This window comes from Dendronephthya gigantea, unplaced genomic scaffold (genome assembly GCF_004324835.1).
Source record: "Dendronephthya gigantea isolate DGI-Jeju-01 unplaced genomic scaffold, DenGig_1.0 000115F, whole genome shotgun sequence".
Classification (NCBI taxonomy): Eukaryota; Metazoa; Cnidaria; class Anthozoa; order Malacalcyonacea; family Nephtheidae; genus Dendronephthya; species Dendronephthya gigantea.
In genome coordinates this window covers 160,650-220,000 of record NW_021163125.1, presented here as the reverse complement: position 1 = coordinate 220,000, position 59,351 = coordinate 160,650, and the positions used below count along the sequence as shown (strand labels likewise).

The window sequence follows — 59,351 nt, the reverse complement described above, 5'->3', positions numbered from 1 at the left end:
CTTGAATTCCTTGAATTAACTTCTAGCAGATACCTAATTGGTTTATGTTTAAAAGACGTAATTTGTCTATGTCGAAAAAACTGGGGAAAATGCGAAATTTGGGGACTTTTCACAAGAAAGGGCCCCGCTTGTTATGAGCATGCAGAACCGATCAACAGAACGGATTTAATAAATATATATTCAAACACTGGCATAAACATTATACAGCTGGCTTTAATGACGTTGCGAGTGTAGACTGTTTACGAGTGTAGATCATAGTATGACGACGGGTGAACAAAGACGAACGAGCAACCGCCAGAACATAATTCTATAATGCTTTGTGAACGAACGTTTCTGAAGTTGCTCTCAGGAAATAAAACAAGAGCATCGGAGTGCATGGCGGAACTATAACGAGTATTGTTTATAGTTCCGCCACGCAGATGATCTGGTTTTATTTCCTGAGAGCAACCTCAGAAACGTTCGTTCACAAAGCATTATAGAATTATGTTCTGGCGGTTGCTCGTTCGCGTTTGTTCACAAGTTCACCCGTCGTCATACTATGATCTACACTCGTAAACAGTCTACACTCGCAACATCATTAAAGCCAGCTGTATAATGTTTATGCCTGTGTTTGTTGAATATATTTATCAAACCCGTTCTGTTGATCGGTTCTGCTTATAACAAGGGGGCCCTTTCATTTGAAAAGTTTTTCGCATGTTCCCCAGTTTTCTCAACATACACAAATTACGTCCTTGAAACATAAACGATTAGGTATCAGGTATCTACTACAAGTTTATTTAAGGAATTCTAGGAATTTTATTATCTTGCATAAACTCAACTTTAAACATTGAATATTCTACACACATAATTCCTCGCACAAATATGGTGCTTGATGATCGCATGAATATTTTAAAATTTATTAGTTACGTCTCAGTTCTGTAGTACTGGCCAAGTTACTGACTAAGCAGGATTCTTCATTAACTTCCTACCTTAAATAATAGATATCCAACGATGACGACACGGCATCCAAAATATAATTTGGATAAAATTCTTTTTAATCTTTCTTTCCAGACCTAATCCTTTAATCACGAAATCAAGTAGCGTTGTCCAATAATATTAGTTAGCCATCCAGTCACTTGGTTGGTTCACAGTTAATAGAATATACATGTTTGGAGACTAAATAAAAGTACAATGCAACTCATCAACTATGTTATTGTCCAGGTTTATGCAAAAAATGGTTCGTTTCTCGTCACGTGTCTATTGTACTTTAGCGAAATTTACCAATGGCATTCGTCTTGCTAAGCTCCTCAACCTTGACTTGAAAATTATGTTAATTATAAGATTGCTATTGGTTTATCCTTGCAAAATACAATAGACATGTGATGACAAAGTAACACTTTTTTGCGTTTATTGTAGTTTTATGTGTATGGTCTCTAAACTATGTAGCTATATCCTATTAACTGTGGTTGGTTGTATGCTGTATGTTATGTCGGAAATCATCCCACCAGAAAGGGATTTTCCCTGAATAGCAAACGAAACTAGTTCACATGCAGGCCTTTGGAGTAAATAACCGTCAAAATTATACAATAATTGGCACGGCCGTATTTTGTGCATTTTACAACATTTTTCAACTAAACTTTGTCATTCTATAATTCTAGTATACTAGTTTTTGCTTTTTATTATCTAAATCATGATAGCAAACAAAGTTCCATTTTTTTAATACATTAACTTTGCCAAATAAGTAAAATAATTTTTGCATGCATTACGACTGTACACAAGAAATGACAAGGCTGCATTTTCTGCATTTTACAACATTTGCAAACCAAAATTGCAATTTCACTAACTCCAGTGTGCTCTTACTAGCTGTGGTGACGATCATGGTGATTGATAATGGGCATTAATGGCCCATTTATACTATGCGATTAGTCGTATATGATTCGTACCCCGGCGTATGAACACGTACCAGCGTGACACTTTAAATTCCAACCTGAACTAAACTACAATCATTTTCAAAAGTAGTTGGGACACCTACTATCTTTAGCTAAAATCTACTATATAGGATGATTTCTATACATCCCCCCCCCCCCTCCCCAATCAATGTTGGTTTTCAAATCCAAACACGTTTCGGAACAAAATGTCCGTCTATTTGGACACAACATTGAAAAGGGGGCGCGGGGATCTGGGTTTTGTCTTATAAATCGGTAATTGGCTACCTGTCCCAACTCTTTTGAAAATGATTGTCTAAACCCTACAGCCTAAAATGAATTTTGTTAATGTTAATGTATTAGGAATATTTTCAGATGGTAATGATACATTTAGGTCGGGTTTATTAAGTTCAATTTTCCGCACATTCAAAAAGCGAGTTTCGAGCGAAAATTGAAAAAGTTAATAATTAACAGAGTATTGGGCCTCTCCGAGTCAATCTTTTCTGAATATCAAGTTCAACTTCGCGTTTTGACTTCTTTATGAACGTTTAATCTATCTCTAGTTGTTTAATATTATGTAGCAAGACTTGGCTTACATTGGCTTGTACGGGTGCACCAGGAGTTGTTTTCCCTTAGGTTAAGTAACTTCCGGTTATTCTAGCCACCTCATTTAGTCGAAGGCAATGGCTGAGACAACTGCTAACTCGAGTATTCCAAAGCAAAGGAGCGTTTATTTGATCACGTTTAGTCAATGCGACAGTTCACAACTGTCCAGAGTAGAATTTGCGAACCTAATTGTTAATTCATGGCATTCCTGTTCCCGGTCGAGGATAATCCAGGGGGTAGTCAGTTTGGAGGCGCATCAAAACGGTGGTAGTCACTTCCATATGGCTATAAAATTGAGCAACACGGCTAGATGGCGAGCTGTTAGAAATTTCATCGATAATAGATACGGCATAAAACTGAACTTTTCCGACAACCACGCAAATTACTATATACAGCATATGAATACGTTGTCAAGGAAGATACAGAATTTGTGCTGTCTCAAGGCCATCCAGACCTCGCAAATTCAGGACCACCGCCATGCATCTACAAATGGGTCACGGCAACGAAAGAAGGCAGGAAAGATTTGCAAGGGGAAAAAAAGAAAGCGACTGGCCGTGTTTAACGTTGTACGGATAATACAAACCAAAAAAATTAAGACACGTCTGGAACTGATGGCATTGGCAAGATTATAACTGATGGCATTGGCAAAATTATAACATTCCAAAGTCCCCCCATTTCCGTCTGGTACACTTAAATATAAGGTCTCTACGAAATACCTCCCACTGGATCCAATTCGCCGAATTTGTTTCAAAGACAAGGATTGAGGCAATAACATTATCAGAGACTTGGTTAAACACAACCATACCAAATGCCGAGATCAACTTGGAGGGCTATAAAATTTACCGCCAAGACCGCCTTCACAAAAGAGGAGGAGGGGTAGCTGCGTACATTCGGAGTGATATTAAGGTCACCGTACTGAAGGAAATATCATCAGTTTCCACCGATTACTTCCAGCAGCTTTGGCTCAAACTTCAGACTAAAAAGTTAAGATCTATCCTGCTCTGTGTATCATATAGACCACCAGACTGCCCGCCGTCCTGCCTAGAAAACAACCTAAAAGCAAGTTATATGCAAGCCGCCATGCAGGACAAACCCATATTTATTTTGGGAGACCTCAATTGCAACACCATGAAGGTCACCGCTGAGACCACAGCATTGGAAAACTTCATGTACGAGATGAACTTAAAGCAATTGATCACTTCACCAACCAGGATCACAACACTTGTGAATCACTAATCGACGTAATCATAACTTCATCACCCAACCTTGTCCATCAAAGTGGTGTTATGGAAACACTCATAAGCGACCACCTACCAGTATACACCGCGTTAAACATGAAACTTCCTAAGCCATCAGTACAGAGCATCCTGACGCGAAGCTATAAAAGCTATGATAGTTCAAAGTTCATTACCCATCTTGGTACAAGATCACAAGAACTCATTTCTATCTTTTTCGATTCCAATGTCAATTCAAAACTCAGAAAACTTAATGATGTCCTCTCTACTACTTTGGCTGTCCATGCTCCAATTAAAGAGGTCAAGATTCGACGTCGCTCCTGTCCATTTGTTACTGCTGACATAAAAAACAAATGATCTACAGAGACCAGCTACATCGTCGATACAAACAGACACGAGAAATGGAGGACTGGAAGAACTTTAAACAGTCCAAAAATCAATCAAATCCACCTTAAAAGTCGCAGAGAAAGACTACGTCCGCACTGAAGTTAATACACATAAAGACAAACCTGGGTCACTTTGGAAAGTAATTCATAGCCGCATTCCGTCTAGAGACAAAACAACCCCAATATACAGCAAAAACCAGAAGAGGTTGCCAACGATTTTAACAGTTTTTTCCAGTCAGTAGGGATAACAGCCGCCGAAACAGCTACGCAACTGGCCTTAGATAATAACATCAATATATCTTCCATGTCTGCCTGTGAAATCAAGAACCTACAATGTCCGATCGAAGAGTCATTCCACTTCATACCTGTTACCTGTGCGGAAATTGAATGCATACTAACATCTATGCCATCAAATAAATCACCAGGTCCCGACAAAATCAGTATGAGAACTATTAAAGACTGCCTCCAAGTAATCTTAGGCCCCCTGACGGATATCATCAACAGTTCATTTACAACTAATACGTTTCCAGAAGCCTGGAAAATAGCAGAAATCATACCAATATTAAAAGAAGGGGATCACGAAATAGCCTCCAACAACCGTCCCCTCTCAATGCTCAATGTAATCTCGAAGGTATGTGAGAAAGCGGCCTTAAATCAATTCACGAGTTTTTTAAATCGGACCGGCCACCTTACGGCACACCAGAGTGGAAACAGAAAGTACCATTCAACGGAAACCCTCAATATATAGTAAAACGATTTTTTTCTGAACGCATGGATAACAAAGAGCTATCTGCCCTTATTCTGTTAGATCTGTCCAAAGCCTTCGATAGCATCGACCACACAATATTGCTTCAAAACTAAGCAATATTGGAGTATCTCGTAAGGCTCTAAATTGGTTTAGAAGCTACCTTTCAGACAGAAAGCAATACGTACGCATTGGCTCTTCAGTATCAGAAACTCTTCCAATCACTCATGGCGTCCCACAAGGGGCAATATTGTCACCTCTGTTATTTTGCATCTATATAAACGACCTTCCAACAGCACCAAAAACAGCTAAGTTAGAATCATTTGTGGATGATTCGAAAATATTCATGTCCTTTCCAATCACGAATATAATCGATGCAAAAAGTAACATAGAAGAGGATCTTAAGAGGATTGCAACATGGTGTTTCACAAATAAGCTGTTAATTAACCTGAAAGACAAAATTAATGCTAATAGGCACTCGACAGTTAATCGGAAACCTTACTGAAGGACTGGTTATCTCGTTCCTAGGCAAAGAGATCACACCTTCCTCTTACGCCAAAGACCTAGGGCTATTCATGGACAGTTATTTAAGTTATGATCATCATATACGACACGTCATATCATCTTCAATGGCAAAACTGTACCAAATAAATAGAGTAAAGGACAGCTTCGATAGCGAAACCCTCCACACGATTGTCAATGCCCTAGTGATGAGCAGATTGTATTACTGCTCTACGGTGTGGTCGAATACATCGGCAACAAACATAAAAAAACTCGAAAAAGTACAAAATTTTGCTTGTAGGATTATAACAAATACAAGGAAATACGACCACATAACACCAGTACTACAGGCGATCGGTTGGCTCCCAGTCAAGGAACATTTACAGTACAGAGATACACTAATGGCTTATAAATGCATGAACGAACTTGCACCGCCGTACTTATGCGACCAGTTTTCAAAACGAAATGCAGTTCACAACAAGAACACCCGGAATAAAGACGACCTTGACATCCCCCCATGCAAAACAACATCAGGTCAAAGAAGTTTTCGCTATAGAGCAATAAAAATCTGGAACATTCTAGATAAAGATTTTAAAAAACTACCTTTTAAAACATTTAAGAAGCACTTAAAGAAAAATATGTTAACAAATAACGTTAACGGAAACCTATCTTAGTTAAAGTATTAAAATCTTAGTATAACTATACAACTAGGATTTCTCTTAATTGTAAACATATTTTATAAACATAGCATAGTCAATAACGTAATTGTAGATAGAAATATACCTATTTTTAGCCTTGTTAGTACATACTGAAAAGCCCTATTGGGAGTATGTTTTATGTATAATAATAATAATAATAATAATTGGCGGCTAAATGGCAAGAAGAGGGTAAGACAGACCTTGCAGAGTTCGTTTCGAACCGGGGGCCTAAGATAGTGAACGAGGCCATCGATACGGCTAAAGAGCTGAGCGAGGCGCAAGCAAAGCTGGAACGCGCAAATAAATCACGTCTTCAACTGCTGGAAGAGAGTGCGGCTAGTTCATGTGTCGATGGTTGCCAGGGTGCGTGGATTTCAGCTGCGAATGAAATTTTAGATACCAACGGAATCGCCAAAGAGTGTTTCGCGTCTGCTATCTATGACGCATTGAAACGTGGTCGGGGGAAATATCGCAACATATATATCTATGGGCCGGCAAATTGTGGCAAATCGTTCATTCTTCGCCCCCTGACAAAGATTTTCCGATGTTTTATGAACCCAGCGTCTGGAAGCTTCGCTTGGCTTGGAATTGAAGATGCTGAGGTGGTTTGCTAAACGATTTTCGCTGGAAGCCTTCGCTTATACCCTGGTGTGAGTTCCTGCAAGTGTTAGAGGGTGATACTGTTCATTTTCCCGCTCCCAAAAATGTGATGAGCAAAGATATCGTGTTGGATAAAGACACGCCATTCTTTGCAACCAGCGATGCTCCGTTAGCACTTGTAAAAGGTGGTACTATCGACAGAGTCAACACGGAGATGATGGACGTAAGATGGTGTACATTTAATTTTCATAGGCAAATACCAAAACACCAACAAAAAGAGATGAAAACTTGCATTTCATGTTTTGCAAAACTTATTATTAGCAGTGTATAATTACATAATATAGTCAAACGCATTAAAGCTTCCGGGACAGACGAATTAAAATTAAATGAGAGTGGTTCACACCTTGGTTCACACACTGATTCACACACACAAAATCTTAAATAACAAAAAAATAAAACGGTTTAAAATCAAGTTGAGGCCTGGAATAGTATCTTGGAAGTGTCCAATATTGTTTTCCCTAAAGTTCAGACAATAATAAATGACCAAACTGAGAGTTAGCACGATTCACACTTTGGTTTATATAAATCAGATAAGACCTTTCAAGTATTAATAGATTTGGGTGTGAATCATTTCATTTTATAAAATTTGGTTTATTTTGGCGTTAAATTAAAAGCAAAGTATGCCAATAGAAATAGGTCTGATGCCACTGCTTGCTCAACGTAAAGACAAATGTAAATACCGCGTAAAATTCAAGCAGACAATCAATAAACGTTTGTGTGAATCAAAGTGTGAACCACCTATACGCGCGTGCATCGTTTTGAGATCTCATGTTTCACTTGCTCAATACTTCGTTCTAAATCCTTTACATTTGATAACAGCTTCAATGCGCTTAGGCATGCTTAATAATAGATTGTTAATATAACTAACTGGTGTTTCGAATATAGTTTTCTGAACTCTTGTTTTAAATTCCTGCCACGTTTCTTGCTGTATGCTCCTGGCGATGACTTGCCTCTCAAGCTCTCGTTTCACTACATGAAATAAGTTCTCGATTGGATTAAGATCTGGTGAACGTGGTGGAATAGCAAATAAAGTAGCACGTGCTTTCATTATTGCTTTTCTGGCAGCCTTGCTTCTCTGGGAAGGATCGTTATCCATAACGAACCACTTTTCTTCTGTTTCTCCAGTGAAAAGCTTTGACAAATTCGTCTCAACGAAATCTCTGAAGTATTCCCCACTCATATGCTCATACTCCTTGGCCAGAACTACGCCTCTGTTATAGGCAATAGCCACAAGGAGATGTAATCGTTTCCCTCCTGCTAAATTTTTCGAGCCCTTGCTTGTTACTCGTAGCCCTTCAGACTTTTTTCTCCATATCTTACCCTTTGGGGCAGTAGCATCATGTATTGGTTGGCGCTTAAATACAAACGAAACTCCATCCAAGTAAAACGAAATGTTAGAGTGGAATAAACTTGGTTTCATTTTCAAAATTTTTTCACATTTCTTTGCAAATTTGTACCGTTTGGCATAATCACGACGATTCAGAACTCCCTTTTTTCTAGCGTTCAAAAACTTGAATCCTGCGCCCTTAATCTCTCTGTAGAACGTTGAATAAGATGCTCCCGAAGATTCAAGTCCGCTGAAGCGAATAAGCTCTTTCAATGTGAAATTCGGATTAACATCACGCAACTTTCTTATACTACGCTCTAAATGCCTGCGATCACGAACAGATAGCTTTTTAGGTCGCCCCGTACTTGCAGATGACCTTTTCTTCTGCTTTAGCCTCGGTGTTTTCAAATATCGCGCGACAGTTGACTTAGAGATTTTAGCTTTTTTAGCAATTTCACGAATCGAATACTTATTTTCCATACTTAAGAATCGAACAAGCGCCCGCGTCTCATCAGAAATCTTTTGTACGAAGACCATTTTGGCAATTATATATAAAGGATATCGAGGAAACGGTTTATCCTATATAATATACTGACATGTATGGCTGACCCACTATTGTATAGCATGACATATTAAACCACATACGCACGTCACAGTCGACTATTTGCGTCAAATATGCACAGTTTGTACGTGCTGTTTATCAGCTCACCTTTGCATCCTACTCACTTAGAATACAAGTTGCTAGTTTAGCAGATAAATGCGCATTTATCTCTTGCAAATGCAGCAATAATGTCTCAACACAAACACTTTCCCTAATATACATTGTATTGATACATTTCATTTAGTAAATTTTACTTTTATAGCACAATTATAGCTCTGATTTGCCGAGAAATAAACCGCAAATTGAGAATACATAAATATTAATGAAAACTATATACAATTTACAAAGCATAGGGTGATGATAGCTCTTTTAGGTTGGTTTAATTTGAGTAAATACCTTAATTTAATCAATATAGTTAACTAAGCTTTCAGACAATCATTTTCAAAAGTAGTTGGGACACCTACTATCTTTAGCTAAAATCTACTATATAGGATGATTTCTATACATCCCCCCCCCCTCCCCCCAATCAATGTTGGTTTTCAAATCCAAACACGTTTCGGAACAAAATGTCCGTCTATTTGGGACACAACATTGAAAAGGGGGCGCGGGGGATCTGGGTTTGTCTTATAAATCGGTAATTTGGCTACCTGTCCCAACTCTTTTGAAAATGATTGTCTAAACCCTACAGCCTAAAATGAATTTTGTTAATGTTAATGTATTAGGAATATTTTCAGATGGTAATGATACATTTAGGTCGGGCTTATTAAGTTCAATTTTCCGCACATTCAAAAAGCGAGTTCGAGCGAAAATTGAAAAAGTTAATAATTAACAGAGTATTGGGCCTCTCCGAGTCAATCTTTTCTGAATATCAAGTTCAACTTCGCGTTTTGACTTCTGTTATGAACGTTTATCTATCTCTAAGTTGTTTAATATTATGTAGCAAGACTTGGCTTACATTGGCTTGTACGGGTGCACCAGGAGTTGTTTTCCCTTAGGTTAAGTAACTTCCGGTTATTCTAGCCACCTCATTTAGTCGAAGGCAATGGCTGAGACAACTGCTAACTCGAGTATTCCAAAGCAAAGGAGCGTTTATTTGATCACGTTTAGTCAATGCGACAGTTCACAACTGTCCAGAGTAGAATTTGCGAACCTAATTGTTAATTCATGGCATTCCTGTTCCCGGTCGAGGATAATCCAGTGGGTAGTCAGTTTGGAGGCGCATCAAAACGGTGGTAGTCACTTCCATATGGCTATAAAATTGAGCAACACGGCTAGATGGCGAGCTGTTAGAAATTTCATCGATAATAGATACGGCATAAAACTGAACTTTTCCGACAACCACGCAAATTACTATACAGCATATGAATACGTTGTCAAGGAAGATACAGAATTTGTGCTGTCTCAAGGCCATCCAGACCTCGCAAATTCAGGACCACCGCCATCTACAAATGGGTCACGGCAACGAAAGAAGGCAGGAAAGATTTGCAAGGGGAAAAAAAGAAAGCGACTGGCCGTGTTTAACGTTGTACGGATAATACAAACCAAAAAAATTAAGACACGTCTGGAACTGATGGCATTGGCGGCTAAATGGCAAGAAGAGGGTAAGACAGACCTTGCAGAGTTCGTTTCGAACCGGGGGCCTAAGATAGTGAACGAGGCCATCGATACGGCTAAAGAGCTGAGCGAGGCGCAAGCAAAGCTGGAACGCGCAAATAAATCACGTCTTCAACTGCTGGAAGAGAGTGCGGCTAGTTCATGTGTCGATGGTTGCCAGGGTGCGTGGATTTCAGCTGCGAATGAAATTTTAGATACCAACGGAATCGCCAAAGAGTGTTTCGCGTCTGCTATCTATGACGCATTGAAACGTGGTCGGGGGAAATATCGCAACATATATATCTATGGGCCGGCAAATTGTGGCAAATCGTTCATTCTTCGCCCCCTGACAAAGATTTTCCGATGTTTTATGAACCCAGCGTCTGGAAGCTTCGCTTGGCTTGGAATTGAAGATGCTGAGGTGGTTTGGCTAAACGATTTTCGCTGGAAGCCTTCGCTTATACCCTGGTGTGAGTTCCTGCAAGTGTTAGAGGGTGATACTGTTCATTTTCCTGCTCCCAAAAATGTGATGAGCAAAGATATCGTGTTGGATAAAGACACGCCATTCTTTGCAACCAGCGATGCTCCGTTAGCACTTGTAAAAGGTGGTACTATCGACAGAGTCAACACGGAGATGATGGACGTAAGATGGTGTACATTTAATTTTCATAGGCAAATACCAAAACACCAACAAAAAGAGATGAAAACTTGCATTTCATGTTTTGCAAAACTTATTATTAGCAGTGTATAATTACATAATATAGTCAAACGCATTAAAGCTTCCGGGACAGACGAATTAAAATTAAATGAGAGTGGTTCACACCTTGGTTCACACACTGATTCACACACACAAAATCTTAAATAACAAAAAAATAAAACGGTTTAAAATCAAGTTGAGGCCTGGAATAGTATCTTGGAAGTGTCCAATATTGTTTTCCCTAAAGTTCAGACAATAATAAATGACCAAACTGAGAGTTAGCACGATTCACACTTTGGTTTATATAAATCAGATAAGACCTTTCAAGTATTAATAGATTTGGGTGTGAATCATTTCATTTTATAAAATTTGGTTTATTTTGGCGTTAAATTAAAAGCAAAGTATGCCAATAGAAATAGGTCTGATGCCACTGCTTGCTCAACGTAAAGACAAATGTAAATACCGCGTAAAATTCAAGCAGACAATCAATAAACGTTTGTGTGAATCAAAGTGTGAACCACCTATACGCGCGTGCATCGTTTTGAGATCTCATGTTTCACTTGCTCAATACTTCGTTCTAAATCCTTTACATTTGATAACAGCTTCAATGCGCTTAGGCATGCTTAATAATAGATTGTTAATATAACTAACTGGTGTTTCGAATATAGTTTTCTGAACTCTTGTTTTAAATTCCTGCCACGTTTCTTGCTGTATGCTCCTGGCGATGACTTGCCTCTCAAGCTCTCGTTTCACTACATGAAATAAGTTCTCGATTGGATTAAGATCTGGTGAACGTGGTGGAATAGCAAATAAAGTAGCACGTGCTTTCATTATTGCTTTTCTGGCAGCCTTGCTTCTCTGGGAAGGATCGTTATCCATAACGAACCACTTTTCTTCTGTTTCTCCAGTGAAAAGCTTTGACAAATTGCATTCGTCTCAACGAAATCTCTGAAGTATTCCCCACTCATATGCTCATACTCCTTGGCCAGAACTACGCCTCTGTTATAGGCAATAGCCACAAGGAGATGTAATCGTTTCCCTCCTGCTAAATTTTTCGAGCCCTTGCTTGTTACTCGTAGCCCTTCAGACTTTTTTCTCCATATCTTACCCTTTGGGGCAGTAGCATCATGTATTGGTTGGCGCTTAAATACAAACGAAACTCCATCCAAGTAAAACGAAATGTTAGAGTGGAATAAACTTGGTTTCATTTTCAAAATTTTTTCACATTTCTTTGCAAATTTGTACCGTTTGGCATAATCACGACGATTCAGAACTCCCTTTTTTCTAGCGTTCAAAAACTTGAATCCTGCGCCCTTAATCTCTCTGTAGAACGTTGAATAAGATGCTCCCGAAGATTCAAGTCCGCTGAAGCGAATAAGCTCTTTCAATGTGAAATTCGGATTAACATCACGCAACTTTCTTATACTACGCTCTAAATGCCTGCGATCACGAACAGATAGCTTTTTAGGTCGCCCCGTACTTGCAGATGACCTTTTCTTCTGCTTTAGCCTCGGTGTTTTCAAATATCGCGCGACAGTTGACTTAGAGATTTTAGCTTTTTTAGCAATTTCACGAATCGAATACTTATTTTCCATACTTAAGAATCGAACAAGCGCCCGCGTCTCATCAGAAATCTTTTGTACGAAGACCATTTTGGCAATTATATATAAAGGATATCGAGGAAACGGTTTATCCTATATAATATACTGACATGTATGGCTGACCCACTATTGTATAGCATGACATATTAAACCACATACGCACGTCACAGTCGACTATTTGCGTCAAATATGCACAGTTTGTACGTGCTGTTTATCAGCTCACCTTTGCATCCTACTCACTTAGAATACAAGTTGCTAGTTTAGCAGATAAATGCGCATTTATCTCTTGCAAATGCAGCAATAATGTCTCAACACAAACACTTTCCCTAATATACATTGTATTGATACATTTCATTTAGTAAATTTTACTTTTATAGCACAATTATAGCTCTGATTTGCCGAGAAATAAACCGCAAATTGAGAATACATAAATATTAATGAAAACTATATACAATTTACAAAGCATAGGGTGATGATAGCTCTTTTAGGTTGGTTTAATTTGAGTAAATACCTTAATTTAATCAATATAGTTAACTAAGCTTTCAGACAATCATTTTCAAAAGTAGTTGGGACACCTACTATCTTTAGCTAAAATCTACTATATAGGATGATTTCTATACATCCCCCCCCCCTCCCCCCAATCAATGTTGGTTTTCAAATCCAAACACGTTTCGGAACAAAATGTCCGTCTATTTGGGACACAACATTGAAAAGGGGGCGCGGGGGATCTGGGTTTGTCTTATAAATCGGTAATTTGGCTACCTGTCCCAACTCTTTTGAAAATGATTGTACATGAAGATTATGGCATAGGTCCTCTTTTGCATTTGTCAGAATCATAATTGCATACAACTAATCGTGTAGTGTAAATAGACCTTATCATGTACTTAAATACCTCACTCTTGTATAACAATTACCTATTTTACAAGAAAACTTCGATTATAGTTTCATGTTTTCTTTAGGATCTGGGAGAGTACACAAAAGAATTAACGCTGAATTGCTTCTAAAATTCTTGGAAATCTGAAAGGGAGATATAAAACAACTGGGTGATGTTTATGATGGATTGGCTTCTATGAAGGTAATGTGTACCTCAGTATCTTACCTGCTAAACTCTTTAGACCGCGATAAATGCATGATATCGTGCAGTCAGATATGACGAACACAACCGGAATTATCACTGGTAATAAACATCTTTGCAATCAGGTGACTTCTCTTCCTAATTACAAACAACCAAAAGCCTCTTAGGGCATTCGCTGGGGGCGATTTTCGTGTGCAGCAATTCAATATTCTTTGCGGAAACTGCTTTTTAAGCCATCTTACATAATCACATCGACAGATAAAGAAATAGTAAAATATGAGCCGGTGAGGCGGTGTTCGAACTAGCTTAGTTTCTTTGTTTTTTATCTCGTAATGGATCGCCGCTAACGCCGTTCCATTACGGGAAAGTGCCGGTTTATTACCGGAAAGTAATGGACCGCTGAAAATTCTTCCCCACCAATCACTGAGCGCTATTTCACCGGAAGTGACGCTTGCCATATAATAATCACTGATTATTGACCGAGCGTGAGGTCTGTACTGTGAAATATCAGATATGGCTGAACTACATGAGACATGATAGTTGTCCAGAGTCGGAATAATTATACGGACCACCGTCCGATTATGAGTTTCACGGACCGCTCGTCAACCAATGAGAATAGAGGATTTTGAAAAGCCATATAATAATGTGTAATACACAACCTGTTTCATAATGCTCTAGACGATTTAGATAGCCATGCTCGATAGTTGCGTGTGAGTGTGAATAAGAATAATCTAACTTCGGTTAAACTTATTTTAACGGCAAAATGAATTGAATATGAAAGAAGCTTCCGGCGACCGTCTACGCAATCAAAACGCCCGTAAACTCTCTATTATGCAACTACTGTAATTGTAAATTCAATAAATAAACTAATTTAGAATTCAGTAAACGGACTTAGCTCTAGGAATCACTTCCTCTCGGCTCTACGTGTATTTGGACTTTTAAGCTTGCCCGATGAAAATTGTTCAAGTTGCAAGCGAGCAAATAAACAGGGCCCGCGGAGCGTGTTAGAGAGTGGGGCTAAGTCCTAAATAGAACCCCTAGTAAAAGTAGTACTCAGATACTAAACTGAAGTCTGCAGCTGGCATGATTGGGGGTGCTGGTTTTCCTATAATCTTCTTTTAAATATCAGAGACTGGTTATGGTTGTTCAATTTTAATTATCTATATAGAGATTACAATATTAAAATGTCATACTAAACCAGTAAATGTCATCACAAAGTAGAGCAGACTATGAATGTATATCATTTAGGTATATCAGTAGACTATGTAATTTTAAGTAATTTTTTGTTGGTTAACAAAAGTGTGTGCAATTTGTTAGCATTACAATAGTTTTCTTGTTATTAGGGATATATGCTTATATATAATTATTATCGTGGTATTTATTTAGGATTTGTTGTACTTTGCAATTTACATCAGCACCGTTTTCAACTAGATATTTCACAATTGATTTTCTAGCGTACTTCCAGTAACAGCACTGTGCAGCACTGTCCTCAAGTGAGCATTCTTCTTAATTTTGATTATCCATATAGAGATTACAATATTAAAGTGCAGAGTGCAGAGGCCGGTTGTATCAAGCCCGTTTAGCTTAAACGGTGGTTAAGTTCAAAATAGAAAGCAAGTCTATCGTTTTATTCACCAAGCAAACTAAATGACTCATTCAAGAGAGATGTAAGAGTGTTATTTAATTTTGACTTATCCACCGTTTAAGCTAAACGGGCTTGATACAACCGGCCCCAGTGGACTATGAATGTATATCATTAGGTATATCAGTAGACTATGCTGTTATACATAAAAATGGAACAAGTTTACGTGAAGTTTGACTCACAAACTCTCTACGGTTATAAACAGTTTATATTTTCAGGCTAACTAAGTCCGTGGTTGTGTAGATTCGCCCTAAACGACCCACACAAGCACACACGCACACACACGATTTTTTGCGCCGCTAATGAACAAGAATTGTTGAAGAATGGTAATCAACACTCATGCATTGCAGTTATTATTGCGAACATCTTCCCGTTGAAAAGTGAACCACTAACTGTCCTGCATTTTCATTAGAAACGTAAATTAGCAAATCAATTCAAAAATGGTTCAAATTTTGCATGGATTGTAAACAGAAATCTAGATTTTTAGGCGTGGAGTGTGAAGTTGATTTGAGCACGTAAAGCATGATGGTAAACACACAATCTTTAAAATGTTCCTTGAATTACATCACATGGAATCTCCCAGCCATCCTAATTATAGTGCTTCCCCGTACCAAGCCTTTCGCATTCACCCGTAATAACGTCGCACGTAGTACTGAGAAAGGCCTGGGCACGAGGATGAACCGACTAGGCCTACATTTGGAACCGATTAAAACTGAACAAACTATTGCCGAAAATTGGACCCCGTTTGTTTAGACGAACAGTTCATCAACGTTTATATACAATGATTATCAGGTTAACTAACTTTTCTTTGTACAAGTTTGTCCACTTGGCTAGATGATCCTCTATTGATTGTATAAATGGAGCTAAAATGCAGCACGCATGAAAAAGACGCATACAAAAGTAAATATGATTATGTTGATTTATCCAGTTCAACAACAAAAGAATACCATGTTGTGAAATTCAGTAATAATGTATGAAATGTCCAAGTCAAGATAATTCTTTTTCTTTGCGAACTCCTCGTTGATAATGTGAAGATATTGCGATAATTTCTTATAACTTTGCCTACATCTTCGTAGAAAAGTTATATATTTCGACTGTATCAATATTCATTGATGAAAGAGTCCCCTAGCGCTTCTTCGGCATAAGGTCTGTTATCAATCTTTTGATTAATCAGCCACGACACAAATTTTCGAGCTCTGCGATCACCAAGTTTCTTCAAATTGACAGAGTTTCCTTTCAAAATATTTTTCATTCGATCTAACGAAGATCCAAAAGGGTGTTCACCTTTGGTTAAGATGAAGAAGGCAATCATACCTGTGACGTGGACATCCGATTTCTTTTTGAACGGACCTTTTTCGTCTTTGTTTATTGCCTTAATTACTTCCGGTGGCATCCATCCAGGAGTACCTTTGGCGAATGTTTCAACTGTCGTTTCATCGTCATTTAGAACGCGGCTTATTCCAAAGTCTGCCAATTTCATGCGACCTTCGATATCAACCAGGACGTTTGATGGTTTTAGATCTCTGTGTAATATTCCTTTGCCGTGAAGAAATTGAAGTCCTGATAGAATTTCCCTAATCATTCGTGGACCACGCTCTTGTAGATGTTCATTACTAGATGCATGAACAAGTTCCCTCAACGTTTCTTCGCAAAGATCAATAATAAGATACATGAAAATGTCGTTCCGGTGAAAATATCGATAACTCACTATAAACGGAGATTTGTCTGTTTCAATAAGACTCAGGATTTCCTTTTCGTTTTCGATTGTTGTATCTTCACTTTGTACCAAAATTCTCTTAACAGCAACTTCACTTCCATCTTTCATGAGACCAACATAGACAAAAGAAAAACCACCACCGCCAATTTGGAATTGATTGTTTGCGACAAAAGTCTGCATTGGTATTTCAATCTATGGACGGAACAAAGACTTTTAAGCCTTCTGCATGATAAATGGAGGCTAGAAGTCAATAAAAATTTGCCCTTAACTACAGGACAGTTAATAGAATATATATGGTTTAGAGACTACATAAAAGTACAATAGAACTCATTAACTATGTCGGGGAACATTTATGCAAAAAATTGTTCCTTATTCGTAACGTGTCTATTGTATTTTGAACAAATAAACCAATAGTAAGGTCCTAATTAACATACTGTTCAAGTCACGGTTAAGGAGCTAAGCCAAGCTATTGCTATTGGTTAGTTGGGCAAAAATACAATAGACATGTGACGGATAAAGAACCATTCTCTGCATAAACCTGGACAATGACGTAGATAATGAGTTGTATTGTACTTCCATCTAGTCTCCAAACCATGTATATTCTAATAACTGTGACTACAGTTAGAAGTTAACTAGTCTTTTATACAACTGGCCCCTCGTCGTAAAATCGATTGGAAAATTCGGAAGACAAACGCCTGTATTTTAAAAGCTCAATCACACTCATACTCAATGAGTGCGCCTCAATATCCGTAAGTGTAACTCAGTACTCAATGAGTATTCATTCAATCTCAACGAGTGGGAAGGTACACTTGCACTCCAAACATTCACTAACAGCACTCACTCCCGAAATAGAGGTCGAATGTGAGTGGAGTTTCAGGGTGGGACATACCTTCCTTGAACCCCACTCACATGAAGTAGTGGTAAGCAACATGGCGAATATATGGTTTGAAAGATTACAGCAATTAGATTATTTGGCACGCAATAACAGCAGGGAGATTAGAAATTACCATTTCAACTACGCGATGTATGACGAGGAGCAATTTAGAAGCAGATTTAGATTAACCAAGGATGGTTTTCGGGAGCTGTTAAACATTATAGAGCCAGATATATCTGCTCATAGCGAACGAGGTAATCCAATTCCTGTAGAAATTAAGTAGTAGATATTATGCAACTGGCACGTTTCAGGAAGCATGTGGAGACCTGTGTGATATATCTCAACCGTCTGCAAGTCGTATTATAAAGCGCGTATCTGAGGCCATTGCTAGACTAAAAATTCATCACACCAAATTTCCGACTGCTGATATGCTACCTCAAGTTAAACTCGATTTCTGGAGGATATGCGGATTCCCTAATGTTATTGGGACGATTGATTGTACGCATATAAAAATTCAATCACCAGGAGGTGAAAACGCAGAATTGTTTAGAAATCGGAAGGTTTTTTTTTTCACTGAATGTTCAAGCAGTTTGTGGCCCAAATCTAAAGATACAAAACATTGTTTTAAGGTGGCCGGGCAGCGTGCACGACTCACGAATATTTGATAACAGTCGTTTGTGTGCACAGTTTGAGCGCGGTGACATCCAAGGCATGCTTCTCGGTGATAATGGCTATCCTTGTCGACCATATTTGATGACACCTCTACTGGACCCACAGACTCCCCCCGAACGTAGATACAATGTATCCCATATTCGGACAAGAAATACAGTGGAGAGGATGTTCGGGGTTTGGAAAAGGTTATTTCCCTGTCTATCTATGTCCATTAGAACAAAACTTTCCACTACTCTTACAATAATTGTGGCAACAGCAGTCCTGTTCAATTTCATCAGAGGAAGAAATGATCCTATGGATGAAGCAAACCTGCATGGAAGACCCTAATGAAAATCCTTTACCAGTTATGAATGATCAGGCCCCAGCTCTCGGGAATACAACACGGCGTGCTCTCATAATTCAGCACTTTACATGAATTATGATTTAGTAACAGTCATTCATTTTATTATTACATTGAATACAACCTGTATGTCTGTGTTACAGTATAAATAAGCAACATTAAACCTACTCAACTAGTCATGATTTAGACAAAATTAAATGTCCAGCATGATTAACACAAAAATCATAGGTTTTTCATTATATATGGAACAAAAAATTGACTTATTAAAAGAAAAGCTAGTAGCTAACTATTGTGTGTCAATCGCTTATTTCAAACAGAAATGAACTATGTTCATTTGTGTACCAGCCTGATAATTTCGTCTTGCTTTAAAAATTTAAAAAAAAATTATTATCATTATTCCTAACTCTCTTTAGGAATTGATTGTTTTGACAGTCAATGAACACAAACATATTTCCATAGCGTGACAAAATCTGTAGTATTTGTCGCATTTATTGGAATTTATTATCGTCACAAGAGGGATTAGCAATGTCAATTCACTCTCAACGTAATTATTATGTTAAACATTTATATAATTATTCACACTTGCAAATAAGCTTCATGGCACAAATATCGTGAAAACAATGGTTTTACTTCCTTCGCCGTGTAATACGCTTCGACGGCTCGTCTTCAGTATTAGCCTTTCTTTTTTTGTTAAACGTCCAATATTGTAACTCCGCTTCAAGGACCTCCATCTTTTTCTGGTGTTCCTCTACGAGGTTATTCTTCTTAAGTTGAAGAATTTCCATCTCAATTGTATGTTGTCGTTCCTGCATATCCAAACATTTTGTTTGGGCAAATTCTCCAATAATCTTTCATGTTTGTGGTTGGGATTCATTAGTATTAGTTATGCTTTCGTCTTCTAGGGATTCCTGGTCCTCTTCATTTTCAACGACATCTAGGTTATTTATAGAAGAGAACTGAAATAGGTTTCTCGTTTTATAATGTATTGGTGAACTCAGTTTTAGAAGCTGACTATAGTTTCATGTTTGGTTGTCATGTTATAGCGTCAGGTCATATTATTGATGCGGATTTTATTACCGGCACTGATTTTAAAATAAAGAAATCACAGTCTGTTCTAAATACTACATACAATAATGAGTTGTGGGCAAGTAGGCGTATATGGAAAGTAGGCAATACTATGCCCACGCTATACTATGCATGCATGCTATTTGGTGATTACATGCATGCTATTTGGTGTGTCGTTTTTACATAGAAAATTGATGAACAGCATCAACCTGCAGAACTTTTCCATTATACATAGTCGACAACACTTTACAGTACACTATATTTACTCTGTAACGATACCCTTACCAGGTTCATAATTGTCGTCGTCAAATGGATTATCCAGGCTAGCCATTTGCGATGGGATTATTGCAACAACAGCTTCTGCATCTTGATCTTTCTCCGCCGACGCCATACCACCACCAGTCAGTTGAGCTTCTCTCTTCTCCTTTGCGATATTTTTTTCGCCCGATATTTTTCCCAGCATTTCTTTATTTGTTTTGCTTCATGCTTGTTGACACCCGCCTGGCAGTTAAACTCTTCTGTCAGTGTTTCCCAAGCTTTAGTTTTTTGTTGAATGCTTTTGTAATCGTTCCGTTTGCTTTCGATGACATTCTTTTGTTTTGCAACTTATTCGGTTATAAGCGAATTCTCCAGTTCTGAAAAATACTGCCTTGTTTGGGACATTTTAACCAACTTGTATGCTTTATTATTCTCTTCAAATAGACGTCTTTCGTCGTACTCATTATCAATGCCGAGTGCAACTTACTGCGTAAAGTAAGCTACACTTTACTGCGTTCGATAACAAAGGTGAGTGCGACTCAGGTAAGTTACACTTGAGTGATCTCGGTGAATACAAATTAACCCGAATTTGGTGGGTACCTAACTGAGTACCACAGATCACTCAAACTCCACTCATACTCACACTTCAACCCTTTTTGAGTCCACCTCACTGGAATGCGACTCAAGTGTGAGTGTGAGTGAGCTTTTAGAATAGAGGCCAAAAATTTTTTGCTTAAAATTTGCCTCAGCAACCCCCCCCCCCCTCCCAATTAAAAGGGGCCCCTCACGCTATTGGGGTTGTGACCTACTCAATGTAACATCTTTATACTAATGTACTAATTAATATATACATATATATATATATATATATATATATATATATATATATATATATATATATATATATATATATATATATATATATATATATTTATATATATATATATATACTGGCGGTCAAAAAGAACTGCTCAAAACAAGTTAAAATGCTCTCAAATGAACATAACTGTCCCACTAACAATATATACGAGTAAATATAGACTAAATTACATGCTAAGCTGTATGAAATATTAATATTTTGTTGACCTTCCTTTGGCCTTGTTATTGATGACGGCCTTACACCGGCTTAGCAAACTTTCTGTTAAGGTGGTAATCTTAGCGGTCATAGGAAATTCATTCTATGGACAGTCTTTACAGCAACGCATAAATCATGGACCATTTATGAATGAATTCCGTTCTTGCACTATCCCCTTGACATTGTCTCACAGATTTTCAACAGGGTTAAGGTCTTTTGACTGTGCAGGCCAATCCATTTCTGGGACCCCTTCTTCCTGAAACCATTGTTTGACTATATCTTGGAAGTGTGGCAGGTTGCATTACATTATTAAAATATTGTCAATTCACTCTCACGTTTGGAATAAGAGAATTAAACAAAATGCTTATAAAGCTCTCTCCTATATTCGCTTCTTTTTTATTTAATTGTATCTAAACAGTTCTTTTTGACCGCTAGTGTACAATAAAAGATAGATTGTCACGATTCCTGTTACATACGATAATAGCAACATTTGAGCAGTTCTTTTTGATATATGCATGCATGGTTTGGTGCGCATCTCAATTGTTAATCTTAGTTTTGGTAAACTGGACCCGTATATCGCGCGAGTTCTGTAGTCGCGGTTTCGTAGGCAGTTGATTATGTTACCGATTAGCTACAGAAACCAAATGCGCTTCATCGAGCTGCGATGTCATTTGTTCGTAAACTTCCCCATAGCTTTAGGTTATTTTGCAAAACTTTATAATCTTAACTTAACTTTTTTAAACTTTATAAAACTTAATACAATCTCAGATATGTTTAAAATATTACCTCTTCTAACTGGTTGCAGTTCGTTGTTTTCAACTTCTGAATTTTCTCACGATGTTTTACGGACCTTTTAAAGATAGTTGCAATTTCATCACGCCCAAGGTGAATGCTCCATTCAAGAAGATTCATTCCTCGCCCTTTAACAATAATCGTTTGCTCTCTCCACATAGCGATATCCTTCTCATAAAGAAGATTGACCAAGGCGACGAAGTTGTTTCTAACAGCCATTTGAAGGATGACAATGCCAACAGAAAAGAGGTATTCACCTCTAACAGTTATATCAGCACCCTGTTCAACTAAATACTTGACAGTTCCTAAATCACCAACACGAACAGCATGTTGCAAGACTGTCCCTCCGTTGGTATTATTGGCATTTACATCAGCACCGTTCTCGACAAGATATTCCACCATTTCTAGCGTACCTTCAGAAACAGCAGAGTGCAGCACTGTCTCCCCAAGAGTATTCTTAGCATTTACATCAGCACCCTTCTTAACAAGATATTCTACCATTTCTAGCGAACCTTTTACAGCAGCACTTTGCAGGACTGTGCATCCACTATTCTTTTTTACATTTACATCAGCGCCATTTCTCACAAGATATTTCACCATTTCCAGCCTACCTTTAGAAACAGCAGCGTGAAGCACTGTCTCCCCGTGAGTATTCTTAGCATTTACATTAGCGCCTATTTCAACAAGATATTTTACCATTTCCAGCGTACCTTTTGTAACAGCATCATGCAGCACTGTCCAACCATCGGTCTTTTTGCCATTTACATCTGCCCCCAGTTCAATAAGATGTTTTACCATATCTAATGAACTATGGGAAACAGCATAGTGCAGTACTGTCCAGCCGTCCTTGCCCCTTACAACAGCGCCATTTTCAACTAGATATTTTACAACTTCTGTTGTAGATTTTGTAACAGCAGCGTGCAGCACTGTCCACCCGACAGTACCCTGGCCATTTACATCCGCGCCCTTCTCAACAAGATATTTTACCATTTCTAACGTACTTTCACTAACAGCCGAGTGCAGGACTGTCTTCCCGTCATTACTCTGGGCATTTACGTCAGCACCCTTCTCAACAAGATAGTAAGCTATTTCTAGCTCACCTATTATTACAGCACTGTGCAGCATTGTCTCCCCGTTAGTATTGATGCTATTTACATCAGCACCTTGGTCAACGAGATATTGAACAACGTCTAATTTACCAACTGCAATAGCACAATGCAAAACTCTCCACCCGTCAGCATCTGTTCCATTTACATCAGCGCCATTTTGAACAAGGTATTTTACCATCTCTAGCCACTCCTTATTAACAGCAATCTCCAGTACTGTCCGTCCGTTAGTATCCTTACGATTTACATCAGCACCATTTTTAACCAGGTATTTTACCATCTCTGGCCACTCCTTATTAACAGCATTGTGCAGGACTGTCCATTCGCTATTATTTTTTCCATTTACATCAGCGGCATATCCCACAAGATATTTCACAATTTCTAGCGTACATTCAGAAATACCAGAGTGCAGCACTGTCTCCCAGTGAGCATTCTTGCCATTTACATCAGCGCCCTTCCCAACAAGATATTTTACCATTTCTAGCGAACCTTTTCCAACCGCACTGTGCAAGACTGTCCATTCGCTATCATTTTTTCCACTTAAATCAGCGCCATATCCCACAAGATATTTCACAATTTCTAGCGTACCTTCAGAAATAGCATAATGCAGCACTGTCTCCCCGTGAGTATTCTTGGCATTTACATCAGCGCCCTTCTCAACAAGATATTTTACCATTTCTAACGTACCTTTAGTAGCAGCAGTGTGCAGGACTGTCCATCCGTGACTCTTTTTTCCATTTACATCAGCGCCCTTTTCCACAAGATATTTCACAATTTCTAGCGTACCTTCAGAAATAGCATAGTGCAGCACTGTCTCCCCGTGAGTATTCTTAGCATTTACATCAGCGCCCTTCTCAACAAGATATTTTACCATTTCCAGCGTACCTTTAGTAGCAGCAGTGTGCAGGACTGTCCACCCGTGACTCTTTTTTCCATTTACATCAGCGCCCTTTTCCACAAGATATTTCACCATTTTCAGCGTACCTTCAGAAACAGAAGAGTTCAGCACTGTCTCCCCGTGAGTATTCTTGGCATTTACATCAGCGCCTTTCTCAACAAGATATTTCATTATATCTAGCCTACCTTTAAAAAAAGCAGTGTGCAGCACTGTTTCCCCGTTAGTCTTCTTACAATTTACATCAGCGCCCTTCTCAACAAGACTTTCCACCATTTCTTGCGAACCTTTTACAACAGCACTGTGCAGCGCTGTCTCCCCGTGAGTATTCTTGGCATTTACATCAACGCCCGTTTTAACAAGATATTTAACCATTTCTAGCGAACCTTTTCCAACAGCACTGTGCAGGACTGTCCATCCGCTATTCCTTGTTACATTTACATCAGCGCCATTTCCCACAAGATATTTAACCATTTCTAGAGTACCTTCAGAAATAGCAGAGTGCAGCACTGTCTCCCCGTGAGTATTCGTCGCATTTACATCAACGCCTGTCTTAACAAGATATTCCACCATTTCTAGCGAACCTTCTACCACAGCACTTTGCAACACTGTCCAACCCCCGTTCCCTCCTACATTTACTTCGGCGCTATTTCCGACAAGATATTTCACTATTTCTAGCGTACCTTCAGAAACAGCAGAGTGCAGCACTGTCTCCCCGTGAGTATTCTTGGCATTTACATCAGCGCCCTTCTCAACAAGATATTTCACCATTTCTAGCGAACCTTTTACAACAGCACTGTGCAACACTGTCCATCCGCTGTTCTTTTTTCCATTTACATCAGCGCCATTTCCCACAAGATATTTCACCGTTTCTAGAGTACCTTCAGAAATAGCAGAGTGCAGCACTGTCTCCCCGTGAGTATTCTTGGCATTTACATCAACGCCTTTTTTAACAAGATATTCTACTATTTCCAGCGAACCTTTATAAACAGCACTGTGCAAGACTGTCCATCCGCTATTCTTTTTTCCATTTACATCAGCACCATTTCCCACAAGATATTTCAGAATTTCTAGCGTACCTTCAGAAATAGCAGAGTGCAGCACTGTCTCCCCGTGACTATTCGTGGCATTTACATCAGCGCCCTTCTCAACAAGATATTTTACCATTTCTAGCGTACCTTCAGTAGCAGCAGTGTGCAGCACTGTCCATCCGTGACTCTTTTTTCCATTTACATCAGCGCCATTTCCCACAAGATATTTCACCATTTTAAGCGTACCTTCAGAAACAGCAGAGTTGAGCACTGTCTCCCCGTCATTATCCTTGGCATTTACATCAGCGCCCTTCTCAAGAAGATATTTTACCATTTCTAAGGTACCTTCAGTAACAGCAGAGTGCAGCACTGTCTCCCCGTGAGTATTCCTGGCATTTACATCAGCGCCATTTTTGACAAAATATTCTACCATTTCTAACGAACCTTTTCTAATGGCACTGCGAAACACTGTCCATCCGCTATTCTTTTTTCCATGTACATCAGCGCCATTTCCCGCAAGATATTTCACCATTTCTAGCGAACCTTCAGCAACAGCACAGTGCAGCACTGTCTCCCCGTGAGTATCCTTGGCATTTACATCAGCGCCCTTCTCAACAAGATATTCTAACATTTCTAGCGTACCTTTAGTAGCAGCACTGTGCAACACTGTCCACCCCCCGTTCTTTTTTACATTTACATCAGCGCCATTTTCCACAAGATATTTAACCATTTTTAGCGTACCCTCAGAAACAGCAGAGTGCAGGGCTGTCTCCCCGTGAGTATTCTTGGCATTTACATTAGCGCCCTTCTCAACAAGATATTCCACCATTTCTAGCAAACCTTCTGCCACAGCACTGTGCAACACTGTCCAACCCCCGTTCTTTTTTACATTTACGTCAGCGCCATTTCCCACAAGATATTTCACTATTTCTAGCGTACCCTCAGAAACAGCAGAGTGCAGCACTGTCTCCTCGTGAGTATTCTTTGCATTTCCATTAGCGCCCTTCTCAACAAGATATTCGACCATTTTTAGCGAACCTTTTACAACTGCACTGTGCAGCACTGTCCATCCGCTATTCTTTTTTCCATTTACATCAGCGCCATTTCCCACAAGATATTTCACTATTTCTAACGTACCCTCAGAAACAGCATAGTGCAGCACTGTCTCACCGTGACTATTCTTGGCATTTACATCAACGCCCTTCTTAACAAGATATTCTACAATTTCTAGCAAGCTATTTCCAACAGCACTGTGTAGGACTGTCCATCCGCTATTCTTTTTTCCATTTACATCAGCACCATTTCCGACAAGATATTTCACTATTTCTAACGTACCCTCGGAAACAGCAGAGTGCAGCACTGTCTCCCCGTGAGTATTCTTGGCATTTACATCAGCGCTCTTCTCAACAAGATATTCCACCATTTCTAGTGAACCTTTTACAACAGCACTGTGCAGGACTGTCCATCCGCTATTTCTTTTTACATTTACATCAGCGCCATTTCCCACAAGATATTTAACAATTTCTAGCGTACCTTCAGAAACAGCAGAGTGCAGCACAGTCTCCCCGTGAGTATTTTTGGCATTTACATCAGCGCCCTTCTCAACAAGATAATCTACCATTTGTAGCGAACCTGTATAAACAGCACTGTGCAGGGCTGTCCATCCATTACTTTTTTTTACATTTACATCAGCGCCATTTCCTACAAGATATTTAACCATTTCTAGCGTACCTTTAGTAGCAGCACTATGCAACACTGTCCATCCGCTATTCTTTTTTCCATTTACATCAGCACCGTTTCCCACAAGATATTTCACCATTTCCAGCGTGCCTTCAGAAACAGCAGAGTTCAGCACAGTCTCCCCGTGAGTATTCTTGGCATTTACATCAGCGCCCTTCTCAACAAGATAATTTACAACTTCTGGAGTAGATTTTGTAACAGCAGCGTGCAGCACTGTCCACCCGTCAGTACTTTGGCCATTTACATCAGCGCCCTGTTCAACAAGATATTTCACCAATTCCAGTGCACCTTCTGCATTAGCAAGTTGTAGCATTGTCCCGCCGTCTGGATTCCTAGCATTCATGTCTGCACCACATTGTTTAACTAAGTACTTGACAATTTCTGTGCCACTAACATAAACAGCATGATGTAAGGCAGTATTTCCCAAATCATCTTTACAATGTATATCAGCCCCACAAACGTCAACGAAATATTTCACCATTTCTAATGATCGAGACTGTATTGCACCCTGAAGAACTTTGGAATCATTTTGAAAATTATGTTCAGGACCATATTGAACAAAATACTTAACAAGATCAAATAAACAATTTCTCGTCGCTATCGACAAAACTGTTTCACCTTTTTCGCTCTGGGAATAAATGTCCGCTCCATTGTCAACTAAATATTTAACAATATTTTGATCTACTGGACTAAACTGAATAGCGCGCCAAAGAATTGTCTTCTTCCAACGATTTTCTTTGTTTTCACCGCATTTAACTTGCTTTTTTATTTCGTCCAAAAATTTATTTTTTTCTGCTTCACAGAGATTTATACTTCCACTTGTCTCTTTCTTCTTCTCAATACCTATAAATATGAAACATTAAGATGCAATTTACATGAAAAAGAAAGATGAAAAATAAATAACCGGGCCGTGCCCAACGAAATTTCATTGCGGGTGAGACTCCAACAATTTATCGGCTCGCATTACGCAGGCATGAGTGATTTCTGGAAGAGGTGAAATTATACAATAATCGAGAGAAAACGGCTGTAAACCGTGATAACTATAACTTAATTTGTCTTCCGAACAAGGCCTAAAATCCGTTCACGTCAGGGATTTATTTCGGGGAGGCAAGCACCTCCAAGAAGTCTTAAATATTAGAGGTGCATGATAAATACATATTTTCAACACATGCATAGGGGACTTTGGCGAAATGTGCCGTATAATTATTTAGTAGAATCATATTAGCATACTATTGCAAATGCTGAAATTTGATTGGCTACTCTACTCGCTATCTAATTGTTGATAGATAGCGAGTAGCGAAACAGTCGCATTTCTGGCGTATTCTTTTAGAAAAATGGCCTCCGGCTCGCGGTTTTCTGAGGTTTCTGAGGATGAACTTGATTGAGGATGAACTGATTATACTAAAACAATTAGATTACTTGCTCTCAATTTCGATGAGGTGATAGTTGATTCGGGCTTCGCCCTCATCAACTATCACCTCATAGAAATCTCGAGCTCGTAATCTAATTGTTAAAAAGTTTTTCCTTGAGCACGAGCTACATTGTATCAGGTGACTAGAAATACATGCATGCAGCAACCCCTCGCCATTTCAAACGAAGCAAAATATTTCCTGAGCTAGCCAGACCTAACCTTCAATATTATGAAATGTCCTAAATGTAAAGCCGATAGCTGATGTTTCAAATTTTTCAGAAACAAACACAGTCGTAAAGGTGAAGTGAAATCACCCGTTTTCCTGCTGCTTTCCGTTGCATTAAGTTATACGCCTGTATTCTAAAAGCTCACTCACACTCACACTTAACGAGTGGACGCTTATGCTCAATGAGTGAAACTTACAGCTCAATGAGATCCCCCTCGAACTCGTTGAGTTGATTGTTACACTCACACTTCAGTCATTCAAAGACGTTACTCACCCTCCAATGAGGCCTAAAAGTGGAGTGAAGTGTGAGTGAAATGTATACCTCCCTTGACCTGCCCTCACGAGTGTGTATGTCATAAAAACATGGCCGGCAGATGGCAAAAAAGACTGAATGCCGTCGATAATATTATATTCAATAACAGAAATAAACGGAAGACATATACGTCCAATATAGACACGTATGACGATGAACAATTTAGGAGGAGATATAGGTTAACAAAGGATGCTTTTCAGGAGTTGCTGCGAATTATTCGACCACATATGACATATACGTGCACATAACGACAGGGGAAGACCTATTCCCGCTGATAGTCAACTGCTGATAACTCTCCGATTTTATGCGACTGGTACGTTCCAGTTAGCATGTGCGGACTTATGTGAAATATCCCAGCCATCAGCAAGTCGCATTATAAAACGCGTGTCGAAAGCTATTGCTCGTCTAAAGAATAATATAACATTCCCTAATGAGAATATGCTAGCAAAGCAAGCTTAATTTCTGGCGTTTAACATCATTCATTTCAATAATTATTGTTTGTGCATCCTAGCACGGGTTAATGGTCTCTGCTGTTCTTCTTCGTTAGGTTTCACGCGTTTTCTCATCGAATTCCAATACTCCAGTTCAGCGTCCAGCACTTCAAGCTTTCTTGTGTGTTCAGTGATCAACTCGGTTTTTTTAATAACCAACAATTCCACCTCCGCCTCATGTTGTTGTTCTTGCATGCTCAAACAACGCTCTTGAGCCGCAGATATTGGTTTCTTTGTGGTCGTTGGTAACGACAAGGCAGCTTCTACAACAGTTGACGGTTCTTGATGCGGAGTAACTGTACTGTTGTACTAGACTGAGCCTCGCCATTTTCGGTTTCAATTAAATGAATGAGAAATGAAACATGCCCAATACCATAATCTTTCTACTATAGCATATACTCTTACCAGATTCGTAGTTATCGTCATCCGAAAAGGGTTTTCTAGGCCGTCTATTTAAACAGGGATTTTTGAAGCAATAGCCGATGATTGTTCGTCTGCAGATGATGTGGATTATTGGATACACCACCACCAGTTAATTTAGCAGCCCGTTTTTCTCTAGCAAGAACCTTTTTGGCACGCTTCTTCAAATTTTCCCAACATTTCTTAAGTTGTTTCGCATCCCGCTTAGTCACACCTGACTGCGAATTAAATTCTTGCGATAACGTTTCCCACAACGCGTTTTTCTGGGATATTGTCCTAAAATCATTTCTTTTACTTTCCAGGACGTCTTTGTGTTTTGCAACTAACTCTGTAAGAAGTGACTTTTCTAGTTGTTAAAAATACTGCCTGCCTTGGGACATCTCACTGCACGTTGTCTTTAGACTTCACAGCCGAGAAAATCAAACTCGTACATACATGATTGTTTACTGAACTGCACTCCAGTTAGTCACACTTGAGTAAGCTTTTTGAATGCAATTTGACCAGTTTGCTTGACAAATGAGTAAGCCCTTTCCAAGTGCAAAGTTATACTCACACTCCACTTATTCTCACACTTCAATCACACTTGGAAGCAGCTCACTCGAGTTTAACTTGAGTGTGAGTGTGAGTGAGCTTTTAGAATACAGCCGATAGACTTTCACAGTTTAAGTGAGAGTTAATACTTCACTATAACTAAACCTTCAAAACATCAAGATAGCACAAATAATATAAATAACTAAGCAGTGAACGTCGAATGTTGTTTTTCGATTATTAAATTCATGCAGTGATTGCAGTCGACTCTATAAGTGATACTTGTTATATTAAAACTCCGAATTACACTTTTAAGAACTCTTTTTGAAGTTAAAACGATGATGTAAAGCCTTAAATAGTCGGTCACGTCTTCGCAAAACCGAGCAAAACGACATACTGTACATACCAAGGTCATAAAATGTATTCGTACAGCAAACACAAAATAAACCTCGAAATAAACAAAATAGACTCCTACCATTTCAAGGATTATAAACGAGTTGTTCCTTTTCACCGCAAATTCTTCCAGTTCTGATAATATTTTAAACTCTTCCAAGTGTTTTATCTGTTATTTGATTCCACATTTCATATTGTGTTTTCGAAACATTTTATGCATTTTTTAAAAAAATAGTTTGCAAAATGACAGTCAAATTGCTGACGTTTTTCACTGAAACACAAACGCTTCGTCTTAGCCAATCAGCAAGTTGCTAATTACCAGTCGTCACTCGTTCAAATTTTGCCCGTGCGCACAAGTACCATGACCATTGAACGTCCATGGTCCAAATTTAGGCGACTTTGGATTCCGCTATGTTCTCCCGGGTCCCGGGTGTAATTCCTTATCTCCGGGTGGAATTAGTACCCTCGCACGGTGCTCCGCACCGGCTCGAGGATAAGAAAGTTAAAAATGTGTTAACGGGTTATAGGGTAGAAATTAAAATTATTGAATAGGCTGAATGGTTCCCATGGGATATTTATTATCTTACTCATTTATATTAATTTTAGTATCGCCTTTGCCAATAGCGAACGCAATTGCCTAGGCCAATTATTGCGGGACCTTGATGGTTGGGGCCGTATAGCCAGAAGCTTAATTATGGGGGTGTATATTCATATATTATATGTGTATAGAGATTTATGCACAGCAGAATGATGAAATGAAAATCGTATTTCACTGTGTAAATAAATTTCATGCAATTTGATTGGACGTACGATGTTTTTCACGTGTGAAAAAATGCCTTACACGGCTTTGATTGGACGTACGATATTCTTCACACGTGAAAAATTGTCGTATGTCATTTTGGCGGTAATTTGTTTAAATTTTCTTTCAAGATGGCGTCGAAATATAGGAGTGAAATTCAAAACATAATTCTCATATTCAAGATATTTTTACATTCAGCACATTCTCAAATCTTTCGGAAAGAATATCTAACTTCTATTGAACAAAATTACAAAGAAACTGAGCGGTAATAAATCTGTTATGATGGATAAAGTTTTGATTTTGTTGCTCGCTGTGTTTTTGTATATTTAAAGCGTGTCGTTGTCAAATTGATCTCTATACACATTTAATAAACAAATTACTCCATGGTTGGCTCGTTTGTACGATTTTTATTATGCACTCGTTGCGAAAGATTGCAAACTCACTCGTTCGCTGCGCTCACTCGTTCGTATTGCGATCCTTCACAACTCGTGCATAAAAATCGTACGCACTCGCCAACCATGAAGTAATCTCTATATATTCATCATGAAAATGTAGCGCGACTTTTTGCGATCGCTTTTTTATGAAATACAAACAATCAAGCGGAACTATAATCCCATGCATTAGATGATTTTGAATTAACACATTTCAAAGAAAGGGATTGCAAAAAATCGGACGCGCGACATTTTGCACTGAATGGTTCGAAAGCCGCCTTTATACCACCCGTCTGATTTCTTTGCTACGCTATTGTTCCTACGATATATAAACATGAACATATGAATATGCAACCCCTCCCCGCCCAATTAGGCAGTCTATCTGCAACCCTGATCAAAATGTACGAGTTAGTAGAGGATAGGATTTTTACTTCTATCATAGGACATTTGTTTTAATTCTCACCGCCATCACATTCTTCGTTTTGAATGCCTTTTTCTTGGAGTTCATCTTCAACTTCTTTCTGTTTATTAACAGACTGGGCTTGTTTATTTTCGGACGAAGCGATATTATTGTTTTCCGTAAAGCTTGAAGTTACGTCGTTGTCCTCAGCCTGGGACATCACAACATTATCATTTTCCTTGAGTTCAGTCATTCTTATATTATTTTTTACAATCTTCTTTGGTGCTTATAACAAAGTCATATCATCTTGCCTGACCGTCATCTTCGAAATAGCGCGATGGGAACCTGAAAACCAAGTTATTAATTACTGTTAGCTCCAAATGATTAAAACTGTGGAAAAATCACTATCCAGCGGAATCATTATCTAATTTTCGTCAAATCGGCCCTAGAAGGATAACAGCTATCTTTGGAACCAATTTATAGCCAAATCTAGACCATTCCCAGTCACTTTTCTTTGTTTACGTCGGCGGGATTGTCTACGGTGAAGACAAAAGCAGACGAGATAGCAGCCGAGTAGTCGTCCCAGTTTAACTGTTTCAGTAAAGTTCACTGCTTTATCTAATATACTGGCATAACAGATCAGCGTACACGACCCAATTTTTGTTTTCTAACGTTAATCTAGGCCAACTATATGTTTCGGTTGTCTATCGCGTATCGACGATCGAGAAACAAACGAACGAAAAATGCTTTACATGCAATAGACCCTCCATGCAACCATAACAATAGCCAATACTCGCCGATATTGCTCGATTTTCATATGATCACTCGATCTTTCTAGTCATGCGCTTCTTAATTCACAATGCTGTTTGCGAACTTGCATGCTAACCTGAATCCCTAATTATTAAGGATGATGTGAAGTCTGTTCTACGAATATTTTCTGTTCAAAACAAATTAAGCAACATTTCAAAAGTTGTCCTCAACGGAAAATTAATTAAAATGAATTCAAATAAGACAAAGCTTCTTTTAGTATCCAACTGTCATGACGCCAGCTCTGAAATATTGGCAAGTTTTTTATGAAACGAAAATATGTCTAAAACAGACTTTACAAAATTCTGAGCAACACAACTGCTAAGGGGTTTAGACCAGTCACCACAGAAAGTGTCAACTGTACGATCAGAGTGTATATTCTTTATACATGTATATTAATGTTCATAAACCGTAACTGAAACAATCGTCTTTAAAAGGGAATCAGTAGGGGATACAAGAAGAATGTATGAATACGCACCCTCGATTTTGCCGTCTTGTTATTGACTATTCTAGGGCTATTCTTGGTATAGTTTGGGTCTCTACGGTTAATTAACACTGCTACACACCATATGCCTCGCACAAATATGATACTCGATAATCCCGTGATTATTAGTTGCGTCTCAGTTCTGTGGTATTGAACAAATTACTGACTAAGCAGGGTTATTCATTAACTCTCTACCTTAAATAGTTGATATCCAACGATGACGACACGGCATCCAAAATAAAACAAATACAATTTGGATGAAAAACCTTTGTAGTCTTCTTTCCTGACCTAGTCTTCGATCACGATATCAAATATGGTCAATAATATTATTAGTTATCCCGTAATATTAGTTAGCCATCCAATCACTTTCTGGTATCATACTTAATATGGTTGTATGCTGTATGCTCTGTCGATGAAGTAATCCCACCGGAAGTAAGATTGCTCAGTAAACGAAACTAGTTCTCAGGCTTTAGTAGGGTAAAAAAGGTCAAAATTATACAATAATTCGCACGGCCGTATTTTGTACATTTTAAAACATTTTGCAGCTAAACATTGGCATTTTACTCATTCTAGTATGCGTTTACTAGCTGTCGTGATTTATTGTCATCTTTTTGCCTACATATAAAGTTAGACTAACATGCAAATTCGTGTTGCATATAATATAGTTTCATATCGTCTTCGTTTTTCATACTAACTCTCCTAATGAAGGCCCTCAGGTCAGAAACTGTGAAGAAGTGTGTACCACATTAATTATTTTGATGCTAACATGCAAATTGTGCCATTTTGATAATATTTTGTTATCAAACTAAACGATTACTTTGATTTTACTTTACAAATCTCGGAAACACAAGTAATTTTTCCGCTTACATGATTTGAAATATTTTATTTTTAATTTTTGTACTAATGAATTTATTAGCAAGATATTTAAAACAAAGTTTCATATCTGAATAATCTGGAACAATCGATGGATTAGGTTCCAGAAAGGTAAAGTGGTTTAACCTCTTTGAAAGGCGTTTAACTTAAACGGTGGTGAAACCCAAGTTTAAAAATACCCTCATACATCTTGTGCACGACTGAACCAGCCTCTTCAACCAGCCTTATATAAGTACTTCCACTGAAAATTAAATTATTTACATCGAAATATTTCAGCTGAGTTGTTCAATAAATAAATGATTTTGCTTTCCATTTTGAACTTATCCGCCGTTAAAGCTAAAAGACTTTCGAACAACCGGCTCCTAGATCACGTTCAGCTATACTGATAGATCAGAGTCTAAGGAAGCGCGTGTATAATTTTAAGCCAATCATTTAGAACTGGTTGAATAACTGGTGATAACCAGGTTGGAAAACAGGTGACTTCTATTCCTAATGCCTGACAATCAAACAACGTTTCGAGCGATTTTTTTTCTATCATAGCCAAGAAGAATTCTAAACTCTGCAGCAATTAAAAATAACTCTCAATAAAAGTGTACGTCTTTACGAGCTGCTTTTTAAAATCTTTAATCTACCTCTTTCAGTAAACTGGTGGAACATAGCTAATAATAGAAAAGGTCGTTTGTTATTATTTTCCGCCCTTCTACCCAAGATTCGACTTGTCGAAAACAGGTCCGTGATACTGCATACGTCCATACCCGGTAAAACAGTTACATTCAGGAACTTATTGAGATCAGCTGCTGGGGGAGGCAGTGGTGCTGGTTTTGACAAACTTTTGTCGCCATGGTTATAAATTTTGTTTTATCATTTATGTTCTTAATTTTAATGATCAAAATTACAGATTACGAAAGTTATAAAAGTTATAAACGTCTCGTGACAAAGGACAGAACGTGTATCTATTATACTATACTGATATGCATACAAAAAGAACAAGTTTATTTGGTGTTTTTCTACTATCATGAACAGTTTATATTTTTCAAACTAAGTCAATAAAATCACCCGGGATGACTTGTAAATAACATCTTAGTTGGTGCCAACAGTGGACAAAAACCATTTCAACCGTTGTCGTAGCCCGTTGTCACTATCAAAAGCTCTCTATTGGAATGTCTGTTGAATCGCGAGGCTAAAAGAGATAATTTGAAACAAAACAATTCTAGGTCATTTATGCGAAATGTTGTATAACAAATTATTAGCTTCTAAAAAACAATACCTTCTACAATTTATTGGCAACAAAAGAAATAGTAACCATGAATTTTAACTGTAGCAGCAAAATTTCTTGACGGAAAAGTACCATCCACTTGGGCTGTAATAGTCTTCGAGTTGCTTTTTATGGGAAAAACCATATTTTCTGAATTAACCGATACGGCAGTTTGAGGGTATGTGCAGTACATTAGTTGCCTTTCGTCTTCAATAATACCACTTGCGCCCTTTAGATAGACGTTTATGAAACTTTCGACCCTGTCGTTGGTGTTTGACCAGAATAAACTTTCGCAAAAACCACGATGTCAACTGCATCACTGGGAACTCCGGCATCAGCTAGAGAGATCACAACTCCTGTTGGGGTGACATCGTGATTCATACTAGAAAGCTCGTGGAACTAGTAATAAACAATTAAAAAGTCTGGTGAGGAATAAATTTTTATCATCACCAATGGCGTAACTAGAACGATGATTGCTTTCACGTAGTTTAATGTGGTCTATAGAGTTTCTTGTGTCTGCAAAATAATGCGCCCTTTCCTAAAACCTACAACTCTCGTCATGAACTGCTTTAGATACCGCTAACAAGTGAACTCAGGCAATTATTTGCAAGTGGTTTAATTAATAAACATGCAATACCTACCGTTTTATGACAATCCAGTGGAACTTTGAAGTTTTTGCTTTTTATCATCTAAATCATTGTAGCAAACATAGTTAAATTTTTAATACATTAACTTTGCCAACTGATGTATAAAATAATTTTGCATGCGTTGCGACTGTACACAAAAAATGACAAGGCTGTATTTTCTGCATTTTACAACATTTTGTAAACCAAACTTTGCAATTTTACTAATTCCAGTATGCTCTTACTAGCTGTGGTGACGATCATGGTGATTGCTAATGGCCCATTTACACTACGCGATTTGTCGTATGATAAACAACGTGTGGAAATCATCCCACAAAATGCTGGAGGATGACTGAAAGCGACCTGAAACAACTGTCCATCTTCCACACCAAGAACCTTAGAAGAATCCTGCGAATATTTTGGCCCGAGACCATCTCCATCCAACAACTTCTCGCCCGCTGCAACCAAGACAGCATGGGCACCATCGTCATGCAAAGGCGATGGAGATGGATCGGATATGTGATGAGAAGAGAACCTGGTAACATTTCCTGCACAGCCCTCCACTGGACGCCAGAGGGGAAACGGAAACGGACAAGAAACGGACACGGACCCAAGAACACCTAGCGTCGAACCGTAGAAGGGGAGCTTAAGACCCTCCATCACACATGGGGACTGTTCAAAAGCTGGCCCAGAACAGACAGGAGTGGAGTACCTTTGTTTCCGCCCTACATGTCAGCCGGCATAACGGGCATGAGTGAGTGAGTGATTTGTCGTATATGATTCGTACCCTGGCGTATGTGAACGTATGAACACACGTACCAGCGTGACACTTTAAATTCCAACCTGAACTAAATTGAATGAAGATTATGGCATATAGGCCCTTTTTTGCATTTGTCTAACGTCTGAATTCTAAAAGCTCACTCACACTCAAACTTATCGAGTGGGAGATCTTAATCTTCTCATAACGTTTCAATGGCGGTATTTCCAGCCGAATAGGGGCTTGATTTTTAGTGATTTACCTTATATCATCATTCATCTAATCAGAAAAAAATTTTTCATTGATCAACATTAACGAAATTTATATGTCACACTCAATGAGTGTGAGTGTGAGTGAGCTTTTTGAATACAGGCGTAAATCTTATAATGGAATACAACTAATCGTGTAGTGTACATAGACCTTATCATGTACTCAAATACCTCACTCTTGTATAACAATTATTTATTCTACAAGAAAATTTTGATTATAGTTTCATGTTCTCTTTAGGAACTGGGAACAGTACACAAGAGAATTAACGCTGAATTGCTCGAAAATTCGTGGAAATCTGAAAGGGAGATATAAAACAACTGGGTGATGTTTACGATGGATTGGCTTCTATGAAGGTAATGTACCTCAGTATCTTACCTATATAGAGTCTTTAGAGCGCGATAAATGCGTGATGTCGTGCAGTCACTCCAGTATACACATCAGTGACTGAGAAAGCGAGCGCGTCACGTCTGAACCACTGAACTATGACGAACACAACCGGAATGATAACTGGTAAAAAACATTTTTGCAATCAGGTGACTTCTCCTCCTAATGACAAACAATCAAAAGACTCTTAGGGCATTCGCTGGAGGCAATTTTCGTGTGCAGCAATTCAATATTCTTTGCGGAAAGTGTTCATCGCTATAAACAGCTTTTTAAGCCTCTTACATCATCATATCAACAGATAAAGAAAGAGTAAAATGTGAGTGGGTGAGGTGCCGTTCGAACAAGTTTAGTACTACAAAAACTGCCTAAAATAGCCAAAACGCTTCTTGACGTTTCGACCTAAGGGCTTTCGTCAGGAGAGTTAGGGGAAAATATATGTTTTCTATGGGGGCAAAACACGTGATAAAAATGGGCCAATAGAAAACAAAAAATCAAATCAAATTTTTCCAGTGTGACTCAAAATCAGGAATATTCTGTCAAAACAACATTCCTACCACATAAGTAAAAATGTTGGAAATTTAAGGTCATGTAAAAGTCAGGAATAATCTATATCAGAAAACGATATTGTAACAAATTACAGCAAAAAAGCTAATGTTCGTTTTCAAATGTCTGAATATGAAATTAAGTCCATACAGCATTTGCATGATTCATCAGCAGAAAGTCATTATAAACTATCCAGTATATTAACTGATTATTGACCGAGCGTGAGGTCTCTACTGTGAAATATCAGATATGGCTGAACTACATGAGACATCTGGGATACTGGTCCAAATACGAAATAATTATACGGACCACCGTCCGATTATGGATTTCACGGACCGCTAGTCAACCAATGACAACAAAGGATTTTAAAAACCATAAAAAATGTGTGATACACAAGCTGTTTCATAATATCTCTGGACGGTTTAAACAGTCATGCGCGATAGTTGAGTGCGGGTGTGAATAATAATAATATAATTTCGGTTAAACTTAACGCGTATTTCAACGACCAAACCCAATTGAATATGAACGAAGCTACCGGCGACCGTCTACGCAATCAAAACGCGTGTAAACTCTATTATGCAACCCACTGCTCCAAATCACTGAGACTACCCTTCATATATATGTGTGAAAATTGTAATGCCAAGATTGAAAGTGCTGGTTCTCCTAAATTTTTTTTTTAAATATCAGAGATTGGTTATAGTTCTTGTATTTAGTTATCTATATAGATATTACAACAATAAAAAGTCATAAAAACCAGTAAGTGTCATTACAGAGGACAGTAGACTATGAAGGTATATCTTAAGGTATATCACTAGACTATGTTGCTATACATACGAATGGAACAAGTTTTCGTGAAGTTTGACTCACAAGCTCTCTACGGTTATATACAGTATATATTTTCAGGCTGGGTCCACGGTTGTGTAGATTCGCCCTAAACGACCTACTAGTTTGTTAAAACACACACACATGGTTGTTTTGCGCTGTTAAGGAACAAGAACTATTTAAGAATGGTAATCAACCGTCATGCTTTGCAACTATTATTGCTAACATCTTGCCTTGAAAGTCATCCACTAACTGTCTTGCATTTTCATTAGAAGGGTAAATTAGCAAATAAATTTCAAATTTCGCATAGATTATAAACAGAAATCTAGACTTTTAGGCGTGAAATGTGAAATTGATTTGACCACGCAAAGCATGATGGTAAACACACAATCCTTAAAATATTCCTTGCATCAATAAACACCGACAAATACATCTTATGCAATCTCCCAGCTATCTTTATAGTTTATCCTTGTACCAAACTCTTTGTATCCTCTCGTGTTAACGTCGCACGCAGTATACGAAAGGACCAGGGCACGAGTATGAACCGACTAGGCATATGCTAGGAACCGATTAGAGGGGTAAAAATTACACTACGACTGCACAAACTATTGCCGAAAATTATGGTCCTTTTATTAAGAAGAGCAGTTCACCAACGTTTATAATTTATAGAATGATTATCAGGTTAACTAACTGTTCTTTGTACAAGTTTGTCTAGATTACTAGATGATCCTCTGGTAGAATACCATGTTGTGAAATTCAGATAATTGTTTTCCTTACAAACTCGTTGTTCATAAAGTTAAAATATTGGTATAATTTCTCATAACATTGCTTTCCTCTCCGTAAAATAGTTCTGTATCAATCTTTATTAATGAAAGAGTCCCACAGCGCTTCCTCAGCAAAAGGTCTCTTATCAATCTTGTGACTAATCAGCCAAGACACAAACTTTCGAGCTTTACGATCACCAAGTTTCTTCAAATTCACAGGGTTTCCTTTTAAAATATTTCTCATTCGATCTAACGAAGATCCAAAAGGGTGTTCACCTTTTGTTAAGATGAAGAAAGCAATCATACCCGCTACCTGGACATCCGATTTTCTTTTGAAACGACTTTTTTCTTTTGTGTCTATTGCTTCAATTACTTCTGTTGGCATCCATCCGTAAGTGCCTTTAACATCTGTTTTAACCGTCGTTTCATCCTCTTTTAGAACGCGGCTTAATCCAAAATCTGCCAATTTCATGCGACCCTCGATATCAACCAGGACGTTTGATGGTTTTAGATCTCTGTGTAATATTCTTTTACCATGAAGAAATTCAAGTCCGATTAGAATTTCCTTAATCATTCGTGGACCATGCTCTTGTAGATGTTCAATACTGGATGCACGAACAAGTTCACTCAAGGTTTCTTCGCAAAGTTCAAGAATAAGATATATGAAGGTATCGTCACGGTGAAAATGTCGATAACTCACTATAAATGGTGAGTCGTTTGTTTTAATAAGTTCCATAATTTCCTTTTCGTTTTCAGCTACTTTATCACACGTTTGAACCAGCATTTTCTTAACAGCAACTTCAGTCCCATCCTTCATGAGACCAACATAGACATTTGAATATCCACCATCGCTAATTCTGAATTGCTTGTCGGCGACAAAAGCCTGTATCGGAATGCCAATATTTAAAAAAAAACAAACAACACGATAAATATTCCACAGTGAGAAGAAAAAAGCAAGAACACATTCACAATTTAAAAAGTACATTCTCAACTTCTAAATATCGAAATCTCAAATCAATACTATATTTGCAAGTGATTTTATCAGAAAGACATAATTCGAATGAAAATCCTGTATACGTTGTTCATAATAGGCTTATGCGAGCCGGGGCGGTGGAAGCTGCTGCTTGAGCCTAGCTCCCCGGTGTTCCGTTCATTCTTTGAGCGAAATATTCTGGAATAAAATAATAATAATAATAATAATAATAATAATAAAATTAATAATAATAATAATATAATAATATATATAATAATAAATATAATAATAATAATAATAATAATAAAATAATAATAAATAATAAAATATAATAATAATAATAATAATAATAATAATAATAATAATAATATAATAATAAATATAATAATAATAATAATAATAATAATAATAATAATAATAATAATAATAATAATAATAATAATAATAATAATAATAATAATAATAATATTCTATATTCTACAGGTTATATAAAAAACATAACCCCCATTGAAATCATCTTTTGTTGGACTTTGAATGCCGGTTAATGCCAGTTAAAATATAAAGAACCAGGTCAAATGTTAGCCTTAATAAAACAGGAGGTTTATTGCTAATAATTTTGTTGCTCAGTATTACACGATACGAGGATATGGCAAAATTTGTACGCTGCCTTTAGTGTGGCAGACATAGGGAACGTGGTCAAGCTATTTTTTCAGCTTACCCGGTTGGTGACTCAGAGTAGCAACATCACAATATTCATTTCAGAGATACACCAATGTAGAAAAGCGTTAGAATGAAAAAATTATACTCAAAAGTAACGGCTCAAATTACGTTAGCCATGCAGGATAGTAATTTTGATTACTATACTACTCCGGCATGAGGGACGGAGTTGAAAATTCGCCTAAGTTTTGTTTTGTTTTTATTTGTTTTTTTTTTCATTTAATATATTTGAAAAGTGTACGTAACCGTATCTACTATGTCACAGTTTTGTCCCCCCAGAAGTTGTGGTGCACAGCTCAAATCTCTGACTAATTTACCGATGCGCGATTTGATTTCGCTTGCATGATACCGCAATTTCTCCTAGAGGAACCAATGAACCGTTCTTTTGATGCTTTTGGATTAAGTTCAGATTTAATTGGGGTAAGAATATATTTAACACATGTAGATTCTGGTCCTATTTTACTAATATCGCTGCTATTTCGCCGTTTAATAAGATGTGGTCGTGTATGGGCGCGTTGACACGTCGGCGCGAATTCCACAGTGTAAAACAAAGTGAACGTATCATGCGGTTTATTTACGTTTTTAAACAATTGAACTTCTATACTTTTTAAAGTGCGATGTGCTTCTGAATGTCTCGATCAAACAACATTTAGGTTTGCAAGGCATCTAAATGAGTATGGGTCCGAAATATTTAAAGCAACACTCAATCCTCGTTTCTTGTTTCAATGTAATTGTGAATGTAATTTGATTTGAGCTTGATGTTGCACGATTTGAGCACAAAGTATGATGTTAAACACACAATCTTTAAAATATATTTTGCATCAATAAACACTGACAAAATACATCGCATGCAATGTCGCATCCATCCCCATTATAATTCATCTCCGTACCAAACTCTGCCAATTCATGTGCGACGGCACATGCGCGCTGTCTTTAGGGGGCTAAATTCCTTTCAAACAAAACTCACACCACGGAAAAGCAATATTTTAATTTACAGTAACGGTAAGATTCCTCAATATTTTTGCGAACTTAGCAAAATGGATAGAGAATTGATAGATTAAACAAGTTAAACTGATGACCGAACTAAAAAATGACCATAAACATGAACCACGCCTACCTCCCGGAAAGTTTACTCTATGACTGACTCGCTCAAATTTTCATCAATCTGCACAATACTGCAAAGAAATTTTGCACTAAAAAGATTTCTCCAGGAAAAGAAAAACAAAACAACTGAGCCGCTTGTGTAAAATTATAACTACACGTTGCATAGTTAAATCTTAGTTAACTCAGAAATACACGACTCCGACTTCTGCCCTTATTACAGTTAGAAGTTAACTAGTCTTTTATACAACTGGCCCCTGGTAGTAAAACGCTACACCAGCTGTTGTAGAAAAAATCGATTGAAAAATTCGGAAGACAAAATTTTTTTGCGCAAACTTTGCCACAGCAACTCCCCTCCCCCCAATTGAAAAAGACCCATCACGCCATTAGTTGTGTAACCTACCCAATCTAACATCTCTAAACTAATCCATATATATATAGGTAAGGTTTGGTGCGCATCTGAATGGTTAATCTTTGTTTTGTATATCGCGCGAGTTCCGTAGTCGCAGTTTGGTAGGGAATTGATTATGTCACCGATTGGCTGCAAAATGCGCGTCATCGAGCTGCGATGTCCTTTGTTTCTAAACATCCCCATTGCCTTAGGTTATATTATCTCTTATAATATTGTTAAATATTACCTCTTCTAACTGGTTACAGTTCGTAGTTTTCAACTTCTTAATTTTCTCACGATGTTTTATGGACTTGTTAAGGATATTTGTAATTTCATCATGCCCAAGGTGAATGCTCCATTCAAGAAGATTTATTTCTCGCCCTTTAACAATGATCGTTTGCTCTCTCCACATCGCGTTGTCTTTCTCATAAAGAAGATTGACCAAGGCGACGAAGTTGTTTTCAACAGCTATTTGGAGGAGTGCAAAGGCAGCGGTGCCAACATCAGCACCCTGTTCAACTAAATACTTGACAGTTACTAAATCACCAACACGAAAAGCATGGTGCAAGACTGTCCCTCCGTTAGTATCATTGGCATTTACATCAGCACCGTTCTCGACAAGATATTCTAAGATTTCTAGCGAACCTTTTACAACAGCTCTGTGCAACACCGTCCATCCGCTATTCTTTTTTCCATTTACATCAGCGCCATTTCCCACAAGATATTTCACCATGTCTAGCTTACCTTCAAAAACAGCAGAGTGCAACACTGTCTCCCCGTCATTATCCTTGGCATTTACATCAGCGCCGTTCTCGACAAGATATTTTACCATTTCTAAGTTACCTTCAGTAACAGCAGTGTGCAGCACTGTCTCACCGTCATTATCCTTGCCATTTACATCAGCCCGCATTTGAAAAAGATATTCTACCATTTCTAGCCTACCTCGATTAACAGCAAGGTGCAGCACTGTTTGCACTGTTTTCCCGTTAGTCTCCTTACAATTTACATCAGCGCCCTTCTCAACAAGATACTCTACCATTTCTAGCGAACCTTTCACAACAGCACTGTGCAGGACTGTCCATCCACTATTCGTTTTTCCATTTACATTAGCGCCATATCCCACAAGATATTTCACCATTTCTAGCGTACCTTCAAAAATAGCAGAGTGCAGCACTGTCCACCCATCGGTCTTTTTGCCATTTACATCTGCCCCCAGTTCAACAAGATGTTTCATCATCTCTAAAGAACTATACGAAACAGCATAGTGCAGTACTGTCCAGCCGTCTGTAGTATCCTTGCTGTTTACAACAGCGCCATTTTCAACAAGATATTTCACCATTTCTAGCGTACCTTTATAAACAGCAGAGTGCAGCACTGTCTCCCCGTGAGTATCCTTGGCATTTACCTCAGCGCCCTTCTCAACAAGATATTTCACCATTTCTAGCGTACCTTTATAAACAGCAGAGTGCAGCACTGTCCACCCGTCAGAACGCTGGCCATTTACATCAGCGCCCTGTTCAACGAGATATTTCACCATTTCTAGAGTACCTTCAGAAATAGCAAAGTGCAGTACTGTCTCCCCGTGAGTATTCTTGGCATTTACATCAGCGCCATTTCCCACAAGATATTTCACCATATCTAGCGTACCCTCAGAAACAGCAGAGTGCAGCGCCGTCTTCCCGTGAGTATTCTTGGCATTTACATCAGCGCCATTCTCAACAAGATATTCTATCATTTCTAGTGAACCTTCTCCCACAGCACTGTGCAGTACTGTCAATCCGCCTATCTTTTTTGCATTTACATCAGCGCCATTTCCCACAAGATATTTCACCATTTCTAGCGTACCTTTAGAAACAGCAGATTGCAGGACTGTCTCCCCGTGAATATTCTTGGTATTTACATTAGCGCCCTTCTCGACAAGATATTCTACCATTTCTAGCGAACCTTTTACAACAACACTGTGCAACACTGTCCATGCGTCGTACTCTTTTCCATTTACATCAGCGCCCTTCTCAACAAGATATTTCACAATTTCTAGCGTACCTTTATAAACAGCAGAGTGCAGCACTGTCTCCCTGAAAATATCCTTGGCATTTACATCAGCGCCCTTCTCGACAAGATATTTCACCATTTCTAGCGTACCTTTATAAACAGCGGAGAGCAGCACTGTCCCCCTGTGAGTATCCTTGGCATTTACATTAGCGCCCTTCTCAACAAGATATTTCACCATTTCTAGCTTATTTTTATAAACAGCAGAGTGCAGCACTGTCTTCCCGAGAGTATCATTGGCAATTACATCAGCACCGTTCTCGACAAGATATTCTACCATTTCTAGCGAACCTTTTACAACAGCACTTTGCAATACTGTCCATGCGTCGTACTCTTTTCCATTTACATCAGCGCCATTTCCCACAAGATATTTCACCATATCTAGCGTACCTTTATAAACAGCAGAGTGCAGCACTGTCTCCCCGTGAGTTTCCTTGGCATTTACATCAGCGCCCTTCTCAACAAGATATTTCACCATTTCCAGCGTACCTTTATAAACAGCAGAGTGCAGCACTGTCCACCCGTCAGAACGCTGGCCATTTACATCAGCGCCCTGTTCAACGAGATATTTCACCATTTCTAGAGTACCTTCAGAAATAGCAGAGTGCAGTACTGTCTCCCCGTGAGTATTCTTGGCATTTACATCAGCGCCCTTCTGAACAAGATATTTTACCATTTCTAAGGTACCTTCGGTAATAGCCGAGTGCAGAACTGTCTTCCCGTCATTATCCTGGGCATTTACGTCAGCGCCCTTCTCAACAAGATATTTTACCATTTCTAAGTTACCTTCAGTAACAGCTGTGTGCATCACTGTCTCCCCGTCATTATCCTTGCCATTTACATCAGCCCGCATTTGAAAAAGATATTCTACCATTTCTAGCCTACCTAGAATAACAGCAAGGTGCAGCACTGTTTGCACTGTTTTCCCGTTAGTCTCCTTACAATTTACATCAGCGCCCTTCTCAACAAGATACTCTACCATTTCTAGCGAACCTTTCACAACAGCACTGAGCAGGACTGTCCATCCGCTATTCTTTTTTCCATTTACATTAGCGCCATTTCCCACAAGATATTTCACCATATCTAGCGTACCCTCAGAAACAGCAGAGTGCAGCGCCGTCTTCCCGTGAGTATTCTTGGCATTTACATCAGCGCCATTCTCAACAAGATATTCTATCATTTCTAGTGAACCTTCTCCCACAGCACTGTGCAGTACTGTCAATCCGCCTATATTTTTTGCATTTACATCAGCGCCATTTCCCACAAGATATTTCACCATTTCTAGCGTACCTTTAGAAACAGCAGATTGCAGGACTGTCTCCCCGTGAATATTCTTGGTATTTACATCAGCGCCCTTCTCGACAAGATATTCTACCATTTCTAGCGAATCTTTTACAACAACACTGTGCAACACTGTCCATGCGTCGTACTCTTTTCCATTTACATCAGCGCCCTTCTCAACAAGATATTTCACAATTTCTAGCGTACCTTTATAAACAGCAGAGTGCAGCACTGTCTCCCTGAAAATATCCTTGGCATTTACATCAGCGCCCTTCTCGACAAGATATTTCACCATTTCTAGCGTACCTTTATAAACAGCAGAGAGCAGCACTGTCCCCCTGTGAGTATCCTTGGCATTTACATTAGCGCCCTTCTCAACAAGATATTTCACCATTTCTAGCTTATTTTTATAAACAGCAGAGTGCAGCACTGTCTTCCCGAGAGTATCATTGGCAATTACATCAGCACCGTTCTCGACAAGATATTCTACCATTTCTAGCGAACCTTTTACAACAGCACTTTGCAATACTGTCCATGCGTCGTACTCTTTTCCATTTACATCAGCGCCATTTCCCACAAGATATTTCACCATTTCTAGCGTACCTTTATAAACAGCAGAGTGCAGCACTGTCTCCCCGTGAGTATCCTTGGCATTTACATCAGCCCCTTCTCAACAAGATATTTCACCATTTCTAGCGTACCTTTATAAACAGCAGAGTGCAGCACTGTCTCCCCGAGAGTATCCTTGGCATTTACATCAGCGCCCTTCTCAACAAGATATTTCACCATTTCTAGCGTACTTTTATAAACAGCAGAGTGCAGCACTGTCTCCCCGTGAGTATTCTTGGCATTTACATCAGCGCCCTTCTCAACGAGATATTCTACCATTTCTAACGAACCTTTTCTAACAGCATTGTACAACACTGTCAATCCGCTATTCTTTTTAGCTCGCCTGCACTTTAGTGCAAGAGAGCTATTGCTATAGTCTTGGCGTCCGCGTCCGCGTCCCCGTCCCCGTCCCCGTCCCCGTCCCCGTCCCGTCCCCGTCCCCGTCCCCGTCCCCGTCCCCGTCCCGTCCCGTCCCCGTCCCCGTCCCCGTCCCCGTCCCGTCCCCGTCCCCGTCCCCGTCCCCGTCCCCGTCCCCGTCCCCGTCCCCGTCCCCGTCCCCGTCCCCGTCCCCGTCCCCGTCCCCGTCCCCGTCCCCGTCCCCGTCCCCGTCCCCGTCCCGTCCCCGTCCCCGTCCCCGTCCCCGTCCCTGTCCCTGTCCCCGTCACTGTCCCCGTCCGCGTCCACACTACATGATAAGTAGAATGTTAAGATGCCACTTTTATTTTCCCATTATTTTCAACTTATCTACTTAAGGAGTCTATTTGTTGCAAAAGAACCATTTACCAGGGGGGAGTGAACATTATACAACAAAATATAATGATAAGGTCAATGTTAACATGCTATATTTTTTCTATACTTTGGCTTTACATCAGAGGAATCATTATCGATATAAGTCATCAATATGCATTGTGACTATTTAGTGCCATTTGGTACGCATTTATACAATAATAAAGAGAGTTTTGCTCAAAATTATCAAATGATAAGGTGAATGTTAAGCTAATTAGCATAATGATAAGGTCAATGTTAAGATGTTATATTTTTTAAATATTATGGCTTTGCATTGGAAGATTCTTTATAAATATAGCTCATCGATATGTCTTGTGACTATATGGTGACATTTAGTACACATTTACACAAAAATAATGGGAATTTTGTTCAAAATTATCAAATGATAAGGTGAATGTTAAGCTAATTAGCATAATGATAAGGTCAATGTTAAGATGCTATATTTTTTAAATATTATGGCTTTACATCAGAGGAATATTAAAAAAAAGTCATCGATATGCATTGTAACTATTCAGTGCCATTTGGTACACATTTATACAATAATAAAGAGAGCTTTGCTCAAAATTATCAAATGATAAGGCAAATGTTAAGCTTATTAGCATCATGATAAGGTCAATGTTAGAGTTATCCAGAGTTATCACGCTCATTACGATTTTCAGGGCTATTGTGTAGCCCTGTCTTTTTTAGTTCAAAGTTGTAGCTGAATCATATTTAACGAAAGTATTCGTGCAACCCTAAGCCAAATGAGAAACTTTCAAATATTTTCACCTGTATGCTACCATATGTTTGTATTGTACATGTACAATTATAAATTATGAGATTGTGTTGTGACATGCCGTATCAAAATTCAATCGCTTAATATAGAAATCATTCAGGGAGTGAATATATATAAAACATAGTCCAACGTTAAAGTTTAAAGAATATTGTCAGATAATTCGCAATTACAAGCTTTAGCACATAAGTATTTATAAGTAGAAAGCCGATAGGCTCGGAATGCAAAGGCAAATGGCAACGCATGTGACATATATTTGCATATTATTTTATATGTAGATACACATGCAAATATATTATTAAAGCCAGTTAAATTGTAGACAGGGCCCTATAAGATTTATGTACATACCTTTTCGTTGTTTGATGCATAATCCTTTTTTGTGTAGGTATAAAAATCCAATCTTGTCTTTTTCATAAAGCTAGGCGCACACACGATTTTAGTCGGCCGATTCCTGTCTAGATTGTCTAGATGGATGTTTTCATCAAAATGTGGCGACTGGCAATCTATACTTGGTCAGATTAGACCAAGTAGACTCGCGTACACGCGCGAGGCGCGAGCGCCGCGAGAAGGAAAACATGTCTGGGCAAGGGCTGCCTATATGTCTAAACCTGAATGGACCAACTACCGTAAAATCGTTGTGTGTGCGCCCGGCTTAAAGCAGGGCCTTTTGCCTGGTCCGTTAACTTACCTGTTGATATCACGTGCGCGGATTGAAAAAGAAATATTGGTCACAAATAAAACTAATGTAATTTCGAGGCCAGTTTTGGCCAGTAATTCTGAGGTCACAACTAATATCTGAAGTTTGTGCTTAATATTACCTTCCAAAGCGGATTTTAGCCTTGTAGTTTCTAATAAAAAGATCGGTAATTTGTGCTTTATACAGATACCTTTCATACATTCCTTATTCTACACAAACAGTGCAGGCGAGCGTTAGGTGGTTTCAGCACCTCTCTGGTTTGCATTTACATCAGCGCCATTTCCCACAAGATATTTCACCATTTCTAGCGTAGCCTCAGAAACAGCAGAGTACAGCACTGTCTCCCCGTGAGTATTCTTGGCATTTACATCAGCGCCCTTCTCAACAAGATATTCTACCATTTCTAACGAACCTTTTCTAACAGCACTGAGCAACACTGCCCATCCGCTATTCTTTTTTCCATTTATATCAGCGCCATTTTCCACTAGATATTTCACCATTTCTAGCGTACCTTCAGAAATAGCAGAGTGCAGTACTGTCTCCCCGTGAGTATTCTTTGCATTTACATCAGCACCCTTCTAAACAAGATATTTTACCATTTCTAAGGTACCTTCAGTAACAGCCGAGTGCAGCACTGTCTTCCCGTCGTTATTCTTGGCATTTACATCAGCGCCCTTCTCGACAAGATATTCTACCATTTCTAGCGAACCTTTTACAACAGCACTTTGCAATACTGTCCATGCGTCGTACTCTTTTCCATTAACATCAGCGCCCTTCTCAACAAGATATGTCACAATTTCTAGCGTACCTATATAAACAGCAGAGTGCAGCACTGTCTCCCTGTGAGTATCCTTGGCATTTACATCAGCGCCCTTCTCGACAAGATATTTCACAATTTCTAGCGCACCTTTATAAAGAGCAGAGAGCACTGTCTCCCCGTGAGTATCCTTGGCATTTATATTAGCGCCGTTGCCAACAAGATAAATCACCATTTCTGGCGTACATTTATGAACAGCAGAGTGCAGCACTGTCCCCCTGTGAGCATCTTTGGCATTTACTTCAGCACCCTTCTCAACAAGATATTTCACTATTTCTAGCGTACCTTTATAAACAGCAGACAGAGTGCAGCAATTTCCCCCTGTGAGTATCCTTGGCATTTACATTAGCGCCCTTCTCAACAAGATATTTCACCATTTCTAGCGAATCTTTATAAACAGCAAAGTGCAGCACTGTCATCCCGAGAATATTCTTGCCATTTACATCAGCGCCATTTCCCACAAGGTATTTCACCATTTTTTGCGTACCCTCAGAAACAGCAGAGTGCAGCACCGTCTCCCGGTGAGTATCCTTGGCATTTACATCAGCGCCCTTCTCAACAAGATATTCCACCATTTCTAGCGAACCTTTTCTAACCGCACTGTGCAACACTGTCGATCCATTATTCTGTTTTACATTTAATTCAGCGCCATTTCCCACAAGATATTTCACCATTTCTAGCGAACCGTCAGAAACAGCAGAGTGCAGCACTGTCTTCCCGTCAGTATTCTTGACATTTACATCAGCGCCCTTCTCAACAAGATAATTTACAACTTCTGGAGTTGATTTTGTAACAGCAGCGTGCAGCACTGTCCACCCGTCAGTACCCTGGCCATTTACATCAGCTCCCTGTTCAACAAGATATTTCACCAATTCTAGCGTACCTTTAGAAATAGCAAGTTGTAGCATTGTCCCCCCGTCTGGATTCCTAGCATTCATGTCTGCACCGCATTGTTTAACTAAGTACTTGACAATTTCTGTGCAACCAACATAAACAGCATGATGTAAGGCAGTATTTCCCGAATCATCTTTACAATGTATATCAGCCCCACAATCTTCAACGAAATATTTCACAATTTCTAATGATCGAGACTGTATTGCACTCTGAAGAACTTTGGAATCGTTTTGAAAATTATGTTCAGGGCCAATTTGAACAAAATACTTAACAAGATCAAATAAACCATTTCTCGTCGCTATCGAGAAAACTGTTTCACCAACTTCGTTGTTGGAATAGATGTCTGCTCCATGGTCAACTAAATACTTGACAATTTTCGGATCTACTGGACTAAACTGAAAAGCACGACAAAGAATTGTCTTCTTCCAATGACCTTCTTTGTTTTCACCACATTCAACTTGCTTTTTTATTTCGTCCCAAAATTTCTGTTTTTCTTCTTCGCAGACATTTATGCTTCCACTTGCCTCTTGCTTCTTCTCAATACCTATATAATAATGCAACATTTAGAAACAATTAAATGACAATTAATTAATCAATTACAGAAACAAGCAGGACGAAAAAAAGTGCCGAAAGAAATTTTATTCCGGGTGAGATCCCTGCAACAATCTATTGACTTTCTGGCCCCTATAGTTTTTGTGGTCAAAACAGGCGCGCGCATAACATTACCAGAAATATGCGTCATGGTGATTTGCATAAAACTTGTTTGCGTTTAAATTTCAACAATAAAGGCTTTTAACTTTAATTTTACTATAAAATACATATTGCAAAAGTACAACAGCTAAAATTGCCGTTGCTCTGGATGTTGCCCACTGTTTGCCGACCTCTGGATCAATAACGCAACGTTTTGATGATCAAATTATTTACCTTGTGTGTTTCTACGTTCCGTCAACTGACTGTGTTCAAATGTGTGTATATACGCTTCGTATCATTGAACTGACTTATGAGGCTGATAATATTTTTTCAAGTGACTGCAGAAAAAATCCGGACCGTATAAGAAAATTTATATCAGGAATACGACAGACAATATCTTTAACAAAATCTCTTGATATATTTAATACACGTCAATTCATCAAGAATCCGGATCGAAATTTTCTTATGAATGTGAGCGATTTTATAAGTTCGTTGAGAGAACACGGCCAAAATTTTGAGCAATATATTTCTGAATTACTGCAGAAATATCCAAGGTAAAAAATTCGGTTACCAAAACGTTTCTAAACAGCTGCTCTATCCATCCAGAGGTCGGCAAACAGTGCTCCAAATCTGTGGCTCTGACGTTATACACAGTGGCGTCGCCAGCATCGATAAGTGAGGTGGACATATTCATATATTCATGCATGTTCACAGACCGTTAAAACAATCAATTTGAAAAGAAATGAATAATGTAAAACACGAATATATGAATAAGTCTCCCCATGCACTTATCAAGCAGGGGACGCCACTGCTTATACGACGTTTTACATTTTCATTCAACTTACTTTATAGCAAAACTCGAAGGCCATTATGTATAATAATGCAAATGGTTGAATGCAAATTAGCGCACAAGCTGAGAGTGCCGTTAAGACTGTTAAAAGACTGGTGAAGAAAGCCAAGATGGCGGGTACAGATCCTTGGCTCGCAATGTTGGATTATAGAAACACGCGAAGGAATGTCAAGTAGCCCGGTACAACGACTGATGAGTCGTCGGACGAGGACAACGCTGCCTTTGCAAAGTACGTTGTTGCAACCGCGAGTCGTAACGGGTATAATGGAAGAGAAGCAAGGAATAAAGTCCAAACAAGCGAGGTACTACAACAAGAATGCTCGAGATCTTCCGCCGTTGGACGAAGGGGATATGGTACGAGTACTGCCGTTGGGTCGTCCTAAGAAACTGTGGCAGAAAGCTCGGGTACAAAAGAAGGTGGGAATGAGGTCTTATGAAGTTTGTACCGAAAGAGGGGTTGTGCTCAGCACAAGCGACAGCCATTTTGTCACCAATTTCAGGTAATAGCGCAAGCATGATTTGTTAGGTTTATGTTTATGTTTATTTTAGGTCATTAATCCTATGTAAATTGTTTTAGCTATGTAAATGTTTTCAACGGTAATTTAGTATAAAAGTAGAGCTTCATCAAAAATATTTTTTTTAGTTGGTTTTGAGGCACTGAAGGTTGGCTAAACATATCATGATTGAGAGATAAAGGTGAATTTTCCCTAAAATCCGGTTCCGCGTCAGGAATTTTTTTGATTGAGTTATACACCTCCCAGAAAGCATACTCTTGTCTTAATTTTTAAAAGTATGTGATAAATAAACGTCTCCATCATACAGGGAGCTTTTGCCAAATATGGCATAATGTGCTATATGTAGTTTTTCCTTGAGCACGAGCAACATTGCATCCTGTGATATAAAAGTAAAAAAATGTTTCAACGGGTTTTATGGTGGATTTGATTAATTTAAATTATTGAATAGACTGAATGGTTCCAACGAAATATTTATTAATGTATAGCTAAAACATGAATATAAACATATATAAACATAAATGTATGAATATGCACACCCCTTCCAACTACGGCCTTGATCAAAATGCTCGAGTTAATAGTGGGTAGGCTTTATACTTCTTTAATAGGACGCTTGTTGTAATTCTTACCATCATCATATTTTTTGTTTTGGATGCCTTTTTCTTGGAGTTCCTCTTGAACTTCTTTCTGTTTATTAGCAACAGACTGGGATTGTTTATTTTTGGATGAAGCGATATTGTCCATTTTCTCTGCAAAGCTTGAAGTTCCGTCGCTGTTCTCAATCTGGGACATCACAACGTTGTCATCTTCCTTGGATTCAGTCATTCTTAAATTTCTATTTACAAGCCCCTTTACTGCTTGTAACTATATATCATATCATCTGGGCGGATCGCCATCTTCGAGAAAAACTATTCAGACGTCGGGCCAAAATAGCGCGCTGGGAACCTGAAAAAACCAAGCTATTATTAATTACTGTTAGCTCCAAATCTAAAGTCTTTAATTACATCGCTCTTCAAACATGTTTAAAACTAAGTAAATTAGCTTGTAGGTACACCACGTAAGTATTTAATACTGCAAAGCTTTCGGTCCGTTAACCCGGGCCATAATCAGTACAATTACTTGAGAACACATCTACGCGTCACATAAATGTCACGTTCGTCGTGATTTGATTGCTCGCGCCATTAATTAAACGGTTTCACTTACAAAACAATTATGAAAAAGAAATACGTCTAAATAATGCGCCCGTCCTAGACAAGTATTTAGCTAGCGACCAACAAAAAGAGCACGCCACGTACTATTGAGTGGCAAAAAAGTGTTATTTTCTGCGGCCACAACTGTTAAACAAAAATGCGTACGTTTAGTCAGCAAATGCGTAATGCGGTTTCCCAGCCTAACCTAGCGATGTCCGTTGTGCAAAACATCAATTCTAGATCTATTTCACGTTCCGATGTCGCTCCGTATAAATATAGCCAACTTGCCAATATATAACAAATTTAAGTCAGTGTTTAACGTGGACCTGCTTGTGAGTAAGCAACTGTCGTTTGAGCCTTTATTAAAATAATTGGCGTGTCAATATCCATTCACGTTGCAACTCTAGAAATTTACATATTTTACGCTATTTTTCTATCAAAGTTTGGTGCATGCGCAAACCAAAGTATAAGTAAAAAAAGATTCTCATGCGTTTAATATGGTCACATTTTGCGCTGTTTGTTTATATCAAGTAATTTGCGCGTGTTTCTTTGCTATATAGTCGCATGATGTAGTTAAGTATCGCTATTTCAAAACGCTGTATTCGCTGATTATTTCGCATGCCAAACTCAGTGTCCTTTTAGTTATGGTATTGATGTATATAGTCTTTTGTATAGTCTTGGTGCATGTTATGCTCATGCAGTATAATTACTCCGGCTTGAGCGACGGAGTTGAAGATTCGCCTAGGTTTTGTTTTGTTATTGTTTTGTTTTATTTTTCGACGTCGCAAGTGTGTTTCAGCGCGAAATATACTTGTATTTGAAATGTGTATGTGACCGTTTTTATCAACGTCACAGTTTTGTCTCCCGGCAAGAGTTGTGGTGCAAAGTTTGGTGCGTGCGCAAACCGAAGTATAAGAAAAAAGAAGATTCTCATGCGTTATTCTCACATTTTGTGCTGTTTGTTTATTTCAAGTAATTTGCGCGTATTTCTTTGTCATAATTTTGTTAGTTTGCATGCGGCATGTTGTAGTTAAGTATCGTCATTCCAAAACGCTAAATTCGCTGATTATTCCGCATGCCAAACTCAGTGTCTTTTTAGTTATAGAGTTGATCATCATGTATATAGTCTTGGTGCATGTTATGCTCATGCAGTTTATATAAGTACTCGTTAATTGTCATATTACATATGTATGCATGTATCGTAATTCTTAATTACCTAGCTTACTCGTTCTATAATTCACTTTACTTTCTTATGACAAGAAGCGGGTAACAACTTTTCACTTGTTTCCGTGGCGGGAAACATTGCATTTGTTTAAAGTTATGTGACTACGAATGAACCAATCACATTTAAAAACCTGCAGCACCTATATAACAACGGGATTTGTCGATGGTGAGCAGACCCAATTATTTGCTGATGCCGAAGGGAGAGGCAAATAATTCATCTGCGATGTTTTGCTTGACCTCGTCCAATAATTGATTATTATATAACTGTTGACCGCCATGGTCATTTTACCGTAAAACAGTTGAGATAATCTGTCCTAAATGAAATGTATGCAAACTCCTTTACAGGTCGTAAACTAATAGAAGTGTAGGATCTCCCTATAAGCATTTTAGTAGGTGATACGAGTTGAATCAGCCCCAAATGTTTGATAATGTTTCGGTGAACAAAAGTTGGCAAATGATACGATGGATTATACGCAATGTAAAGCTTCTCATTGATTGTCAATTATGCAATTTTTACTTGATTTAAACATTTTATTTACAGTTCAATAGTTATTCAAATAAATGAATACAAACATTGACTAAGCATTGTGTCTGAATCTATAGCAAATCCCCCCATTATTTCCCATTATTCATTCCCCCATATTGAGAGTGAATAAGTCCCCTTCACTGGAACACTGCGCCCCGCGTGTGAACCTCTGAGCTATATAAATCTGAAAGGGCTGTCATCCTCACGAAGTGTGCGACAAACCTGGGTTCAGTGGGTTGTCGCAAACAAGAAAAAATTTTAAATTTGAAATCTATGGAGCATCATAAACAAGTTTTTAAGATCACACATCCACCTCTTTGATCTATCTAACCCGTTATATTAGATCGTAATCTAAAGGTATGGTACAGTCCGTATTGTAAACAATATTGTTTATTGTTAGACTTCACACTATTTTGGTTAAACACCTCTCAGTGACAATGAATATGAGCTAGAGTTTATGTTTAGAAAAAATAGGAAACTAGATCAAATCCAAATTTGAGTAATTTTAGATCTAATAATGTAGTAAAATCTAGCAAGTAGTCTAACTATTGTTGAAACACTCTTATTTTTACTTTCATCCTGAACTTAGAACCTGGCACCTGTATGTCTTCAGGGTAATAACCAACCCACCTCCTCTTGGCGCTACGGTATTTGTACATATAATTTAGTTCCAGTTTGTTACGTACTTTGTTTACACTGTTTATCAATTTTAGGATATTGCAATGATCAAATTTATATGCTTATTCTATAAAAGTATTTTGGGTCATATCATACCTATTTTACCCCTCTTTTTGCCCACAGAAGAATTAGACCTTTAGTTATAGGCATTCACTTTGTGAAATCTTGCTAATATTTAATAATAGGGGCCAATATTTTGTTGTTGTTTTACTTTCCAAACCAATTATTGTGTTCATTGGAGTAATTGCATTAATCTTTTAGTCATCTGTACTTGTTTGTTACTCTGCCAGTTTTTTAATGTTAATGGCAAATATAACTTTGTTATGGTGTTATACGGTATAATGTGGTTGACTATCATTTATAAAATAATATTATGTGCATGAGAAGGTAAAGGCAAGGCTGATGTCACCACATTTAGGTTGAGGCATTACAATAAAGATTTTATTTTTCTTGTGAATGCATTAAATAATAACAGCCACAAAAATAGCTAGCAATAGCAATATTTGATATCCAGTTTGCACAAGCAGATGAATTTGATCACACATCCTGTCTATTTAGCGCACATCCTGTTTATTTAGCGCACATCCTGTCTAAATTACCACATTTAGTTCTCCTACTCATGTAAATTTGCTGTAAGTTACATGACTGTACTGCTTTAGTTTTAAGATCCAATCCACCAGTACAAGCAATGAATTTTTGATAATTTAACTTTTGGAACAATACAAATTGCTGCATGTATCTGTAATTGATTGTGAAAAATATTTTTATTACCCAATGATGTTTTCATTTTTTCGCATTTTTAAAAGCAAAAGTGAGGGTTGTACGTGTGCTCCCTATAGCTCATTTAAAAATAGATGGACTTTGTTTTTAGGATTTGGCTAGGCAGAGTACCCCATTGACTTGACATTATCTTCTATATTGTTACGCAAGGCTTTATTATGTTTAGTTATATGCATACAAAAATAGTATAAAAATAGCTGCAAAAATAGGAATATCAAGAGCATGACAGGGATTAGTGAATGATTTTTGCCACAAGACGCCTGAGTAAATATAAATTTTCGGCCATTTGCAAACATTAATCGCTTTTCCCTTTCATGTATGACATATCGTGGGATTAAATAAGTAATAAGAGGAAAATATTTATAATCCTCTCAGAACTGATACCTGGATAAACAGTCTTAAGTCGTCACTTATCTTAATGGTCGCATTCTTTAAAAAAGTGTGCGTGCTGTAGGGCATTCAAGTTCTTATGTCAATCAATTGTGTTAAAAATGTTGCTCGGTCAAGCATGTAATAGATTACGTCATCAAAAGTTCAATTCGATAAAATAAGAGTGAAAATAGTTTAAGTTAAAAGATATTGTTCACAGACGTATTGTTGGTAAATTTTACTAGTTGTTGATGATAAACATTTTAAGTTGTGAACATTTTTAAGTATTGATCGATTGAGCAGAAGACCAACTCGACTAGTGCGACAACGCCTTAAATAAACAAGATATGAGAGCTGGAACGAGCTTCTAAGACCAACCCACTGGTTACATGTACAACGCTGATTGGCTGGATAAGGATCAGCCCACTATGGTTGATGACGTATGCAAGAGTCACTGAACCCTCATTATAAAAGGGCGTGCACAGCACCTGAACCTTCAGTGGACTGACGGAGTAAAGATTAACTTATGACACGTTAAGAAGCTCAACCTTTACAGAACCAATTAACAACCTTGAGTGAACTAGCGGAGTGGACTAGCAGAGTGAACTAGCGGAGTGGACTAGCGGAGTGAACTAGCGGAGTGAACTAGCGGAGAAAATAAAAAAAGTATATGAAACGTTAGAAAAGTCACTTAACATTTGGTGCAGGATCGGCCTTACAAAACGTTTCGGAAACTCAATCAGTCTACTATATACTCAGAAGAAGTCAGAACAATCAATATTACAAACATTGCTTAGAAACGGGTGCTGAAGCGACCTGATGACTGGTTCGGAAGCGCACGTTCTGTATTCATCCATACTTCTACTTATGGCAACGCTAGACCTTATTTCACGTTTTGGATGTCTCTTCAAGACAGCTGTCCACAACCTCTACACTTCCCTCGAACTACAATCGAAACTACAGTCGTTTTGCCCTCAGTCTGCAATCCAAGACGAGTTTGATGACATGTACTCCCTCTATCTGAACGTGTTGGCTATGCCAGAAATCCAGCTAAAGACGCATCAGTGGAAGCCTCCGTGGTCGTTGAAATATGATTATTGAGACGTACGAAAGTCTCAGAGTTTTCCGGATCCTTCCTGATGGTCAGAACGCTTGTATTATGGACATGAAACTGGACGCATTTTAAGATTTGTATAATATAAGTTTTTGTCATTCTCATGTTACACGTATATGCATGTTTATCATTTGTTTGTTTATGTGCGATAATATTAAACACGAGAGTATATAGCTGTTCAACTAAAATTCCTTAGGTACACTCAGCATGCTGATTAAACATGTTGCCGTAGGATAGCGCATGCATGTTTTAATTGGGTCAGTATATAAATTTAATTCTGACGCTTTTAGTTTTGCGTCATTCGTTGATATAATATTTTTCTCTTCCCCCGGGACAGTCAAGGGTCTCCCAAACTTGTTGTAATGGATTACAATTCTTTTTCAAGCCAAAAGCTTAAATATTAGGCACATTCTTGTTTTCTCTATGTAGACTCGGTATTTATATTGTCGATGAAAACCTACATTTTGGAGTTTGGTTTGCTGTGCATGACGTTTAAAAAAG

At 38.4% G+C, this 59,351-nt stretch overlaps 3 protein-coding genes across 3 annotated transcripts; all 3 read right to left on the bottom strand.

The window, feature by feature from the left end:
- Nucleotides 1–22,114: 22,114 nt before the first annotated feature.
- LOC114535282 (serine/threonine-protein phosphatase 6 regulatory ankyrin repeat subunit A-like) lies at nucleotides 22,115–26,543 on the bottom strand. Its single transcript, XM_028556654.1, has 8 exons — nucleotides 26,061–26,543; nucleotides 25,244–25,703; nucleotides 24,780–24,946; nucleotides 24,155–24,617; nucleotides 23,957–24,079; nucleotides 22,676–23,758; nucleotides 22,322–22,477; nucleotides 22,115–22,122 (listed from the first exon to the last, which is right to left on the bottom strand). The coding sequence occupies exons 1-8, from the start codon at nucleotides 26,517–26,519 to the stop codon at nucleotides 22,115–22,117; spliced, it is 2,919 nt and encodes a 972-aa protein (XP_028412455.1). The 5' UTR covers nucleotides 26,520–26,543.
- A 13,378-nt stretch (nucleotides 26,544–39,921) lies between these two features.
- Nucleotides 39,922–46,736, bottom strand: LOC114535281 (putative ankyrin repeat protein RF_0381). Its single transcript, XM_028556653.1, has 8 exons — nucleotides 46,575–46,736; nucleotides 46,352–46,514; nucleotides 46,154–46,288; nucleotides 45,551–45,946; nucleotides 44,517–44,794; nucleotides 43,260–44,006; nucleotides 40,601–40,713; nucleotides 39,922–40,345 (listed from the first exon to the last, which is right to left on the bottom strand). The coding sequence occupies exons 1-8, from the start codon at nucleotides 46,734–46,736 to the stop codon at nucleotides 39,922–39,924; spliced, it is 2,418 nt and encodes an 805-aa protein (XP_028412454.1).
- A 3,574-nt stretch (nucleotides 46,737–50,310) lies between these two features.
- LOC114535280 (putative ankyrin repeat protein RF_0381) lies at nucleotides 50,311–53,794 on the bottom strand. The gene is made up of 4 exons (XM_028556652.1): nucleotides 53,599–53,794; nucleotides 50,907–51,461; nucleotides 50,620–50,798; nucleotides 50,311–50,574 (listed from the first exon to the last, which is right to left on the bottom strand). Exons 1-4 carry the CDS (start codon nucleotides 53,792–53,794, stop codon nucleotides 50,311–50,313), a joined length of 1,194 nt encoding a protein of 397 aa, XP_028412453.1.
- Between the last annotated feature and the right edge of the window lie 5,557 nt (nucleotides 53,795–59,351).

What these genes read in the sequence shown, in the direction of transcription:
- LOC114535282 (XM_028556654.1), bottom strand. Translation starts at nt 26,519, where the DNA reads ATGGTGGAATATCTTGTTGAGAAGAGCGCTGATGTAAATGCCAAGAAT. An exon ending in AGAATACTCACGAGGAGACA is followed by an intron (nt 25,704 to 26,060) that starts GTGCTGCACTCT and finishes CTTGTTGAGAAG; the next exon opens with GGCGCTGATGTAAATGCCAA. An exon ending in GCACACTGCTGCTACTGAAG is followed by an intron (nt 24,947 to 25,243) that starts GTACGCTAGAAA and finishes CTATTTCTGAAG; the next exon opens with GTACTCTAGAAACGGTGAAA.
- LOC114535280 (XM_028556652.1), bottom strand. Translation starts at nt 53,794, where the DNA reads ATGACTGAATCCAAGGAAGATGACAACGTTGTGATGTCCCAGATTGAG. An exon ending in AAACAAAAAATATGATGATG is followed by an intron (nt 51,462 to 53,598) that starts GTAAGAATTACA and finishes ATTATTATATAG; the next exon opens with GTATTGAGAAGAAGCAAGAG. An exon ending in ACAACTTGCTATTTCTAAAG is followed by an intron (nt 50,799 to 50,906) that starts GTACGCTAGAAT and finishes AATCAACTCCAG; the next exon opens with AAGTTGTAAATTATCTTGTT.
- LOC114535281 (XM_028556653.1), bottom strand. Translation starts at nt 46,736, where the DNA reads ATGGTGAAATATCTTGTTGAGAAGGGCGCTAATGTAAATGCCAAGGAT. An exon ending in GCACTCTGCTGTTTCTGAGG is followed by an intron (nt 45,947 to 46,153) that starts GTACGCTAGATA and finishes CTGTTATTCTAG; the next exon opens with GTAGGCTAGAAATGGTAGAA. An exon ending in GCACTCTGCTGTTTATAAAG is followed by an intron (nt 44,795 to 45,550) that starts GTACGCTGGAAA and finishes CAAAAAAGATAG; the next exon opens with GCGGATTGACAGTACTGCAC.